The 57,374-nt window shown below is 38.3% G+C and overlaps 2 protein-coding genes across 3 annotated transcripts; both read right to left on the reverse strand.

Moving 5' to 3' along the window:
• Positions 1 to 7,892: 7,892 nt before the first annotated feature.
• On the reverse strand, positions 7,893 to 38,700 carry rab28 (RAB28, member RAS oncogene family). 2 transcript variants are annotated; one of them, XM_026916170.3, is made up of 8 exons: positions 38,455 to 38,700; positions 29,799 to 29,895; positions 23,322 to 23,410; positions 22,770 to 22,899; positions 10,261 to 10,364; positions 10,079 to 10,156; positions 9,624 to 9,723; positions 7,893 to 8,214 (listed from the first exon to the last, which is right to left on the reverse strand). In XM_026916170.3, exons 1-7 carry the CDS (start codon positions 38,527 to 38,529, stop codon positions 9,631 to 9,633), a joined length of 666 nt encoding a protein of 221 aa, XP_026771971.1. In that variant the 5' UTR covers positions 38,530 to 38,700; the 3' UTR covers positions 7,893 to 8,214; positions 9,624 to 9,630. The 2 variants fall into 2 exon arrangements, with proteins under 2 accessions (XP_026771971.1, XP_026771970.1); XM_026916169.3 differs by lacking the exon at positions 9,624 to 9,723.
• A 9,249-nt stretch (positions 38,701 to 47,949) lies between these two features.
• Positions 47,950 to 52,082, reverse strand: nkx3-2 (NK3 homeobox 2). The gene is made up of 2 exons (XM_026916964.3): positions 50,042 to 52,082; positions 47,950 to 49,077 (listed from the first exon to the last, which is right to left on the reverse strand). Exons 1-2 carry the CDS (start codon positions 50,523 to 50,525, stop codon positions 48,575 to 48,577), a joined length of 987 nt encoding a protein of 328 aa, XP_026772765.1. The 5' UTR covers positions 50,526 to 52,082; the 3' UTR covers positions 47,950 to 48,574.
• Between the last annotated feature and the right edge of the window lie 5,292 nt (positions 52,083 to 57,374).

Here is a 57,374-nt window from a genome sequence, read left to right on the forward strand (position 1 = left end):
TGCCGCCCCACAATGCCTCTCTCTGTTCCGGAAAGACCCTTAAAACCACCCGGCGTGCAAAGGTTGCAGGAATCTGGTTACAGGTCAGCACCAGGGAAACGCAAACGCCCGGCACCCTCGCGGTTCTCGTTGCCATTAATGTCTGACATCACTCTGAAAACACTCATAAAACAGACACACAGACCAAACAGAGATCCGCTCCACAATGAGCACTTATTCTGCACTCTGTGCATCACTTTAACCTCCAAGTTCATGGGAGACCATTTTAAAGTTCCTCATAAAATGTAATTGAAACTTATTACAGACCATTTGTGGGTGGTTCTTCATTTTTAGCATTTTTTGTGTTTCTTGGCAAGTGTTCAGCTGCTATTCTAACAAGATCGTCTTTCCTGGATTCTTGAACATGCATGCTTTTGTTGGGGCTGTGATGACTGTTTGACTGACTGAATAATAAATAAATATATAAACATAAATAGTAACTATACGTAAAGTGTAAAACATGGCAGGGCATGCTGTTATAGGAAAGTAATCAGTGGAGGTACTGTTACCATCCCTAAGGTTTATTATTTTCTTATACATAACAGCACATCCCAAAGTGTTTTATTCCTCTTATATTACAGCAGTTTTCCCACGATTTTTTTTCTCCATTAAACATTTATCAATTTATAGTTATGCATAATGTTGTGGAACACCTACGAAGCAAGTAGGTTCCTGTTATCACTTGCGTTATAGCAGCTATAAACACTCATTCCCTCACCAACCTCTTTTTTGAAGTTAATAAGACAAGAAAACACATCGTCACATTACTGAGTAATCACTGAAGACGGTAACAAAGCGCTGATACTGGAGACTCCTTCCATAAATGTTAAATAAACTTCTCCTTAAAGAATGCTTCACTACGTCAATTCCACCTTTTTGTTTAGTTATATTACTATGCTCAGATTACGTGGCATGTCTGCCAATCAAATCACAGATCTGTTACTATAGAAACGATAAAGTATTAGAATAAGCACATTAATATAAACCTCTGCTTTGCCTTTTTGTTGTCATTATAATTCAACAGTGCCATATCATAAAACATATTAACAGCTTATTGATTAAGTTTATTAAAATTAGCTATGTTTTAATGTCATTGTTTCATGGATAAACATGCTAATGTTACTAACAGTATCTCAAACTACTTTTTTGACTGGTGTGGTGATATTATTCTTCACCTTGATATTATTATTATTATTATTATTATTTTACAATTTTCCTATTTTTGTTCATACAAGCTACATTATTGTTCTCTAGTTCTCATTTATCTTAACAAACAGAACCAACATGGCTACTGGTAACAAGCAATTGCCTGTCTTCATCTCAAAACTGTAACTGCTAAGGAACTGCACATAAAGAGCTAACATCAGATCTTATAATAGTCTAGATCGTCTGGATTACTACACATTTAAGTATTAGTTTAGTGTGTGATTTTGAGACAGAGGAAGTGACTCATGATAGCCTAATTGGTCGATTTTATTCAGTCATTATTAGCAACATTAACAACTTGGACTTAGACTGTTTAAGCAACCAGTTAGCATGGCATTTGCATAATTCTAGGTTCATTTTGCTATTAGCAACATTATCATTTTTCCTGAAATGATCTTTTAACAAAGGAATTAATAGCATCACTAATATGTTTTGAGTCTGGTCTTTCTAAGTGAAATATTAAGGTCTAACAGGTACATCTAGCTAATGAGCCATTCATGTTGTGAATTCCACCAGCAGCTATTCAGAACATTCGGTCTGACTTCTCATCATGCTAAGCTAACTGACATTGAACAAATTAGCCATGGCATCTGTCACAACCAGCAAGAGGGAAACAGGCCGACAAATGAGTACAGACTTAAATCCCTGACGGCCTCCGCCCATCTGTCAAATCTTCATCACTCTTTTACCACCATATATTATTCTTTCCTTGCGTCTTCACTTTTTTTAAAAAGCAGAAGTGCTGTTTAAAAAAACACCTGTCCAAACAGCACGAGCCCGGCCTGTCAGCTCTCAGTGATTAAGAGGAGAAGGAGGAGGCATGAAGAACAAGACGCCACTCCAGCTATGGAACAGTAGTCTTTAAGATGCATTACAACTACAAGCATTTCAAGATTTAATATCTAATTCAGGCTGGTGAAGAATTTTGAACATAATCAGATACAGAACAGTGTGAAAGATGATGATGCAAAAATAAGATCCCAGTATAAGACTTTTTCAATACACACTATTGCACTTTTTATTTTTCACTTTTAGCTTTTTTCGTTTAGCTTTACTACAATTTATTTACTTTAAATTGGTCAGAATGTCTTTACATTAAGGTTAACTGACATTATGTAACACATTAGTTAACATGAACAAACCATGAACTTCAACATAAGCAACATTAACAACATGGCCAACACTTGTATTAATTAATGTTGTTTTTTTTTTTCTTCAAATAAAAACCAAACCAGGGCAAATGAACACCTGCATTAACATTTTATAGTAGTATAAATAGAAATCTAGCCCACAATCACCAACATGGAGAATTTTTGCTGTTGCTAACTGGCAAAATTCAGAACTGAAAAGTAGGTTGTAACATTTAGGCCTATAAACTATTTTTACTAATTTATATTTGTCTTATTTTTAGTCGACGCAGGCATATTTCATCATAAGACATTATGTTTTAAACAAACGTCAATTAATACAGGTGATTACTTTGTTACTTTCTTAACATTTAAATATTTATTAATGCTGAAGTTTGTGGTGTGTTAATGTTTACTAATGAAGTAAATAATTACAAGTTAGTAAATCTAAAAAGTAAACTTTATTGTAAATCAGTTTTTATGAAGCCCACTACCGTGTCCTATAGCTACTAATATACGTTGTTATAGTAATGCTGCGTAAATAGCAATAGCACTCTCGTATCACTCGCCCCCTGGTGGCATTAGCGACAAGTGGAATAGGAAAAAACACTAAATGAACTGCATTCATTAATAAAACAAAAAGCTTAAGACAGTAAATAATATGGTCTACACCAACAATGCTAATAGCAAATGTAGGCTATCACCTGTCCGAAGGGATTTAAGAATTCTTTTAAATGAGGATTAACTCACAAAGGGCTTTTTCTCTCATTAGGGGTGTGTGTGTGTGTGTGTGTGTGTGTGTGTGTGTGTGTGTGTGTGAATATGACTGGCTGAAATTACAGCTCTTATGGTTGTGTTTCACACATGGCTCTGGTCCCCAGGGTCATCTCCGCTTTAACACTACATTGTCACACCTGGAAATGAAAAATGGCACTTCAGCACCGTTTCAGGACACACACACACACACACACACACACACTGTTTGAAGAGAAGTAGTGCTTGGTGTTTTGTGCATTTTGGTCACGAAAAGAAAGTGTGTGATCATCTAGACATGTATATGAAGATGAATGATAAATGTTTGATAGCAACTGTAAAAGTATTTCATAGTTTTGATTTTTACTATTCTTAATTGTGGAAATTAGTGGAAAAACAGACGTTTCCTGAAGCCACTTCTGCGTCTTGACTGTGGGTCACTTCCATGGAGGTGACTTTTGACCCCAGTCTAAGGTCCGTAATGCTCTTGAACAAGTTTTCAAGAATGTCTCCTTTGATCTGTTCATTTTTCCTTGAATCCTGACAAGCCTTCAAGTCCTTGCTGCTGATAAACATCCCCACAGCATGACGCTGCCACTGCAGGTCTGAATTCAGCCAGGTGACAGGCAGTGCACCGTTTCCTCCAGATGTAACTCTCCCTTCTCCTCTGTTTTCTCCATTTGGATGGACTGAGCTGTAGAAAAGTCTTTGTGGTTTAAAACAGCAACAATGATGAGAACCGCATTGTTTTTCGGGACCTCAAAATCCTGAGGTCAGCAGACAAATCCTTTGGCCTGCTCAATGGGGTGGTGTGAGACAGATTTACTGTTATCACCCTGAAGTTGATTATTTGCCTATAACAGCATGTCCCGAAGTGCTTTATTCCTCTTATACCAAGGCAATTATGTCAAAGCTTAACCCCCCCCCTTTTTTTTTCCCAACTTAATCATATGTTGTATTATCCATTTATAATTACATCTAATGTTATGGAATGTCTGAAAAAGTTAGTTCCTGTTAAGACTTACATTATAGCAGTTATGAACAGTCTCACTTTCTCCTGAAGTTCATAAGACAAAAAACAATGCAGCTTGTTACTGAGAAAGCGACCTCCATCCTGTAGACTTTCCCACTGTGGAAAAAATGCAGCTTTACCTCTGACTGTTTACAAAGCACTGGCACTGGAGACTCCTTCCAAAAATATTAAACATCGCACAGAAAACTTAATCATATCAATGATTGTAAATTTTTCTTTGTTAAATAACAACACACAAAATAATCCATTTAGTATTAGTTTTAGACTATTTGAAGCGTCCACCATATGAGTCCCTGTGTAAAAGCCTTTACGACTGAAATGATAATGTATTGAACAAGCACATTAATATAAACCTGTGATTTGAATTACAGCCAGAACTACTGTCAGAGCTGCTGTTATAGAAATAAAAATAATCAGACCAAACAACAGATTCAGGAATTCAAAACAAAGAAATTGTAATAATAGTATAATATAATAATAATAATAATTTCTCAATCACTTTTATATATGCAAAATTATATGCAGTTCACTTTCATTTTAAGCAAGGATTCTTGGTAAAACATGACCTTTGAAACATTCTTTTCCTTTTACTCAGTGCTAAGAACTGGATGTTTTCCGAAAGTTTAAAAAAAAAAAAAAAAAACAACTACCAAAGGAAGTTTACGATTAGGCAATTTCTTTTACTACAGTTCATTTCTCATTAGGATAATTCATCCTTAATTTGACCTCTCTCTCTCACACACAACCAAAAACACACCTTTTTCAAGCTATATCTACCAACAAAGCTGCTGTTTGTTACACACTTGTACCAACACCACACACTACCATGTAATCCAAATAAAATCTGGTTAGTGTTGGTCATTTTTCACTGATTGACAGGGTAGAGGTTGGCTGAGAAATAAATAGACTACAGTCAGTAACTGTACAGGTACAAACCTATACCGTGACTTGATAAAATAGCCACAGAAGTGAATCTACGAGGTAGGTGTACCTTTATAAAGTGGCCAGTGAAGGTATTTTAAATGATTTTAAAGCCTCTTGGAAGGTCATTTTTCCTTTCCTCGATCCACAAATTGCTCTTCAGATGAAAAGATAATTCCAATATTTATAAAAATTTGGAAAAGAGGCTTTTTTTAAGACTACTGCGTTCAGTTTCCCATCTCAGTTTAAGTCTTCCTTGTTTTAATTTCTGTTAATAAAATCATTTTTCAGGCCCCATCTGCCTCTGATGAGCCGAACAGTCCGGATTGCATTACACACAATTACACACATCACACTTTAAACATATTAACATTGGACATGCACCATGACCACACGACTTTAATCTGCTATAGCAATAAAACGTCATCATTTTGGTTAGCAAAAGGTACGTGTCGTATTTCTGAAGGACAAAAAGGAAAATCGAGCATGGTGATGTGATCTAACACTTTAATAACGCTCACAAAACAAGATAGTTAACTTTGCTAAATATACAGTATATTTTCAGCACAGGACAAAGTCACTGGGATTCGTTTACCACTTTATATTTGACATATCTCATTCAAAGAAATGTATAAATCTGAAACAATAGAAATAATGACATAATCAGCATTATATCACAGCGTCTACATACTGCAATGTAGAAATACAACTAATAAATAAAAAAAAGAACTAATTGATTTAGTTCAATGAAGTACAATGCAGATTTGAGTACAATGCAAATTCAGAAAGAGATTTTTACAGTTTGGAAATGTCCTTAGTTGATACAGTGTGTGTAAAATAAAATAAAAAAATCACAGATTTGTGGAATGTTAGTTTGTAAATTAAGAAATAAGAAATTGTTAGTGTGTAGATTGATAGAAAACTGTTGAATGAAAAACTTGCTGATTGACAGGTTTGGCTTGTACAAAGTATTCACGTTATCAAGATTAGTACAGTTTATAAAAATAAATGCTGTGAATTGATGGACATTTCTTATAGTTTTGTAACACAACAGATCTCTATTTATAGATGTTATTATACATAGCTATGTAACATACAGCAAAATTAATTGTGGACATCATCTGTGTTACACAACATAAATAAAAAGTGATTTGTGGACATTAATGTTGTGTAACATTAAAGTGATTTTGTAGACATTATTAAAGTTCGGAGGTTAAATGAAATATTTATTTATATATTTATAAATATCGTTATATATATATATATTATTAATATAGACTTGCTTGCAAATTTGCTTTAAAAATATTGGTTTACAGACAGATTAGCTTGTAAATTAAAAGTCAGTGATGAATGATGTGTGAACATTTTTTACAAATATTGTCGATTACATGAAGTTGTAGATGTTTGGGGTTTTTACTGGTAGATTCTTACCAGCGAACATAAAAACGAACGTAAAACGTGATTGTGAGAGACTTTTTTTTTTTTTTTTTTTTTAACCACAGTGTGTAAACTTAAGTCCTCATTTTATAACCACAGTTTATACATGACAAATCAGAGATTGATGGACATAACACTAAAAAAATGCATCCTTAAAGGATGCCTTATGATATTATGGTTCTATCTATATTAAAGTCTATAAAAGTAAAATTCCAAAATTGATGGAACATTTTATAGTTTTGTAACAAAATCATCACTGTAATAGATATGCACATTATTGTAGTTGGAAAAATAAAAATCCCTCCTTTATAGACATTTTTCTTATAATTTGGAGTTGAAATGAAGTCACGCTTAATAAAATAAGTCGGCTTGTGATGAACACCTCGGTCTCATTGTTATTTGCTTCACCAAGAAGCTTTTAAAGCACTAGAAACACGCACTTTTCACAGCTGAAGCTCTCAGAAATCCAGCACTGAGTATGCAGATAGCAATCTCGTATTTATCATTTTAAATATTTTAATATCCACCACCCATAACTGCTGATTAGTTTGAGCATCTGAGAGCTCTATCAGCCATTTTAAATCTCTTTTAAAAACCCATTCTAATAAAGCTTGATAGTAGTTACTTTGTTAGATTGTTCATATGGCTAGGGTTAGCCTTGGTGGCTGCTGGACCATGTGCTTTACCCATAATGCACTGCTGGAGTATGATGGTATTAAATTCAAGAAATGGCTTCAAGTTGGTTCACAAATGTAAGATTTGTATGACTGTTTAATTAAATAGTTACGGTTCATTCATGTGGTGTTGGAATTACTTTTTAAAGTTGACCGCTTTTAAAAATAATCATGTATTTGTCTAACTTGTAGTTGGAAATTCAGAATGTTGACCTCGTCATCAAAAGTGTACTGCAGTTTAGATTTTCAGCTTGTACTATTTAGTTTTCTGACTAAACCAGCTGGTTTAGCAAGCTGCTTGCTTTCATAGCTGTCGACGTATCCATTCTGTCAGGACAATCTCAGAGTTCTCACCTCATCATTACCAGCATTTCTTTCACTATGTGAAAGTATTAACTTGTTCCCTGTAACACAAATGGAGGTCATATATCACGCTCTAACCACTAAATATGCGAATAGCTGGCAGGCTGCAATACTTATGTAAAGTGTCAAACCCAAATATGTTCGAGTGGATTCTAATAAGAATCAAACACTAGCATTTGGGACACAGCCAGTTATGTCACCTCCCACACTCCTTTTTTCATGAAAGTGTGAGGATCTACTCATACGTCCAGCTTAAATTGGCAAAATAAAGAATGCGTAAACGGGTAGCATGGTTCAGTTTCACACGCGCACACACGCACGCACGCACGCACACACCCCTTTATTTTTCCTAAACACATTTATTATTATAGCACATACATATTAAGAAACTGGCATTTACAAATGCAGAATGCTGAAATCTACTGCTGTAGATCTACACACACATACACACACTATACGAGAGAACAAAGGGATAAATGTGTGTATGCGTGTGTTGCTCTTTGCTGGTTGCAGTCTCGTAAACGGAGAGAGAGAGAGAGAGAGAGAGAGAGAGATGGTGTTGTGTAGATCACTGTATAACACACATGGAGCTGCGTGGAGCGTTGACTGTCCGAGCCACCGATTCCTGACTGTAGTTTACAATGTCGGCCTTCACCACCCTCTGTGCGCGCACACACACACACACACACACACACACACAAGAAAAGAGGACAGATGATATTAAGCCTAGATATTAAGCAAAGCTCTTATCTATAGTCTATTCACAGTAAGACAGACTTTTACATGACATCAAGCCTGACTTGGCTGTATGACTGTATTAAGTGTAACGGGGACTTGATGTACATTTGTTCATGTGTAGCTGAACTCTTACTTCAAGTTATAAATCCCAGTTGCACATTTCACGGTGTTGTAGCAGGGAATGAGAAGCTGATTAATTGCTTGATTACACAATATTCTATGTAATAATAATAGAATTAATTATAGAAATAGAAGTATTAATAGAATTCATTATGATGAATATAATTAATAATACATTTATATACACACAGTTAAACTGTTTTTTAAAATTATTTAATTTTTTACAAAAACTGCAGCTTTTATTAAAAAAAAAACTATATGAGTTACTGAGGTTATGGTTAGGGTTAGATTTAAGTGTAACATTGCATTAATATGTTGACACAAGTAATTATGTGAATGGAAGGTTCTCACAAGACAAGTGTGTGTATGTATAGGCTAGCTCACTTCAGTAAATTAGACACAAATAGCTGAAACAGTTAAGAGTTGCCTCATCTGCTCTCACTGGACTGGTCTTTTATCGCACTGAATTATGGGCCTTTGTTCTCACTGGTGAGTCAACGACCGAAGCAGCCTCGAAATTTTGGCTGGATTAAAAAAAATACTTGGAGGGATTTTTTAACTATGCCCTGTGCTGAAATTGAACTCAGGAATTATGTTAGATTTCTGACCTATGACTAGGAAAAAAAAAAACAAAAAGAAAATGCCCCAACACAGAATTCCTACTAGCAAAGTCTTCTTAACCCCAAGTTCAACATCAACATTGCTGTTGACTGTGTAAGCAGCCAAGAGCTGTTCTTTACCTTGAAATGAGTTATACCATATATACTAGTATTTGCTTTAGCTCGAACATACAGATATATTAGCTTGTTAAATCTTATACAGTTCGCATATTATACATCAGCTAGCTGAATGGTTTGTTGCTAACAAAAGACGAACACGGAGGCATCCATATTTTTTTCCCCCAAGCTTGTAGCTTGAATGCATATAGGTCGAACTTGACATAATTCCAAGTTCCTACTTCCAAGTTAAGTCAAACACAGCATTAAACTCAGGCAGTGAACAGTAACAGTCACGTGAATATACAAGAACGCACACCTCCACTTCATTCTGATTGGTTCCTGACCAAACCAATCACGGTCATTTCTGTCCTGAGAAAAGGTTTTAACCGTAACGCCTGTGTGTAATCTGAGTGTAGAGTGGTGGATGTGTGCCATCAAGTGCTGACTAAATAGATAAATAGAAATCCACACACACACACACACACAAACATACTGTTGTGTTATTGAACAGAGCAGATCTTGCTCTGATTGGTCCCGTGATTAACTGGTGCCTCATCTTGAGAATAATCCACCAGCTCGGCTCGAACGATCCGCTACATACACACACAGGCACGCACACACACAAGTGGAAGTGGAGAGAAAGGAAGGAAAAACAGGGATGAAAAAGAAAGTCATGAGAATTAGTTTGGACAACACAAAGATGTTTAAAGAATGCAAACACACACACACACACACACACATACACACACACATCCAGAATGATATAGATGTGTCTGCTCAAAGGTCATGACCCCATGTTGACCTCTCTAAGCCTGACAACTCTTAATGAGAGTTCAACACACACAGTGCACTCTGCTGAGCTGCTAGATAAACTTAATAAATCAGATTCCTCCCACTAACCCTGCAGAGTTCAACCTGCTCCACAAGCGCACACGCACACACACTCACCTGGGACTGTTCTATTTCTGCTTTATTCAGTTTTATTCCCAGAATCTCAGCTGCCACTCTCTGAAAACAGAGGAAAACCTGTAGCAAACACACACACACAGATCATAAGAACAGCAATATTTTTTTAGACACTGTATATGTACATCAGCGTTTAAGACAGGGTGTGTGTGTGTGAGACTGACCGAGTCTCCAGTCTTGGCTGATACGAACTGGCTGATGATGCCGTTCTCCTGGCAGAAACGCTGGTGTTTATCCAGTTTTACTGTCCTCATGTGCTCCAGATCAACTACACACACACACACACACACACACACACACAGGTTAGAAAAGCTGTTGCATTCAGGACCTGTTTCTTCTGCATCATGATTAGAAGAATGGGTGTGTGCCAGTCACAGTGAACAGTACATTAAATTCACCCTCCCCAAGCTAGATATGTGTGTGTGCGTGTGTGTGTAAGCTAAAGGACAACAAAGCTGTCAGAAATGCATGAAACCCTCATACCTGAAGGCTACAGCTACAGTTACACAGTATTATCCTATACAACACTGTATTCTGCAGCCCTGAGGATGGACACACACACACACACACACACACACTCGTGACCTCTCTCTGACCCTCCTAAGAGCACACCTGTACTGTGTGGGTGTGGTACCTATGTGTATTGCTAACTGTAAATTCCAAACTCAAAATCCTAATGTTAAACCCTAAATCCTAAAACTAAAGCCTAAACATAAATCCCTCTGGACCTCAAACTAAAACCATTTTAGAACATTTAAAGCAAAACTTTTGGCACTTCTAATTATAAATAATCTAATCTGATTATAATTCATTTATATAATTTATTTTTAATAAAATACAATTTAAGGAACATCATTAGTAAGAAATATTTAATACTATATTACTTGTGCTACTGATGACTAGGTTAAATGAAGACAGTTCCCAGTGCTATAGTGAAATGCTATATTTTACTATGTCTTCACACTCACTCTCACACACACACACACACACACACACACACACACATCAGGGTCACAGCCAGGTCGGCACACACAGAGGTCAGACAGGGGTCACCAAGCTGAAAGTAAAGATTCTCTTGTTCATCCTTTCGGTCTAAGTGACAGACACACCCAGTATCTGTTGCACCTCTGTGTGTGTGTGTGTGTGTGTGTGTGTGTGTGTGTGTGTGTGTGTGTGCGCGCGCACGCGCGCGTGCATGTGTGTGCGCGCATGTATGTACATACAGTAAGGTATAGCATTTCCCTATAGCTTTCTTCTGAGTTTCTATAAAAGCTTTTTATCTTCACCATCACTGTGTGTGCGTGTGTGTGTGTGTGTGTGTGTGTGTGTGTTATACCTATGGCAAATCTCACAGCCCAACAAATATAAAGCATTTACAGACACTCAGCTTGCCATGCAGTGACAAACCCATCAGCCACACAACTCAAGAATTACACACACACAGTCTATATGTCTATGCGTGTATAAACAGTTAAAAGTACAGATCTGTGTGTGTGCGTGTGTGATTAATGGTGGTGTGGAGCAGAGCAGGCTCTCTGTCTGCTACCAGCACTAAACACAACTAATCCTCTAGATCCATTAGATCCTCTTCCCTTCTACATACATATCAATCAACCTTACGCACACGCACATATACACGTGAAATCTATATAGCCGACTCACGCAAAGAATCTAATGTACGATTATCAAGTACACACTCAATTAATACAGCTAACTAATATGATTAATACAACAACAATGATGCTGTATTTAAATCATCTTAACCCTAAACCAAAGCACTGAACCCTAAACTCTTACTGATTATCCATAGCTATAAAACCACAACACTAATTTTAAACTCTAACTTAAACTTTAAATCCTAGTTTAAAACACAGCACGGTAAACTCTAAACCTTAACTCTAAAGCTTATCCAAGCATAAATCTTAGCTCTTAAAATCTTACTTCAGACCAGAACATAAATTCAGCTAATTTGAAATGAATACCCCACAGACACACACACACACACACCATTTTCTGATCTGAGATTACGTAAATCTCTATCGTTCTGTTGAATTCTGATTCTGTCGGAAGGTATTGATTAATTTTCTATGCAAGCAGCTATGACAGTAGTTCCGGCTACAAGGCAAATCACAGGATAAATATCAATGCGCTCACTCTAATACGTTATCGTTCCTGTAGTAACAGCTAATTCAGAGACTTGTCTGGTGGATCCAATCCACATAAACGTCTTAAAAACTGTAAAAACCATGCTGTTATTTAAAAGTTTTCTGTGACATTTCTGTAACATTTTTGGAAGGAGTCTCCAGTGTCAGCACTTTGTAACAGTCAGAGGTAAATTTCCATCAAGCTTTCCACTGAGTCTTCAGGACAGAGGACTTCGCATTTTGTGGAAAAAAAAGAGAGGATGGTAAGGAAATGACTGTTTATAGCTAACAAAACATAACTAATAACAAGGACTAACTTGTTTCATGGATGCTCCACATCATTAAACATAACTATTAATGGATAAAAAAAATTTGACATTCATTAATCATTAGGAAATTACACTGGTCACACTGCACTACCGCATCGTTGATTATGTTCCTGTAGCAGCACAACCCCAAGTGTTTAATTCTTACTTAACCCATCTGAAAGCACTCTAAATATTTGTCTTGCAATCCTTTTGAGGACCTTCCATTGACATTATTAAGGCAGCTAATGAATGCTATGCTACACCTAAATATACCCCAACCCTTAACTTCAGTAACTAAATTGAAACCTTTTTTTTGTATCTTAAATAAAAGCTTCTATTTTTTGTCAAAAAGCACTGTTCCTCGTGGAGAACAGCCAAATGTCCCCACAAAGTCCAATCTGTCAGATATTTCTATGCTTGTGGGGACATTTGATTCCCACATTTGGTTCCCCCCCGCGCGCGCACACACACACACACACACACACACACACACACACACACACACACCCTCCATATGAGAGATTTTGCATGTGAAATGAAAAGCCGCAGAATATGTTGGCAGTTATGGTGAAACGTACTCCTGACATGGCTCATTCATTATCGATAACAAACACACTAATGCGTTTCGCTGGAGAAATATTTTCATAAAATCTATTGTTACCAAAAATAGGGACTGCAAATCTGCACTCGGGTTATTGTACATATAGATTTCCTGCAGCAGGAGGACGGGGTGTTTATCTGCTCTGGACCTGACCGTCACAGAGAGACTATGGTTAACACACACACGCACACACACTGTGTCATGACGGTCCAAGAAAAAAAAAGTCCAAAAATATTTCTTACCAAGAAGAAGACAGTATTTTGAGTAGAGTGTGTATTAAATATGTAAGAATTAAAACACTTGGGAGAGTGCTGTTATAGGAAAATAATCAATACTGGGGTGGAGTGATCCATTACCACCATGAAGTTGATTAATTTCCTATAATAACACCTCCAAAACTCTTTAATTCTTCTTATACAGTAAGTATAAAACATCACCATATCAATGATTATACATGTTTTTGTGGAGCACCTGCCATACAAGTCCCTGTGTAAGATGAAATCATGTATTATACCAAACACATTTAATAGAAACCGGCACAGTCTGAGCCGCTGTGAAATAAATTAATCAACCAATCAGAATGGAGAAATCAACAGGTCTGTGGTAGTTATGATTACTGAATTATATACGATTACTGAAGTCCTTCAACCACTAAATACTTAAAACTGCCTCACTTGTAAGTGACTTTGGATAAAAGTGTGAACAAATGTAAATGTGTAAAAGTGGTGTTTTCCATCCACTTCCTGTTTCATACGCCTTATCTTTGCTTGCACTTTGCTGTGTGGCAATAACGAACTTGAGTTAAGATCTTGCACACTGATTCTTGATGGTAACAGATCAGTGCATTCCTACCACTGACTATCACTGACAATCCAGGACCTTTTTTTATCAAGGTAAAAGATATGATGTCACGAAAGGTCATTAGTGTTAAGAGTTAAAGCTAGCGTGATCGAAGCTCAACTCCTTAAGGCTTTGTGTACATTACGGCACTGATGATCATTTTTCTCCTCTAATCTAATCTAGACCAGCGTGTCCTGTCTCCAGTACTCACACACGCACAATACTAATCCTGTGTGTGTGTGTTATTAATGTCGTGATCGGGGGTTATCAGCATGTCGAGATCTTGTACTGCAGATCTGCCTCCTCTCGTGTGTGTGTGTGTGTTTTGTGTGTGTTACTAATGTAGTGTTTTGGGGTTATCAGTGCGTGTGGATCTCTTGCCGGAGGTCTGGATCTGCTCAGGCAGTGTCAGCGTGCCCATGTAGCAGGAAGGACCAGCAAACACTAAATAAACTGTTTACATGTGAGCGCGAAAGATAATGTGACGAATCATCAGCAGTGTCTAAGCTGAGTGAGTGTGTGTGAGCGTGTGTGAGAAAGTGAGAGACGGATCCGTGACGGATTATGAGGAGAAAAGAATGATGGCTACGCCTCGTCCCTCTCACCGGGAAATGTTTACTTTAATGACCGCCATTGTGGCGTCTCTCTCTCTCTCTCTCTCTCTCTCACACACTCACACACACACACACACACACACACACACTCACAGAAAAAATTCTACTTAATCTAACACATCCGTATTAGCTGACCTTGTGCTGTGCCTCAGGGTTCCATTAATGGCTTGGACCAGTGTGTTACAATAAGCTCTTTGAAACTGCAATACTCAAAATTACTATTCAGGTTAGTGGAACAATAAAAATATACATTTTTATTAAAACATATGTTTGTGTGAACTCGTTTGTGTAATTTGAAGCTGGAAGCAGTGTTCCAAATATCACCTTAAACTATTTACTATACAAGTGTTTACACATCAGATTTTGTTGCATATACTGGAAAAATCCCAACATGTACACTGCAGAAAAACACCATTCCTGATTCAATAACGCAATTCTGCAAGGGCAGAAGCAACATATATTCAGAAATAGATTTTTAAAATTTTTTATACAGAGTAACACAATGTCACAGTGCGTGTGACTTGGGCGTAAGGGTCCTTATTTTGGAAAAATCTGAAGACGACTGTTGTAAAAACCATGATTAAGATTAAGCAAGAAGCACAATGTGAAAATGTAGCACTAGCGCATGCCAAGGTTCAACCGACATGCCGAAAAAGCCATAGGGAACTTGAATGCACGTAAACGACCATGTATGAAAATGCTCATTAATTTATGAACCTCCAGCACACTGCAGAACACACAGAGCGAGAGCTGAGTGCACTGAGAGCGCTCTTTGTGGCAGTGTCAGGCTGGAACATTTAAACGGAGCAAATAAACTTCACATAACACCGTTAACAGCCACCGACACTGTTTAACCCAAACACACACTCACACACACATACACAGACAGGGAGAAAAGGGTCGAGTTATGGGGGTCCAAGCTCATGTCGAGGGCTAAGGGGCTTTTATAAAACTCTGAGGACTTCATAACGCAAGAGAGCCGAGTGTGAAGGGGAGGGGAAGTGTGTGTCTGGTCCTTAGCGCCAGCTAGCAGCCGTTAAATAACCAGGTCGTTCCATTAGAGCGAGAATGCATAAGGGGGGATGGACCTCGCGCTGCTCTTAAGTGGCTCCGTGGAGTTATAAACACGGCAGCTAACAGAGCCATCAGCACACATCAGCGCCCATTTAGGCTGATAAAGCACAGACACTGTCTGCAGACTGAAGTACAACACATGCACATACACACAGTCTCTTTCACACACCTAAAATACTAGCACACTGCTGTTAGGTTCATGATGCTGTGGCTCAAACACTGTATCTACAGTTTCAGAGCACAAATGCATTCTAGGACACTGAAGGGCTCTAGCTCCATTTAAAGTCCTATTGCTTTGAGTTAGTTACTGAGATTCAAGCCCTGGCAGTGTCAAACCAACACTATATTCAGTGCACAGTGACACTGTGGAAGTTTGCCATTTTGTTGCCATAATGCATAGTGGATAATTCCCCATGTATACTTGAATTTTACTATGTAGTAATGTAGAAGATCTAGATAATTAACACAAAAAAGACACTCTTCAGTATGTTTGAACATGAGTGGTTTGTTCAGTTTCTGTAAGTACATCTGCTAATGCTTCTGGACACACCATCAGTGATGTACCTGAAGTCCTTGATTATTTTGGGCCTTTCAAAATCATATACCATCTTCCAGGAGACCGAGCTGAGGCTGAGCACAACTTGTTTTGGGACTCAGACATGACACTTATGGTGGTAGTTCATCATGGTAATATGGCTAGCGAACTTCAGTTCTACCAATAACTACTGGTCTCTCACAGAGCTCAGAATTCCTGCAGATTGCACTGGGGGTCATTGTTGCTTGCCAGCTCTGCTGACGTTGACAGTGCTCTTGGTGGGGCAGGACTGATTGGCATGCCCAATTCCTGGGCTGATAGCTTCTGAGACGACCTTCAGGAACTGATCATTCTGCCATCAGTAGCATCCTTCTCCTAGTAACTTTGAACAGCAACTTGCTGCAATATGCTCCAAGGTTCCATCCAAGGTTGGCCCAACTGCCCCAAGTGTGAAAGTTTGATAGGCTTGGAAGTATATTACATCACTGGATGAGGAACTTGATCTGGCAGGGTTTGGCTTTCTACAACTCACCTTCCTTTCAAGTGCCCTGTCCAATCTTGTCTGGGTGGCCTGTTGCTTCACTGTCACCATCTCGCAGGAGATCTCTTACGCATCTCTTACCTCTTCTATTACCTTCTTCTGTATTAAGCAGGCACTTCTCTTTTCCTCTTTCCCCAGGTCAACAATTCTATCTGCAGAACAGCTTCCTCTGTTCTCCACTTCCTCCCAGCCTCAACTCTGGATTTGACCACTTTTGACTCCTTATACTGCACTGTCTATCTGTTTCTTGCCACCTTAAACTCCTCATCCAAAGAGCTTAGTGGTAGCTGCAATTTGTTATGTCCATAGAGTGTGATGCTGCTTTGGCACCTGTGCAAGCCCATTCATCTCTATACGTGGTTACTGACGTTTCTCTCCATGGCTTGACTGTCAAGATTGGCACCTCGTATGATAGGAGTGGTCACAGAATTCTGGGAAGGCTACCATGCTGGTACAGGCATACTTTAACTCTCTCTAGTAGACCAAACATCTGTCAAACATCTGGCCTCAACTGTGTCCATCAGCTTCTCGAGCATCCGCAGGACACACCTACAGCCTAGAACTGACTACGTGGTGATTGTTCATCTATGAAGGCCTTGATAAGTGGTTGGCAGAAGTGGCCTGTATGGTGGCCAATTGGTTTCACAGCACTGTGTATATATATAATGATAAGGTATACATGGCTCTAATATGGAGACCTACTGATAAACCTAATGCACAAAATGCATTATGGGTAATATGTGTCCCTCAGCTACTAGTCTTCTAGTACTGTTAAAAGTGGTTCAATGAGTTTTACCATTTGAGATAAACCCTTAAAATGGATGAAGATTTTAAATGGTCAATAACTAGCCATGAACTCAATATGAAATTCAGGAGAACTTGGTTTGAAGAACTGGATAGGATTGAGAGTTAAATTTAGAGTTAAAGTCAGGACGTGCTCAGTTTGTTCAGGAAGTCGTTGGCTTGTGTAAGCATGTGGAAAATTTTGGCACGCTGATGCTAATCGTTCTGGACATTGACTGCCTCTTTACTGAATTATTAAACGTCTATTAAACGACTTCACAAGAAATATGAAAAAATGCCGCTTCATAAATGACATGAGCACAGCTCATAAAGCGGGTTGGAGTGGTGTTAGGACAGCTGCCCAATCCCATAGAGTGTGTGTGTGTGTGTGTGTGAGAGAGAGAGAGAGAGAGAGAGACAGAGAGAGGCATAAGCACATAGAAACACGTAAATGCAGTTTCTCCTTCCTTCTGTCACACCATTTGGCCATTGAGTGCTGCAGGAGAGTGAGCTGAGACAGGCAGCAGACTGTTTATTGCGTGTGTGTGTGTCCAAGATTCAGCAACACAGAATAAATTAAGCTAGAGTAGTAGTGCTCTCATTTCTCATCATACAAACACAGAGGCCCAAAAGCTGGCCACTATGATAGAGTTCATTCATTAATTACGCTTTACAGTGTGAACCACATTATTCACAAATATCTTTAGTTTTTAAAATGGTAACTTTTTATGTTGATAACTAAAACTCCGAAAACTGAAAATCTGTTTTACTCTTCATATGTTTTGGAAGCCAAAGTCAACTGATGCACTCCCATTCCACTTAAAGCGTGTTTATTTTCCTGATCAACTGCGACTAAAAATTAAAAGACTTTCAAGCCTGAGGTTGAAGCTAATGCTAATGAAAACTAAAATTCTGCAAACCTTGCAGGAAGCATACCCATTACAGGGAGCACAGTCCTAAGAGATGGCAGAGCCCTAAGAGGGGGCACAGCCCTATGAAGGAGACACAGTCCACTCCTTACATGGAGCACAGCCCACCCCTTAGAAGAAAGTACAGCCCTAAGAGTGAGCACAGCCCTAAGAAGGGGGCATCATGCACCCCTTACAGGGAGCACAGCCCTAACAGAGAGCATAGCCTTAATAGGGAGCACAGCCTTAACAGGGGGCAAGGGGCACACAAGCCTAAGAGGGGGCACAGCCAGTCCCTTATAGGGAATGCAGCCTTAAGAGGGGGCACAGCCCACCCCTTACCCTTAGTGGTTACTGAGCTCGCGAATGCTGTAGAGGTTGTATACTCACAGTGTGTGGGTGACCAAGACAGAATACTCTTTGTAGGCCTTAGTCCAGGTCACTTCTGTGTGTTAAATTACTGGAGTACTCCAGCGATTTGTATGTGTGTGTGAGCACACTGGGACTACAGGTTTCCTGATGGTCAGAAGTGTTCTGTCAACAGCTCATGCATCACAGGATCATCTTTCCATTCCAAGACGGCACAGCAGACACACACACACAAATATGTCGTACATACATGTACATACCTACACACAATCAAACCGATACGTTAACACATGCAAAAAACAAAAACACCTGCAATGAAGCCAACAATGCAACTCAAACATCTCTATTCAAATAATCTCCGTGGCAATGTTGTGTGTGTGTGTGCGTGTGTGTGTGTGCGTGTGTGTGTGTGTAGGGGCCCAGGTTATGGCTGTAAGACTTTATGGGCTCCAAGGACTTATGAAAGCCAACAAAAACCCCAGTGCTGAAGAGACTGCAGTGGACCACACACACACACACACACACACACACACACACACACAAACCTCAGAAAGACATCATCAGGTGTCAGTGCTTCTGTAACTATATCTTTGTTTCAGAACCAAGTGGCCATTAATATAACCTTAGACAGAAACTTGCGTTTCAAATATAAATTAATTTAAAATACGTACTTTCTTATTCTCACTTTCTTTATCTGTCTATTTTTGTCTTTTTATTTCTCTCACTGTATTTCTCTTTGCTTTATTTCTTACTTCCTTATTTGTTTTCTTCTTGTCTGTCTCACTATCTCTTTCTCACTCTTCTTCCATTTCTTTGGTTGGTTGTCTGTTTCTCTCACTGTCTCTCTTTATTTCTGTCCTTCTTCTTTTACTTTTTTTTCTATATTTCTCTCTTACTTACTCTTTTCTCTCTCCCCATTTTTCCATCCATGCATACACCAACTGAATCTCTTTCTTTCCGACGATATGATGCATAGTATATACGCATATAGACACAATACAAAACAATACAGTTAAACAAATTACGATAATATATTCTTTAATGCAGTATGATTCAGATCGGCACCAATACAATTCGATTCGGGTCCAATCCTATAAGATCCAGTTAAGTTAAATGTAACATATACTGACATTTCCTAGGTTTGACTGTACCAGTGAAACATTTCTTCGCTGTCTTTATTTTGTTGGAGAATTATCACTACACTAATTCTCTCCACAAATTATTGTTTTTTTTATACAGCCCAGAGAATGCATGTTTTAAAGTTCTAAAATGCTGCTGACTTGATATTGTGTATCTTGGTTCCAGTGTAGCTATCATGTGTCTTTAGCCGCAGGCTCTCCTTTGGTTGATTAAAATTAAATTTTTAAATTACGTTTTGAATATACCTGAAGTACTTCCAAAGTTTTGACAGAATACATAATACTTAATACGCAATACTTTCTCTCACGCACATGATCCGGGGAGTGTATGTTGGTTGACATATGCATCGATTTTTGACGCATACCAGATCTAGGCTTGTAAAACGATGCAGCCATATTGGAAACTATGCAACTTTTGCATTTTTAAATTAGTCTCCTATACAAAATCAGACAGAAGACACACCAATAAATGGTTAAACAGCTTTAAAAAACAATGTTTAAGTACACACTGCAACCAAATGGCTACTTTCAAGCCACTTTACTATAAAGGGCGCAACCCTTGCGAGAGTAGGGCACAGTCATGAACAAAACACAGCCATAGAAAAATGATTTGTGACACAGGTGTTTTGAAATGGGTCAATGTGTGGTCGGTTATGGCAAGAGAGAGAGAGAGTGTGTGTGTGTGTGTGTGTGTGTGATAGGTGTAATGGCCCGTGTCGTACCACACAAGTCGATCTCCACGGCACCCATGTGCACCAATATTTACCTTAACGGACCAGCCAGGACACACACACACACACACACACACACACACACACACACACACACACACACACGGAATTTACACTGTCAGATGTGCTGTCATAGTCAAATGACTCAGACACTGAGCTGTGATTGGCTGCTCTAAAGTGCACACACGCCCATTTTATTCTGTAAGTACAGTCACATTCAAGCGGACATAAGAAAGCACAGCTAGACAGGAATATAGAAGATAGACAGAGAGACAGAGAGACAGACAGACAGAGGCAGAGAGATAAATAATAAAATGAGAGAAAGACAGATAGTTATAGTCAGAGAAAGAAAGAGAGACAGAAAGAGAGATGGAGTCCAGGAAAAATAACCAGAGCTTTCTATGCACAGAGAGAGGCATTCAATATGGACTGGCCAACACACACACACACAATGACACACACACTCACACCCCTATTCGTTTGGCCCGACACTGACAGAGATATACAATGATCCGTGTTTCCCATAGAGTGTTTTAGAGTCGAGAGTCAGTGCGTGTGTGTGCGTGTGTGTGACAGAGAGCAATGAGGAAAGGTTAAGAGAACTGAACCCATTAAAGTCACCAAAACAAGAGTGAGAGAGAGAGAGGGAGCAGGCATGCCTGGGAATGCCAGCAACCAGTGTGTGTGGTGTGAGTGTGTGTGCGTGTGCGTGCAGAGAGCCGGATGACTTACTGCTCCTCATAGACACATAAATGAAGAAGATTATAAAATGCTGACAGCTAAGGCAAGCATATATACATCTTTTTTTGCTCTCTCTCTCTCCCTCTCTCTCGCACCCACACACAATCTCTCTCTCTCCCTCCCTCTCTCTCGCACCCACACACAATCCCAGCCATTTTACACAAGAATATTGTATTACACACTATTATATTGTATTATAATACACACAGTTATATTATAAATTGTTTTTACATAGTTACAATGTAATATATTATAACGCAGGGGTGGAAATCTCCAGGGACTTCGAGTCGATTTAATTTTGGTGCAGAGAGCTACAGTGTGGGTAGAAACTTAATTTTTTTTATGCATCTTGATGCATTTTGCTTGTTTATTTCTTTAGCTGTCATCATGTCATTTTTGAGTGTTCATTCATTCATTCAACTTCAGTAAGCGCTTTATCCTGGTCAGGGTGAGATTATCCCGGGAACACTAGGGGTAAAGAGGGGATATACGCCGGACAGACGCCAGTGCGCGCACACACACACACATTCTCACCGAGGAACATTTAGGGGGACCCTGGAGTTGTGTGTGTCCTAAAAGTGCCATTACACTTACTAATTAGTTAATCAGGCTAAACATGGGAGATGTTTGTGTCTGTCTCAGTGTGTCTAAGAAAAATCAAATATGAAATCTAACAAGAAAATCTATTTCGGTATCAGCCAATTTGTCTATCTATTTATTACCTGTGTAATTACAGCTAAAGCTGCTCTTATAGAGAATTACTCAACACCAGTCAGATTGTTATATAATGCCCTGTAATGTATTAATGCCCTTGTTCTCACACATAACCTTTTCCATAGTAACAACTCATTCACAGGGACTAAAATGGTAGACAATCAGCATCATCTAAGGCTAATTATATATACATTTTAAAAAATGTGTTAATTAATAAAAGGAAAAAAGTCTAATCATTGATGGAAAGGTCTTCAGGACAGAGGATTGTGTGCTTTCTGGTTTCTCGGTAACACGACAAGCTGCATGTTGGTAATTTCACGAGACAGAAAAAAGAGAGGTTGGAGAGGGAATGACTGTTTATAGATTCTATAACATAAATGATAACAGGAACTACACAATATTTAAACGTAAATTTACATTAAAAATGAAAAATTGTAATCACTGGCAAATTCCTGTGTGTGTGTGTGAGGACAATTTCCTGGTCCTCAGGGGAAAAAATGTTTTTATGATGAAAAAAGCCAAAATACTTCCTATTAGTTAGGTTGGGATGAGGTCACTGGAACAGTAAAACCAGTGTGTGTGTGTGTGTGTGTGTGTGTGTGTGTGTGTGTGTGTGTGTGTGTGTACTCACTCTTGTTGCCCACCAGTGCAATAACAGGTTGTGTGTCTGACTCCTCATTTGCTTTTTTCACTGCACCATACCAGTCTTCCAGATTCTCAAAACTCTGAGAGTTCGTGATGTCATACACCAGTAAGACACCCTGTACACACACACACACACACACACACACACACACACACACACACCCCACGGTCAATAATAACACACCTTCCTTTATTTAGTGCGTACAATATATATCACTCGCTGTTAGCCATATGCTCCAGCCATGGTTTATTAATATTCATAATAACTTTATGAATTACTGCTAGATGCAATAATATGACAAATACATCACCCTGCACACAGAAGCTGTATTCATTCCTTCCAAATATTAATACAGTCAATAAAAATCTGAATGCTGTTTCAATTTAAAGGCAATAGAGCTTTGGCAATGATGTCATCCACTCTGTCCAACACACACACACACACACACACAATAATGTACACCATGCTTTACAACCCTTTTTTACCCTGTGTCATAACTGCGTGTGTGTGTGTGTGTGTGTGTGTGTGCGTACGTACATGAGCGCCATATATATATTTATCCAGCATGTTTCCTCCAATCGTTTGTCCTCCAATGTCCCACACCTGCAGAGTCACATTCAGGTTCCCTATAAGAGAACATGAAAACAATACACACAGTGTTACACACATCTTTCTACCTGTCAGTTCCTGGAAGGAAACGTGACTTCTCATTCTTCAAAGCAAACATATTGAAATAGTATCAAAAGCTAACATACTAAATCATATTGTATTGAATCAATGGCTGCTTTAAATTTGGTAAATCAGAATCTCGATCATGTATCTAGTGTATCAGTAGACACGTGCACGCACACACACATATATATACAGTACTGTGCAAAAGTCTTAGGCACCCTATTTTTTTAGTACAAATTTGTTACTGGTTTTTATTTTATGACTTCTACATTATTGATTCAGTACAAAAACGTTTTAGATTTCCAAACATTAGTTTTCCAGCACAAAATTAAATGTTACAGAAAAATGTTTGTAAAGAAAGCAGCAGATTACATAAGAGACACTTTATAGACAAAAAAAAAAAAACCATAATGAAGGCTGCTGGGTTTCGCTGCAAAAATAAGAAGCAAGTGTGACAGTCAAAGTTTCCAGAAGAACTGTGGCTGCTTCTGCACGATGCTCAGTAACACTTCCAGCTCATTTCCTTATAAAAACTGCACTAATTCTACCTGAGACTACTATTTTTTTTAAAGCGAAGGATCATCACACCAAATATTGACTTTGTTTCATTTATTACTGTTTTCTGCTCTTTATAGTTTTTTTTTAATGTAGAAACATTTAGTTTCATTATTTTTGAAGGCATCTTTGCTCTATAGCATTTCTTTGCATGCACCTAAGACTTTTGCACAGTACTGTGTATGTATGCGTGTGTGTCTGTGTGTATATGTGTGTGTGTATATATATATATATATATATATATATATATATATATATGTATATATATATATATATATATATATATATATATATATATATATATATATATATATACATATATATATATGGGAAGGTAAGGGAAGGTGTGTTTTATATATACAAAAATATGCCTAAAATCTGTACAGCAGAGAATTCTGAAACAAATGTGTCATTATAAAATGAAAGTTGTCTTTTAAAAATAACCACTTTAAAAAAAAGCACTGGTATTACTGGTATTTTTGTGTTATTGTGAAAATGAATAATATGAAATAATATTTTGAGTTCAGTATTATTTATTTATTGACTCATTTATATATTTATTGCTGCATTTAGTAATTTTATTTTTTATATCATGGGCATATTTACTTATTTCATTTTGACTAAAACAGCATTCTATAGGCGTAAGGCTCTAAAACTACATCTGCTATGAAGGATAGATATACATAGCCAATGTGTGCATTAGTATTTTTGTGAATTTTCACATACCAAGCGCATTTAAGTTTCTGTTTTGAAGGATCTGTATAACACAAAAAGTCAGTATGTGGAAAAATAATCCAGGTTGATGGACAGTTATATAGGCTAAACACAGCACGGCATATGATTATAGCTATATAGTTTTTACTGCTGGATATCTAAGCAGTTAAAGTGTGTGAGTGCGGTGTGGAGTCAGCAGGCTACGGGTAGAGGAAGGAGCCTCAGCCGTTCGAAATACTTCTACAGCCAAATGACCATGGACAACCTTCTCCAGCTCAAACCACAAACATCAAACTAACGGGAATTCAACAGTAAAAACAACCAGCTTTCCAAAATCAAATCAACTGGAGCTCTAGAAACAAACCAGTTACATTTCTACAGTAAGATAACCTTACGTTTTAGAATTAAACCAAATGAAACTGTAGAGTTCTACCTAATAGAAATATAAGCTAAAGCCACTCAGAGTTTCAGGAAGATGGCTAAAAACAAAAAGAAAATACAGTACAACCAGAAACAGGCCAAAATAAATATATACAATTTAACCAGCTAGAATTCCAATGTTAAACCAAAAAACTTAACAACAATTTAATTATTCAGCTTCATAATTCTTTGATCGCCTTGCTGACCAAGTTAAATAAAATAATAAGTATTGATATGGTGAGGAGACATTTATTTAGAAAGAATCTCCAGAGATAAAGCTGTAATTATATGTTTCTGACATGTGAAGGTCTTCAGGACAGAGGACATCACCAACATGACAAACGTTCTTTTTATACATTATTCGTTTCAAGACAGAGGAAAAAGAAAGGCTGGTGAGGGTATGACACTTTATAGCTTCTATAATGTAAGTAATAACAGGAACTAACCTGTTTCACAGACAGTAAAAACTATAAATGGATAAAAGTATACAATGTGTTGTTCTATAATACATAACAGTTTGTTTGTGTTGCCAAAATGCTGCAGTACAAGAGTAATAAAACACTTCAGGATGTGCTGTTATTGGAAAAGAATTAAGGAAGTGGTAACAGTAACTCAGTGTGTTATTTTATTCCTTACATACACCTGATTGAAACACCAGATAGATACACGTACCTCAAAGCACACTGGTGCTGAAACTGAAACTAAGCAGGATACCACAATTAAACCAATTAGAGTTCTCTTTTTGTTTTATTCATTTATTTTACAAATCAATATTTAAAAATATCCCTCTGATTATAAAGACGAATTTTGTATTTTGAAAGGTTACTAGGAGTCGCACTCAATTATGCTATTTTAGTCTTTTCTCTATCCTGACATGCCACACTAGTGTAAAGTGGACAAATTTCCCCGTCCATCTACCTCGGCTAAACAAACTCACGTTTTGTCTCAAATCACTAACACTAACCAGTTTTTCTATTACAGTTAGTGTTTGAATTTTAAAAACGTCTCATGTTGCCTTCAAACCTACCAAATGGTGTGTTTGGATTTTCTAGATTAGTAAATACTTTTGTATCTTCAGTCTGTTTAACGTCGCTGTGCATGAAATCACTGAACATTTTGCAATTTGACTTAGAAAACAGACAGACAGGGATGTTTCGGCATTGACATTCCAACTATAGCAGATGTGACTTTTTAATCCTCCAGATGTACAAGTATAGTATAAACCAGGCTCCTCTGCTTTGTGTCAGGCTGTATCACACCTCCCTGGCGTGGATTATTTTCCTATATCAACACACCCATCATGTTTTAAAGCCTTATGTATCTTTCATGTGTATCTTTTATTGGTTGTCATAGTGGAAAGAAATGAAAAGCTGTGTCAAGAAATGATCACCCTTCCTACTAGAACGGTAACCGAGTGCAAGTAATATTTGTTTGGTTTTTAGTTACTTAGGATACATATGTTACTGACCTAGTAAAATGTTCAAATGTTACAGTAGTCCTAAATTGTAAATCTGGAATTTGAAAAAATGTAGAGTGGTCATGGATTGGGATCGCAGAAAATTCATAATGGCCATTCGGGGTTGTTTGCCCAAAAGATTTGGGAACACCTGATCTAAAACTAGTTCCAAAATCAAGTAACTGTTTTTGTTGGAGTCAAACAAATTTGAGTTCCAGTTAGAGTCAACCTTCTTCATATTAATGACTGAAACTGATCAAATTCCAGAATCAAAACAACTAAAATGTCTATTGTAAAGCAAACCGTAGATCCAGAAACAAGCTTTAGAATCACATAAACTACAATTATATCAAGTTCCACAATTAACCTAGAGTTCTAAAATCAGAAATTAATTATACAAATTAAAATTCAAAGTAAATTCAAGAACTTCTGAACTCCACAGCCCACATTAAGCTGTCCATTTCTAAATAATTTACTCAGTATGGAATGAGTACTGTCAAATATTTAATTGTGAAATACTGTCCCAAGCCAGACGAAATGTCTGGTGGTCTTATAGAATAAACGTATTTTTACACTGTACACTCTTAAACCGGCTCTTCTCTCTGTGTGTCTCTGTATTTGTCTTTGTGCTTGCTGGTCTCTGCCAAAGCCACTATTGGAGAAAAATAAATGTGGTGGTAAGAAAAATGCAGCAATTTAATTAAAACGTATGAAGGACAGAATGAAAGCAGAAACTGAATGGATGTGTGTTGTTTATAGATGACTAAGAGGCGTAGAAATAGATGAGAAAAGGACAGATTGTCTAACATTTCTTTCGCCTCTCTATTTCTTTCTCTCCTACTCCACACTACACTTCATCACATATGGTCACACTGAGAACTTCACACTATAACTCAATAGACACAGAGAGAGAGAGAGAGAGAGAGAGAGAGAGTGAATAATCAACGATGGGGTGGTGTGATAGCACTGTGCTATAAAACTGTATCAATAATAAAAGAGAAACAGCAAGAGACAAGTGTAAAGAGTGTGTGTTTATACTGAGTGCCGTTCCACTGAGTGTAAACAAAGATGCTGATTGGTCAGCTGCTGTAAGGCACATTATGACATCATTATCAACAACATTCCATCGCTTTCTTTCAATGTTTCAAAATAGATATTTTCTTAAAAAACAACAAATAAGACACACACAAGGTTTGTGATTGTAATACTATTCAAAACGTACAATTTTAGCAAAAATGAAATGGCGTAACGGAGAGTACCATCTCACGGCTCACTTCCTCTAGACTACACATCACACACACACGTCCGCCCACCGTAACACACCATGAAGTGTGTTCATCTCACTGCTTTTGACTGGTTCATACAGAAACACAAACGCTCCATAATAACCCCACACATACACAACTCAAGACTTTACGGTGAGCGAATTCCATCTGCTGAAAAAGAGAACACACACAGACACACACGGCTGAGTTATGGTGCACGGGAGCGTGAAAACAAAAACAAAAAGTCCTCGCCGCTCTCTTCGGCCTGCATGGGAACGGCTCGGAAAATAAATGCAGTGTGTTCAGCACGTCGGAGACATTTCTCTGCACCACTGTCATGAAAAATACACACTCTCTGTCTAGATCAATTTATGAATTCAGGCATTCAGAAGATGGGCAATAAACATGACAGGCGGCTAAAACTCCACAAATATGGCGAATAAATAAATCCAGCAGGAGCTATGAAACCTTATTATCACCAAAAACACTAATGTGATTTAATGTATATGGGTATATTGTAATGAATTATTTACTGTATATTATTTGCACAATTTTAATGTCTCCAAGTGAAGTATACAAATATACAGTATACAGCACACACACAACCTAGGAAAGCCGTAAAAAAACAAAAAAACAAAGTACAATACACATATACAAATACATACTGTATGTACAGTTTAGCTGAGCTGATGTGTAAAAATGAAGCTACTGCCATAGTGTCTGCAAGTGCAAATAAATGTTGCAGTATTTAACAAAACAAAACAAAAATTTTTTGAGAAACAAATACTTTGAGATGGAAGAAAAATAGTAAAATATGGCATGACGTACGTATTAATATGTACGTACGCAATTAAAGTTCCAACATTACCAAAGTAAAAAATGAAAAACGTATCTGTAAAGACATTATATCAAATTTTATTAAAGTGGAATGCACACAAGTAACAAATATAGGAAAAATAATCAGTGACAAGCTGGTGTGCTGCTAGTACTACTGTGCTGCTAAGTCCTGAAGTTTTTTTAATTATTAAAGAATGATACATCATATATGTATCATGATACTTTTCTGTTTATAGTTATATACTTGTCTGTGAAACAAGATCACACTAACACTAACATTATAACTGCTATAAACCCATGCCTGTCTCAATTTTTTTTCTCTCTACTGAAGTTAGTAAGACCAAAAAATGCAATTTGTCATGGTACAGAGAAAAGCACAAACGGCAAAGTCCTGAAGGCTTTCCACTGTTGGAAAACTTAAAGTTACAGCTTCACCTCTGACTGTTACTAAGCACTGACACTGGAGACTCCTTCCAAAAATGCTAAATAAACATCTCAGAGAAAACGTCATCATATCAATGATTATACACATATTACAAACATATTACAAAGAGCACATTAATATAAACCTGTTATAACAGAAAAGTGTATATATATATATATATATATATATATATATATATATATATATATATATATATATATATATATATATATATATATATATATACACACACTTTTCTGTCAAAACTGTTCAGCGTTCTAAAGTTGTAGGTAATAATAATAAATAATAATACTTTATTAACATAGAACGGAAAATTCAGCTCAATGTGCTTTACAGTGTGCAGTAAAAAGCGGAGAAAGAAAGAAACAAAATGTTGAAACACACAGAGTTTAAAGTCTGTGGAATATTTGTGAAGCTTAATACCACCTAATAAATGTACAAAATGGGACTCGGCCTTGGCAAATCAGGCAGAATTCTTAGTGATTGCACTTGTGTTCACCCGACATAATACACTTGCAATGTGCATGTGGAGGTTGGAGAAAAGTGTTAATGACTCTGAGCTCTGTCAACTTCACTTTCACCTCCCTCAGTGCTGACAGTGAAACCTTAGTGTGTGTGTGTGTGTGTGTGTGTGTGTGTGTGTGTCTCACCTGGCAGTGTGATTCTCTTGAGGAAGAAATCAAGCCCTATCGTCTGTTTGTACTGCTTCCCAAAAGCTTCCTGCGCAAAACGAGTGGCGAGTGACGTCTGAGAGAGAGAGAGAGAGGGACAGAGAGAGAGACAGACAGACAGAGGAAGGGAAAGAAAAGAAAAAAAGAGTGAGAGAGTGAGATGGATAAATCCACTAAAACGGAAGAAATTAAAAGTAAGTCAATATTAAGTCACACCTGTTTAGCCACACCCCTTCATGTAACTACACAGCTTATTCAGTTTGCATTCTGTTATAACAAATTCTACTAGGAACATTCAAATGGTTAAAGATATAAGAACACTCTTGGTGCCAAAAGACTCCTCACTGTTATTTAACTGAAAATGAGGCTTAGGTAGCCACCCAGCTAGCACGCTGTCTATGACTTGTATACAGACAATGTAAAAACAGTGGTGGTAAAAACAAACCAGAACAATCAGAAATATCATCATTTCCCTCAGATGTGTTGTCAAATTACTATGTAAAGTCTCTACGTTATATTTACACTTAATATCCGTCGCTAAGCGAACTGCCATGTGGGAGTAATCACCAATTTTCACGAAGGTCACATGGGTGCCTGACGGAAATCAATAGGAAAAATTTTTAAGCTTTTAAAATGCATGGTGTACTGTATGCTAATGAGGGCTAGTTGAGAATGTTGAGAATCCCTGAAGTAAACAAATAGCTATCTAGCTACAAACTTCATAAAATGGGCACTCAGTCTCTTTATGCCAGCCACTGTTTTACACACCGACCTTACCTCACACTAATGTTGTACATAAAAACAAACATGGAAATGATTTCATGTCTACATTTTATTTCAATTTAGCCCCTTTCAGATGCAGTCTTTGTAGTTTCAGTTTAGTTGTAATTTCTTATTTATTACAAAATATTATTTTGTAATATACCAGTTTACAAAAATGTTATTTTTGTATTATTCTGTGTTCAGCTCTGTGAAACCTAAAAAGACATTGTGAGCAAACAAATCCTCCTTTAAGCGTAGCTCATGCCAACAAAAACACACACTTTAAAACACACTCTTCAAAACACACACGGCTGTCCATGTTTCTGTTGGAACACTTGGTCGCTCTGGTCACTTTGGTTCTTCTGCCAGTGAGCTAAATAAAAAAAAATTGACGCAGGCCTTCCCACGCTGAGTGTGTGTCAATGTGTGTGTGTGTAGTGTGGTTAGTATCCGAGTATGACATCACTTTTGATTGACAGCTTCTTAATGCAGAACATCAGAGCCTATTAGGAGTACAGCTGTGAGTGAGTATGCACGCCCGACACACACCACATAACTCAACGTACCACTCACTCAGAAACACAGACAGTGTAGAGTGTGTGTGTGTGTGTGTGTGTGTGTGTGTGTGTGTGTGTGTGGGAAAAGGCAAAGACCTCTATGCATGATGACTGATGACAGAATGACTCCAACTTCATGTCTCACATCAGACCAACTATACAAACACACACACACTCTTAATTCATATCGAATACTGATAAATATTCCCACACTCCACAACATTTATTAATGGCCACATACACACGCTCTCATATGCTCACCACCATGTTTATTTCTCACTGCTGTTACTTTTTGAGCTAGCTAGACATCCTGAACACACACTTACTTTCAACACATACTCTCTTAATCGTATGGTCAGTATGCTGTCAGTCATCAGGTCTGTGTCATGTGCTCACTTCCTGAACTGCTCAATTTTATTTTCCAGGTGATTAGCTGATTCATATTTACAGAGAGAGAGAGAGAGAGAGAGAGAGAGAGAGAGAGAGAGAGAGAGAGTCAGACAAAGCTGGATTAACTAAGGCAAAATACACAGCTTGTCATGTTACTGAGAAACCAGAAAGTGCAAAATCTTCTGTCCTGAAGTCTTTCCCGTGGCTGAAACCTTACTAAACGGTCACAGATTGGTCAAGAACATCTGTACGAGTCGGAGGGATTGGTCAGACTTTCTGCGGGAGTGGGTGGGATTGGTCAAGAGTGTGTGTCGGAGTGGGTGGGATTTGTCTAAATTTCTGCGTGAACAGAGGATTGGTCAAGAGTGTGTGTGTGGGAGTGCGTGGGATTGGTGAAACTTTCTCCAAGAGAAGGCAGGATTGGTCAAACTTTCTTTGGGAGTGGCCAAGATTAGTTACACATTCTGCAGAAGCAGATGGGATTGGTCAAGGGTGTCTGCAGGAGCAGGCGGGATTGGTTAAACTTTCTGCAGGGGCCGATGGGATTAGTCAGACTTTCAGTGGGTGCAGACAGGATTGGTCAAACTTTCTGCTGGAGCCAGTGGGATCAAGAGTGAAAAGTGTCTGTGGGAGTGGGTGGGATTGGTCAAACTTTCTGAGGGAGCAGACAGGATTGGTCAAAATTTCCACATGAGCAGACACAATTGGTCAAGAGTTTCTGTGGGAGTGGGTGCAACTGGTCAAATTTTCTGTGTGAGCAGAAAGAATTGGTCAAGAGTGCATGTGGGAGTAGGTGGGATTGGTCAAACTTCATGTGGGAGCAGACAGGATAGGTCAAGAGTGTCTGCAGGACCAGGTGGGATTGGTCAAACTTTCTGCAGGAGCCAGTGGGATTGGTCTTTTTGAAACTTTTTGAGGGGGCAGACAGGATTGATCAAACTTTACGGGTAAGCAATTGGTGAAGTGGGTGGGATTAGTCAAATTTTGTGCGGGAATTGGTGGGATTATTCAAGAGTGTATGTGGAAGGGGGTGGGAATTGTCAAACTTTCTGCGAGTGTGGGCATTATTGGTAAAGAGTGTCTGCACGTGTAAGCAAGATGTTTCAAGATTGTCTGTGGGATTGGTTAAATTTTCTGCTGGAGCGGGCAGGATTGGTCAAGATTGTCTGTGGGAGCAGAAAGGATTGGTCAGGAGTGTTTGCTGAAGCAGGTGGGAGGGGAGCAGGCAGGACTGGGATTAAATATATAGTCCCATGCAGACCTGGGGGTCTTTCTCTAAGCAGAATAGTGCAGAATAGTGAGTGGGGGAGCATCATCAGAAAGTGGTAACATAGCTTGACTTATTTGCCTATTGTGTTGTGTCTTGGTACTTGTCTGCTCCTGTAGTTGAACCAGAGATATGCTATGGAGGCAGAAATACTGATGATATTTATGTTTTATGTTAATTTTCAGCAAGGATGACAAAGCAATTCATTTAAAGTTTAACTAAAAATGTTAGAGGAGGTAATTAATTTTTAATGGGTACCAGTATAAAAAAAGAAAACACTACTGCACAATTTATAATGCCATCCACGGGTGACTGCAAGTGTGTATGTGTGTGTGTGTGTGTGTGTGTGTGTGTGTGTGTGTGTGTGTGTGTGTGGAGCCTAATTGTACTAAAACGGCCTACACAAGGGAACCAACCACACACAACTCCCACTCTCTGCCTTGAAACACCACAAATGAACAACCAAGCCCAAAAGACACTATAAATCGGTATACACTAAACCACCACTCTACCCTGTGTGTGTGCTTGGTTAAGTTCCATTACTCCGACGCTGGGAAAGTAGTGTTGACTCATACTGAGAAGCCTACACATGGTTATTGATAACCACACGCACACACACACACACACACACACACACACACACACTGTAGCTCAGAGGTTTGGCATGGTGATGTGTTCACACACAGCAGTTACGCTGCAGTAACACAATCCTCAGCTGAACCACAACACTCAACAAAAGTGGGTTGTGTGTATGGATCATTGTTTCCCAAGATGAGCTGCACCTCAATGTAACGTAGCAGAAATACTCAATTACTGCCCTTAAGTGGGTTTTGGAAATACATTTCCTCTTTGTTCTGATATAAAATGTTTTGCTTTACTGCTTTAATTTTACTTCACTATCTATCCATCTGTCTGTCTGCCCATCTATCCATCTTTATTTGACGTAGTGTACTTACCTAGCCATCAAAAATCATTCTAATATAAACCTGTTTGTTAAATAATAGTATTTTTCATGGTGGCAATGTGGTGCTGCATGTAGTGTTTATGTCCCAGAGCTTCAGGGTCTGGGGTTCTATCCTGAGCTCTGGTTACTAATTGTGTGGTGTTTCACATGTTCTCCCTGTGTCACATGGTTTTACTCACACCTCCAGTGGCGACAGGTGAATTGGATATGCTAAATTCCCCCTAGGGGTGAACGTGTGTGTGTGTGTGTGAAGAGGTTAAAGCAGTTTTGCTGTCAATATCCAGAAACTATTGTTGCCTTTGACCATTTGCTGTTTCCCCTTCAATAAAAGCGCAGCCCACATATTGGAGTGTGCCGACATTGGCATGTTCAGCAAAAAAGGGACTATGTACAAGGACATGTACCTGATAAATATTGTTAAATATGATTTTGCATCATTGATGCTTTTTCTGAGGATTGATGGCATCATCAATTCCGCTAGTACCAGCTCAGAAACTGGCCGCCTGTGCCAGGAGTTTAAGAATTGGCCATGCATCAATTTTTCAACAATATGATGCATAGGCTATGCGAAGAGATGTTGTCCAAGATCCTTCTGCAAGTGTCTGCCAACCTTGTTAATCATTACATCTGGCTTCACTAAAAAATGACTGTACAGGTGCCAATAACATTGAAACCAGTGCTTTGCAGAAGGAAATGCAAAAAGAAACTTATAATTGAAAAATTGCTTAAAATAAAACTCCATAACAGTCTCCATATGGTTTTTAGTATGTGGAAAAACTGAACAATTAAGGTAGGAACACATCTGCATTAGACTAGAATAATGCTAATTTTAGTTCAACACAGCACTTTCATGTGCCTAGTGGTTTAGCTAGTGACTTTATGATTTGTCCACTCCTCTCAGGGATTTGTTTCATTTTGGTTCACTTTTCCGGTCACACACACACACACACACACACAGAGTGTGAGAAAGAGACGGCTAAAGCTGAAGGGAGCATTAACAGGTTTATAAAGACAGATAGATTAAAACACAGCCTATCTTTGTTAAAAATAGCCTTCAGTCCTGTAATCCACTCATCACTTATAATGTCTGCTACTGATACACTTGGAAAGCATCTGGGCAAGATCATGTGTGTATGTGTGTGTATGTGGGCGTGTGTGTGTTTAGGTAATTTAAAAAGTGGGGTAAGATATAGGGTACAGTCTGCTAAGTTTCTTGCTAGGCAAGATGTTAAATTGCAAAAGTTTTATCAGGTATACAGTATAATCACAATGTTAGACTTAAAATTAAAATTAGATATGCCATTTCTGAAAGAAATATGATAAAAGTAATACTGAGCTGAAAATTACGGAAGACAGGAAAAAGATATGTCATTAAAAGAGTTTACACTCTTTGCCATTTTTCTTTTCTTCCCTCCTAGCTGTGTCACTTGATGTTGCATCATTTATCATCATTTTTAGTGTCTCACACTACACAAACTTGTGAAGGTTTTCAATGGTAAAAACAGAAAATATGAAAATATATCAAGGCCTCTGATAATTCTGGAGTGAGACTAGAAGGCTTATGGAGTGTAACTGGAGATTGGAAGGCTTATGATTGACAGATTTACCCCTTCCCTTCAACAAATCATTTGTGCCCACACTCATTTACCATCACACATCACCGCATCATCTGCGCCCACATTTGTTTACCCTCCCACACCACAGGATCATCTATGCCCAGACTCGTTTATCCCCCTCATTTGTGACCACACTAGGCTCCCATCCAGCTTCCATTTGGAGATTCACTCCCTATTTTGAAAATTTGTCTGCATAAGCAAATTGGGTATAAAACCTGGCTAAATATCCTACTAAGCATGCCAGGCCTAACCCAGAGCCAAATGCTGCAAATGATCAATTTAATATGTAGACAGCAAACTAGCTAGACTAGCTGTCTAGCTTATAAATAAAGCTCAATTTCCCATCCTCAATTTTCCGCATCCTCACTTAACACATATGAAGACAGCTACTAGACCTGTAAATTGACTGCCTTGTAGTCCATTGCAGTCAATTTAACAGCTTTCATCTTGGCTTATATGTTTGCCAGCAGTCACTTGCACAGAATATTGATAATGAAAAAGTATCAAGGTACCATGTACTAGGATACTACAATATTTCAGTATTGGTAGTAATGAAACTGCTGCTAGGGTGCACGGCTAACTCAACTGATAGAGCATGGGACCCTTAATCTCAGGATCATGGGTTTGAGCCCCAAGCTGGGCACCAATCCCAGCCACTGGCGGTACACAGACTAATGCACTCTCAGTGCTGGTCCCAAAGCGGATAAATGGGGAGGGTTGCGTTAGGAAGGCACCAGTGTAAAACCTGTGCCAAATCAATATGCAGACAATGGAAATTGATCCTCTGTGGTGACCCCTAACAGGAGCAGCCAAAAGAACAACAACTAATGAACCCGAGGTCACTGTACGGCTGTTACTGTTCTCACTGAGCAATATGGACGTTAAGGGTGTAACCAAACAGAAATACATTATTGGGATTGAACAGATGTGTTCTAAACTGATCCAAATACAGATATAAATAGAAGGAACACTTTTGGTTTTTAGAAAGCTTGCCAGAAAGGTTCACAGGGCATGATATGAGCGGTTTTACTTTCATGTTGCTTGCGTTCCTTAGTAACTGCCTGATCAGGGTTGTGTTAGTTTAAATCAGGCTATTAGTAATTATATTTTTGGAAATAGAACCAACTAAATTCATTTAAACTGTTCCATGCACATCTCTCGGGTGACGAGGTTGAGGAACTATCAGAGCCAGAATACACAGGCCCCGACCACTTTGGGGTTAAAAACAAATAGAGATACATATATGTGGAGACAAAGCAGATACAGATAGTGTCATTGCATTACACACCTGTACATATAGACATATAATTGTGCATCAATGCAAGAGGGCAAACATTATCGTTACAACCCATTTATTGTAACAGTGTTGTCACTGTTTGATTCCATTAACCATGAGCTTCAATATAATATCTGCACGTGGCTGTAGTCTGTACACTTTGTTAAACATGAGATTTATTATAAATTCTTGTTTGCATTTTGCATAATGGTTGCATTGTATTGTGCGTGTGGTCATAGTGAGTAGCTCTACCTTGCGTTCTTTAAATCCACTAAAATAAGCAGCAATGCGTCTGGACTTACTGCTGATGTCTGTACCTAGTGATGTAAAAGGTAGACCTCTTGTTCATTTAACTGTAGTCCTGTGTTGCCAACTTAGCCTCACTGTCACTAGATTTGGTGACTTTTTAAGCCCATATACCAACTTTATTTCTAAAAAAGAGACTAGCAAAAAAGCTAAAGGCTTTTAAGCAGACAGTGGTGATACGGTGAAACAGACTGCTGGTGATACGATCTGAGAAAGCTGGTTCACTCAACTCACTACCAGTGTGTAAGGCCTGACTGAGTTACAAAGCCTATGTTCCCAAAGACCAATCACTGATCTCCATTTTTCTCAATGACCAAATCACTGATCGCCACTGTTCACAACGACCAATCGCTGACCACCACCGATCACTATTGTTCCCAAAGACCAATTACTGATCACCACTGTTCCCAATGACCAAGCACTGTTTACCATTACTACCAACCACCCACATGCTTGATAGAGATTACAGCATTTTGTAAATATGTAAATGGTTAGTTTGTGGTGCCATGACCAAAGCCTTCTTTTTTCTATAAAACTCTATTCTATTCTATTCTATTGTGGGCATCTTCAGAAAATCTTTCATCTTCATATAACATTTTAATGCAAATGACAATGATGATTGAATGAATATGAAATTATGACGTCACAATCACACCATCATCTGGCAACTTCCGCTGATATCTGGCGACATTCTACTGAGCATGCATTAGCTACTTTCCCCTGAAAAGTCTAGGCAACACTTGTACCGCATGTGTGTATAAACAATGTTTAATGAAGCCGAAATGTGGCTAGACTTTGACGAAATAACCATAAAATTGTAAACACACCGCTGACATGTACAGCTGTAATGTTGTAAAAGGTAGACCTCTTGTTCAGTCTTGTTCAGCAACCTGTAGCTGCTGCATTATCAGTTATAATTAAATGGAGTCTGTCATGATCCTTTTTAACAAATTTATCTTATTTTATAGGTTAATTGAGCAGGTAGTTTTGGCCAATAACTGGTACTGATATTACATAGACAATTTTACAACTTTAGTCTGGTCAGCAGAACTTTCCCTTTATCACATAGTGCTGTATGTGGATGTTGTATTTGAATTGTATTTGTAGTGTTTATTGTGCTGTAATTAAATCTGCACTATGGTAGGTGTGTACCTCTGTATGTTTACACACTGTTGCTTGTTTGCACATTGTGTGTTCTTTCACTGATGTGCCATGTTACATGTCTGTGTACTTCCATATATCTGGTAAATGAAGTGATTCTGATTCGGATTCTTCTGGCCCATATTGCTAAAATACATGTTTTAACAGCTAAATAAGGGGACATGGTGCAGCATGTAGATTAGATAAATGTTTTTTAATCCAGGCAAAGGAATTTCCATCTTCATCTGCACATTTTTTAATACATAACTGCACACTAATATAGTAAAGCACGCAGATTAGCTAAGGCTGCATTAGCGCTTAGCATGCCAGCCAAAGCTGCTGTAAATCCCTCCTCACCTTTCCCGAAGCTCCGTCTCCGATTAACACCATCTTCAGCTGCCGCTCCTGGCTCTCTTCCTCCGAATCCGACATATTTATCGGTGTGTATGAGTGTATATATACAGTAAGCACACGAGTAAATACGATAAAACAATGAAATCAGTAAGATGCTTGGCAATTTAAGGTTATAATCACGTAACAATTTGTACTAAGCAACGGGCCGCCATGTTCACTCAAACAGCCGGAGACTGGACTCAACCATTCGGAGTAGAACATTGCAATATTAGGACAACTAATAACGGCATTTGCGCCCGAAAGTGCCTTTTAATAAAGATCTATACGATCTGTATACAAATTTATTGACAGAACCTATGCGTATATATGTCTCCAAACAGACCCTCGATGAGTTTTAGGCTCTTTCATTTGTGTTCCTACCCACAGGAGAGAAATGGATTCGTCCGCCATGACGCTTCTTCGTTGCCAAGGAAACCAAGGTTCCTGCAGGAGCCTTGAATGAGGGAATGGATTGTTTGAGTGTGCGCGTGCTTTCGTGCAGCTTCAGCGACAAATATTCAGTTTTATAGAAATGTATAATTACAGTTATTTGATTATTTTAATACTATTTTATTATTAATGAATTGCAATAGCACAGACTAGAACCATTATAGTAACATAAAAGATACTTTCTCTTCTCGGTCATTACTCTCAAGACACATCTGTCTGTCTGTCTGTCTGTCTGTCAGCAGGACACATCTGTCTGTCTGTCTGTCTGTCAGCAGGACACACCTGTCTGTCTGTCAGCAGGACACACCTGTCTGTCTATCTGTCTGTCTGTCTGTCAGCAGGACACACCTGTCTGTCTATCTGTCTGTCTGTCTGTCAGCAGGACACACCTGTCTGTCTGTCTGTCTGTCTGTCAGCAGGACACATCTGTCTGTCTGTCTGTCTGTCAGCAGGACACATCTGTCTGTCTGTCAGCAGGACACATCTGTCTGTCTGTCTGTCAGCAGGACACATCTGTCTGTCTGTTTGTCTGTCTGTCTGTCTGTCAGCAGGACACATCTGTCTGTCTGTCTGTCTGTCAGCAGGACACATCTGTCTGTCTGTCTGTCAGCAGGACACATCTGTCTGTCTGTCAGCAAGACACATCTGTCTGTCTGTTTGTCTGTCTGTCTGTCTGTCAGCAGGACACATCTGTCTGTCTGTCAGCAAGACACATCTGTCTGTCTGTCAGCAGGACACATCTGTCTGTCTGTCAGCAAGACACATCTGTCTGTCTGTCAGCAGGACACATCTGTATGTCTGTCTGTCTGCTAACAGGACACATCTGTCTGTTTTTATGGCTGTCAATCTAACTATTATCTTTATCTTGAAATACGTCTATATATCTGTATCTAACTGTCTGTCTGTCTATGCATGCAATTTGCACCATGTTAAACTAGTGCGAGGTTTCCTTTGCATGTGGCACAAAAATTCCTTCGGGATTAATAATTTCTTCTATCTATCTATCTATCTATCTATCTATCTATCTATCTATCTATCTATCTATGCAGTATGAACTATGCTAAACAGGTGCTAGGTTTACCTTGCGTGTTAGGTCAGATATGCGTGTTGATTTGGTTAATCAATGTATATCTAGATCATATACAGTACATGTTTTATAAAACGCGTTGGCACAAAGGCCAAGTCACAATGATTTGCTAAAGCGTTTTATGGCGTCCGGTGTAAGGATCTTTAAAATCCAGACACTAGCCCACCCGCAGCGGCACCAACCCTAACAGCACCATGTACCATGAGCCCTTTCACCCACAAGAGCACTGCTCAGTTCCCCCGCAGCCTGAGACACGAGGAGGAGGACGAGTCTTCACACTCAGACTGAACACTCTTCACTGAGCTCTTAAATGAACACACTGGTGCACTTAGCAAAGGCAAGAGCACTTGTAATCTGTGTAATAATGTGGAGTATTTATGCATCTGATTATCTATCTGTTATCTATCTATCTATCTATCTATCTATCTATCTATCTATCACGTTTTGCAATGTGAAATTTATTTAAAACATAGACGTCCATAATGTATTTATCCAAATATAACCAACCTGCTTAATATAAAACAACACGATGAAGTAAACCCGGTTAGATTTATTCAATAGGACTGTAGTACAATTAGGCCTGATATTTTAAACTTTTTCCTTTTTTCCGTTTACATGTGAGTCTCGTGATTAAAGTGGGCAGAAGATTTACACGTTAGTGGAAGCGTGTAGCGTTTTTCTCCTAAACATTTTTGAGCATGTGTCCCAGGCAGACCTGAAATGATGAAGTGTCATGAAAAAACAGGCCTACTGCAGTCAAATATCATAATTCATAATCTAATTTTCTTAAGCTATAACGCTTAAATCACAAACAGAAACGTGTTCAGTATAAGCATGAAATAATAATAATAATAATAATAATAATAAACTTTAATGCTGTAAAAATGGAAGTAGCTGACATTCAGGGGTCTCATAATAATAGACTTCATAATTTTATTAATATTTTAATAATAACTGCACAAACTATACTACACAATACACAAGTAGACACAGAGTTATCAAGGAAAAGAATAATAACGAAAATAGTGAATAAAATACAAGAAATATAATAAGAGTAAAAAATACTATAAATAAGAACAAGAAGAAGCAATAAATTAAATAAAGAGATAAACAGAATGAAACAGAGTATTACGTCACTAGTGAAGCATGAGTTTACTATATGTAAGAGATGATAGAAAATTAAATTATTAATTGAATAATTTAACTATCCGAAACTTGCAACTCTGTCTGTGAAAGATTGTTAAAGGAGTGAACAGGAGCAGTCTGGGTCTTATGATGTACAGATGAACGTTACAAACAAGCTGCATTTAATCAGGGACAATTTAAAATGAGTTAAAATATTATTTTACATCTTACATTTGCCATTAAATAATGTAACCTGAGCATGTTTTTTTTTTTTGTATATGCATTAAATATTTTAAATATACATACATATATATATATATATATATATATATATATATATATATATATATATATATATATATATATATCTCATCATCTACTATGAACTATAAGCAGGTGAAATTCATTTTACTAAGCGTTAATTAAGGACTTTCACTGTGAAGCACGCTTTGCAAATACGAATGACAAGTATTACAAAAAATAAATAGATAAAACAAATAAATATACACATAAACACGGCAATAGTCTTTCACGTAAACGGATTATTATTATTATTATTATTATTCTCGCGGCGGTTTGTTAATTAAAACTAGCGCGTGTCGGATCAGTGTGTAATGGGAAGCAGATGTACCTGCGCGAGCAGCTGGAGGAAATATCAAACAGGTGTCCGCGTGCATGCGCTCTGTCCGGTGTACACGTCACAGAGCCGCGAGCTCTTTACTGTCTAAACCAAAAACCTCTTAAACAAACTGTAGACCGGAATATAATAATAATAATAATAATAATAATAATAATAATAATAATATACCGCCTACCTTACATAGCTACATTTTGGAGCTTATAGACCATTTTTCACTTTTTTAAAATTAATAAAAATACAGAATATATATTTATATTATACATATATATATTCACATAAAAAGTAAAAACAAAAATAAGATTCCTTAGAATAAGTAACGAGAAAACAAACTAAATAAAAAAAGAACACACGCACACACACACACACACATATATATATATATATACTGAATAGTACATACTTAACTAAGTAAGTAAAAAGTGGGGAAAACATGAAGAGAAAAAGGTATGCTTTGTTTATTAGGATATAGTATATGACAGTGCATCTGTGTTCTGTACATAAAAACGCAAATCCAAAAAAAGAAAAATAAATAACTGTATATAAATATACAGGCTAATCTGAGATATTCCTGAATGCGAGTGATAAATAGTGATTAATAGCATTAAGACAATAACAGTTATAAGCGAGAATGAATAGCCTCTAATGTAATGTTTGAGGGATCTCTCTTACCTGCACTTGTCGGGAATAAAAAACGGCTCGTGCCTTGTATTTTTTTCCCTAAAGGAGTGTAATTGAATTATAGCGCTCAGAGATGAGAGGAGGAATGGCTCGCAGGTGCGGAGGCGCGCGGGATTACAGAGAGAGCGAGGAAAAACGCCAATTTCGCCGCCATTACATTACATTACGGGAAACCTGATCTGGCACAACACCGGGCTCGCGCGGGCCGACATGATCGCTCTGATTAAGCGCCATTACGCCGTCAGGCCGCCTCTATTAGCGTGTGTGCACAAATTGCCTTTGACGTCTCCAATCTCTGCATAAATATACAGAGCACAAGGGAGACATAATGCCTGATAAACCTGCGGGAAAATTACCAGGACATTGGTCATGTCAGATACTAACGCACAGGTCTGCACGAGCCTTATTATTATTATTATTACTATTATTATTATTAACTTAATATAAATCAAGTGTAGTATACTGCGGCAGTGTGTGTGTGTATGTGGGTGTGTGTGTTTGTGATGGGCGGTGGGGGCTTACTTGCCTATACACGCGTGCGTTTTTTGCTAATGCCCAAAAAAGAAAATCGACCGTCTGTGAATGTGTGTGTGTGTGTGTGTGTGTGAGAGAGAGGGAGGGAACATTTATTTATTTATTTATTTTGTTACTTCGCTCAAAATTTTAAAAAATCTTCCTCTTTTTCCTCTTCCTCTTCTTTTTTTTTATTATTTATTTCTTTAATATTCACACACTCTAAGACGAGTTGAACACAAATGCACCATTGTCGTGCCAATAAAGAATTTAATATAATTTAACCTGATTGAAAGTGAGTGGAAGAAAGAGGAGTGTGTGTGTGTGGAGTGTGTGTGTGTGTGTGTGTGTGTGTGTGAAGATTTCTCATGATCTCAGTGTCAATACCATTTTGAGTGGCAAAAACTGAAGCTCCATCTGCGAATCATTTCCAGACACGACTGAGCTCACACACACACACACACACACTTTCTCTCTCTCTCTCTCTCTCTCTCTCCCTCTCTCTCTCCCTCTCTCTCTCTCTCTCTCTCTCTCGCTCCTTCTCTCTATCCCTCTCTTAAACACACTCAATAGAGGCTTTAGGCCTCACTCGAGGTTTTTTTTCCCCCCTCTCGGTCATTTCTGCTCTTTTTCCCGGAATGTTTAACCATCGGGGTACTTATTTATAGGGGTTGAATTTAAAGGGGGGAAAGGCGCCAGGCCTTCACTGCACCTCCACGTGCAATATAGTGTCATTTCAAGCGCGCTCACGTTTGCACAGATTTATGGTACAACAGACAAGTGGGGGAAAAATATCTGTTCTCGTCAGTTGGTAATAATGAAGAAGAATCTCATTCAAGTGGAAATGTTTTACACTGTGTCCTACACACCTAGTACATGGATGTTGACATTTCAGGAAAAACACACACACACACACACTGATCCTGTGTAGAGTTATTTTGTCTTGAATTCTTAATGACTTCCTGTTGCAGACATAGTGCAGTATAGTGTATACATTTTTCCATATGCCATGTAGTGCAAATATAGGGAGCTAAATCCTAAATGGGTTGCTACTGGACACCTAAAGTAGAAAAATCTGGAAAGAAATGTATCCAGGGGTGGTGAGGTGTGGCACATTAACCTGTCAGGGGGCTTTGAATATGTCTAGAACCCTTAACCCTTGCAGATTTAAGCTTTTTTTTTTCTTCTAGAAACGGGTGTATAGGAGGCATTATTTCACATGTTGGGAGCAAGGTGTTGAATCCCAAATGGTGCCTGTCTGAGCTATAGGCTATAGAGCATATGTAGAATATAAAGGTCATTATTTAATACATATCATGGGGCTCTTATGTACCAAATACCTCCCTACTGAACTAATTAAAATAAAAAGAGTGAAATATTCAGGGTGTATATCAGGCAGATCATGAAAGGAATGGCTAAATACAGAGTAGGGAACAGACTTCAAAATACCTCACCATTAGATTAATGGTGCATTATGTAGGGTTTGGAGGCAGTACACGCTATATAATGCCTGGAGTTGAAACCAAAATAAATCTCGATTGGACACCATACTCTAAATAGGGTATAAAAACATTCAATTTATACCATGTGTAGCACAGTTAACCTATATAGTGGAATAAGAAGTTCTAATGACTGTGTAATGGACATATAATTCTATGTAGGAAGTGAAGTCCATTATTTGTGAAGCCATTATTTCATTCCCTGCACTGCATATTGTGATACATAGGGTGTATGAGGAAGTTGAAGCCTGAATAAGTCCATATTCAACATACAGTTTGTTTACAGGGTGTAGAAGCCTACTCAAGTATTACTCTATATAGTGTGCTAATAAAAACAGCTGAGAGCTAAATCACAAATGACTTCCTACTGATTCCTCTGGGTATAGCTGACTCCCATTTTCAAGGAGAAGCCATGATATGCCTTGATTGAAATTGCCATAATGGCTATTATTACAACTGACTGTTAGGTTTGGTGGTTTCAGCTGTTTTCTGAGAGATCTTGGTTACTAGAGCCACAATTGTAGGCTAGTTCACTGTGGTGTAGTAAAATCCCTTGAGGTGATACTGGGAGGAGTTTCATCTTCCTGTATGCTAAATTATTAGTATGGTGATCTCAGAGTATTTGTGGTAAAACTCTTAGGGCAGAAACATCCTAAAACTTTTGTTCAGCCATTGGTACTGTGTAGGTTAGAGTTAGGAGTAGAGTAGGTTAGAGTTAAACCAACACATCAGTAACAATATCTGAGTAGCTAAAATAATGTGTTCATCTCTCTTTACACTCTAAATAAAAGGGTACTAAACTGTACTACTCCTTGTCGCTTTGGTGGTACCATTAATGGTACAACTTTTGTCATTTAGTAGGCTATGTATCTTTCCCCTAGTGTACTTTTTAATCTTTACTCTAAAAAAAAAAAAAAAGCTAATTATGGTCAATTTATGAACCTTAAATATTTTTAAAGGTATACTATACTTTTTATATGTATAAAAATACATATTGAAGGTATAAAAGATATGTCCTGGAGAGTACCATCACGGCAAAAAGCAAAGGTATGCCTACAGTTTAGAGCATTTTTTTTTCTTTTTTCAGAGAGTGTAAATGAACATAGCAAACAAACATATTCATTCAAGAAAAGTAAACCAAGCAGCACTCCCTGGACAACAGCTGAGGAATCAGAGGACTCAGTTCTGTAAAAACAGGCTAAAACATTGTCATCATGACGTGAAGTCCTATGACGTCATTCCGTAAAGATAGAAGTGCCATAAACAAAACAAAACAAGACAAAAAAAAAAAAAAAAAAAAAAGGGGGTCCAGTATGGTCAGAAGTCTGTTAGGGGTGAGTAACTATATCAGTTGTAGATGCTAATACTGTTTGGTTAATTATTTTGTTGACAATTTCTTTCTGAAACACGATGAAAAATAAAAAGCCGTAACGGACACTAATGAAAGCAGCTAGTTTAGCTAACAAAGTGGAGTGGAGCTGAACAGATGAGGACAAATACATTTCCTGAGGACAAAATACATTTCCAGGATTTCAAGCAGGTCCAATATATTCATGTTTACTTGACAATACGTAAATAAAATACAATACTCATTTATTCATAACAAGCCAAAGCGAATTCCCACAGCTAATCCTGTGAGCTAATGTGAGGTACAGAGCAAGTGGCCTCGCGCTGAGCGCGTGACACAAATGCTGACTAGAAATTGCTCAGTTACTTCATAACTAACACGATTTTAAGGCAAATATAGCCATAAAACATCTAACATGGCCATAAAACAACAACATGGCTGTTATTTGTTTGGCTCCCTAAAGAAAATGGTACGTGACACACTGTTAACTTGCTCTTCTTAACTTAAAACTCTTCAGTCAGAGCGACTGTTTTTACTCCGCCATGGTTTCACACTTCACAAAGCTCTCGTGCGGTGCATAGAATTATGGGATTGAGCTGCTCGAGAGGGGCACGACGCTCCTTCAAACCCCAGACAGCACTCATTTACGGTCATCTTCGGTTTTTGGTTGATATATTTAAAAAAAAACAAAAAAAAAAACGTTGAATCATGCGTATCTAAATCTATCTGAAAGATATTAACACCCAAATAATACCTAAATACACAAATATATCCAGATGACAAAACAATGTCTGAAGAATTTATGCTTTCGACAGCCAATATTGTTTATGCAATGCAAACTGGACAAAAAATGTGTTACCTAAACCATGTAAATGCTCATTAAAAATTTTGGAAGGTAACACTGTGTTTTGTTGTGCAGTTTTGAGAAGCACGCGCCTTGGAGGAACAGGAGTATTCCAGGGTGTGGGATAATAATAATAATAATAATAATAATAATAACAATTTTGTAAGATTTAAACTGGACATTTTGCTGTATATACTGCGATTATTATTATTATTTATTATTATTATTATTATTATAACCGAAATGTAGTTTGGTGCAATATAGGTTAATTTGTTATATCGCTTTCTATACAGCGAAATTTCCAGTGTTAAATTTTCAAAGTATTCATTTGGGTATTAAAAAATGTGTCACTGGGAATATTACTGTGAGTATGACTATTTTATAAATCTAATGAAACGTCTTATACTCAATCTATCTATCTGTCCATGACAAAAAAAAAAAAAAAAAAAAAAAGGAACTGAATGACTGGATAAATTAGATAATAACCATGTTATTTAACCATGACGATAAATCTAGGCCTATAATTAAACTAATCCGGTGCTGTGCTTCTTGGTAGTTTTTTTTTTAATTCCGACTTACAGGCAGACTTGTGGAGCTCATCGGCGCGTGCAGGGTCGCATTAAATCACCGAGTAAAGCAGTACAGGGACTTTAAATCACCTTAACAACACTTTCACAGAAAACAGAAATGTGCAGGACACACACGCAGGACCATAAAACATAAAAATAAAGCATGAGCCCTGTGATGGCGCATTCATCAACCTGACACACACACGCACACACACACACACACACACACATGCTAACTCTCATAGCCAGATAGGCTAACAACATATACAACACATCTGGCTATGAGGAACAATGCGCAAATAAAACTCTATTTATTTATTCTTTAAAAATGACTCATTTGGCATTCCTGCTCTAGTCAAAGTTGAGCAAGTTTAAAGGGCTTTAATGCTTATTATTATTATCATTATTATTATTATTATTATTATTATTATTATTTATAACATTGGGAATTAATAGTCTATAAAGGCTACAAACCTTTTTTAAATCAAAAAATACAAATACCAAGTGCAACTCGAGACATCTCAGAGCTATTGATTAGGCATGGTGAATTTAAAAAAAAAAAAAAAACCTGGGAAATTCAATCTGATGAAAATGTAAAAGCGTTTTTAATAAGGTAGTTAACGTTTATTCTGCGTCACTGTTTCGTCTGTTTTCTCTTCACATGAATCTAGTGCACTTAAACACAAATGTGACGACACCCAACATCTCAGCTGTCACTTAAACGCCTTTAATATAATAAACCTTTCTACTCAAACAATGACAAAGTGTACAAAACACACACACACACACACACACACACACACACACTGCTTTATATGTGTGTTTTAATGTTCGCTGTCCTTTTATCAGTCTGTAAACAGCAACAACGTTTTACACTAATACTAAAGTCTGCAGCCGTGACCACACACACTGGTGTTTTGTTTGCGCAGGAATTAGATGATGGACCGGAAGTGCTGGAGTCTTACCGTTTTCACCTACACATCTCTCTGTCTCTGTGTGCAAGAGACGCGTTACTGCTCTCCAGCACGCTTTGAACGGGGAAAAAAAAACGGAAACGCGTAACTTCCCATATACATTCAGGAAAAAATACAAATAATAACAATAATAATAATAATACCAAAAAGTATCACATTAATAATATAATAAAGTGATGTCATTAGTCTTTAGGTATGTTTCAGCTTAAAACAGTTGAACGCAGTGTCTTATCGTCTCTCCCTCCTTTTTTGTATTTGTTGGGAGCTTAAAATCCAAACAAACAAAAAAACAAACAGACAAACATACAAAAAAATACACTTCTCTTCTTCCTTTTTCTTTCCCCCCCCGTGCCTGCATCACTGGTTCCCGGCGCACGCGGACGCGGACAGGGTCCAGGCGGGCGCACAGTACGCGTGCGGGTGATAGTAGTAACAGTATGATGAAGGGGAGGAAGAAGAAGAAGATGGCGGCTGGAGCGCGAGAAGCGGCGGAGGGCGCAGCAGCAGCAGCTCTCCGGGAGAGTACTGCCTGCGGTCGTCGCGCACGAGCACTTTCACGGCCACGCGCTTGGCGGCGGGCAGGAGCAGGTCGGCGGCGGCGGCGGATGCGGCGCTGCTCGCGGCCATCTGGCGCCTCTTGGTCTTGTAGCGGCGGTTCTGGAACCAGATCTTCACCTGCGTCTCCGTCAGCTTCAGCGACGCCGCCAGGTCCGCGCGCTCCGGTCCGCTCAGGTAGCGCTGGTGGCTGAAGCGGCGCTCGAGCTCGAACACCTGCGCGTGAGAGAAAGCTGCGCGAGAGCGTTTCTTGCGCTGCTTTCCGCCGGGCTGCTCTGAGACCTTCTCCTCCGCGTTATTACAGTCTGCACCAAAAACAGGAAAATAAATATAACCAGTGCTTCAAAGTGGTTTATTAATAATTGCATTTTAAACCTCATTTGATCTCACCCCCTCCCACCCCACTGTATACCCACATGTATGCCTTTATCATAAAAATACAAGAATTTAGTTTTAGAAGGAACCTTTTTAGAGTTCTTACTTAAATCAGGAAGCATTCATTTTCACAACAATGTTCCTGGAGCCACTTTGAAAGGTTCCACTGCTGAGACACCCCGAGAACCCTTAAAATATTTTCCAGGAACCATTTTTGACTTTTACAAGTATCATTGAACAAGGCTTTGTAAATCTGTAAATCTTTCCATTTTAAAAAATTATTTACATTTACATTTTAACCAGAACGTCGAAAACATTTTGGTCTGCTCTAACTGTTTCTCTCTCTTACATTCCCAAGTGCCAAACAATATTTACTCATTTTCAAACACTGAGATCAGCTCAGCATCTGAATATCACTTAGCTTCATATTTAAAGGCGGGTCTGTTAAACTATAAATTAAATCTTGGTGGTCAAATAACTATTTATTTAGTGCTTTTCTTTTGTGTGACTAATTGGACTTATATAAACACTAATACAACAGTTGCTGCGTATATATCCTACCTCATGTAAATAAATAAATCTGTGAACTAGTGCTACTGACTTGCAAAAAGGGGGAATTATCTAAAAGTAAACGAAGAACTGATAAAGTACGCGTACTGTTGCATACACTTAGACATTTAAGGAAAGTTTAAAACTATTTTGTATTAAAATACTTGCTTATAAAATGAAATGCTTATAAACTCTTCATTTGAATTTGTAGGGAGATTTATAGGGTAATATGAGTTAAAGTTCAAGAGTTAAAACCCAACCGCTGGATTTATTAAAGCAGCTCTTTTAGCATCTCGGTCTCGCGCAGCCCCAGTGAAAACATGGCCTTGTGCGCGAGGCACTTACCGGACACGCTGGCTAAGAGCTCGCAGTCGCTCAGTTCTCGTGCTTGCTCCGCAGCCGTGGACTCTCGGTCCGTCTCGTCCTGAAAGCTCTCATCCAGTGCACGCGAGTCACAGCCGTCCCGCTGCTCGCGCACCGAGCTGCTTTTCGCCTCGCGCTCATCGTCGAGGTGGTGGTGGTCGTGGTGGTGGTCCTCGCTGAGCCCAGAGTCTGAGTCGTAGCTCTTGTGGTGGTTCGCCGCCACGCGCGCCCTCTCCCTCTCCCTCTGCCCCCTATCCCTGTCTTCGCGGCCGTCCTCCTCCTCCTCGTGCGTTCCTCCGAATATTTTCCAGCAAGCGCTTTTCGAAAAACACATGTCCAGCTCTTTCAGACGGCGCCTTCCTTCCTCGTCTTTTTCTTCTTCTTCTTCTTCCTCCTCTTCCTCTCCTTTTCTGTTTAAAATGGCCTGAATGGAGAAAGGCATCAAGGAGCTGCTGCGCACGGCCATCGCGCGCGTAAGTAAAAAAAACCCAAACAAACAAAAACAACAAATGCAACAAAAAATAAGCCTACAACAGGGCACTTGAGGTCAAATGGAAAAGTAAGACCAACTCGTATTGGGTGCGTGCATTCATCCGCTCGTCACGCGCCCTTCTACTCCAACATGCTTCCACGATCGGCGGTGGCGCGCGACTTTCATTTCGGTCCACGTCGCTACCGCGCGCTGCTACGTCCGAGAGAGACACAGCTCGCACACACGTACACACCCACGCACACACACACAGCTTGCAGAGCCAGCCTTAACCGTCCCCACTTTCACCTGTGAGTGACATCACACCGCCACCAAAAAACTACGTCTCCTATTGGCCAGGGCTGCAGTGGAGCACGGGGATGATTGGTTCACGCGCGTCATCATCGAAACGCCCTAAAACGCCATGCACACTAAATCATCAGTACTAAAGAGTATGGCGAAATAGTACAAGAGCCAGTACCCGGATGGAAAAAATTAACATCTGCCACGCGCTCATTTGCATACTCAAACGCGACCTCGAGGCAAAGGCGACTGTCTCGTTGTTTACGAGCACAACAGAAAAGTTAAAATGGGGGAAAGTAGCCTGTAAAAGAGAGGTCAGTGGAGAACATATGGTGTGTGTATCGTGTGCGCGTGCACTACAGAGTACTAAATAGCATGAACTAAAGAGCAGGCAGCATACTGTTTTGCTGTAGCCTACTATCTAGGAAAGTAATCTGTGATTTGGGACGTAACTCTTTTAACCTTCACTCTGAAATGAGGATTAAGCCACATTTTACCACGTCACCAAATTAGTCAAGGCGAACAGAAAATATTGGCGCTCGTGCATATAGCATGGACATTTTTAAATGCATACTTTTATTGAATGTATTGCCTTGTATATAATCTGTTTTCTAATCCTAATTCTCAGATTGCTCCACGTTGTCATTGCCATGGATCACAGTGAAATATTAAAAATGCTACTTTAGGCGGTGGTACCAGAAATGTGCCATGTATGTTTAAAGACATGCATCACGTATGTCGTATATATATATAATACAGAATTTATGCACATTTAAATACACATTATGACTCTACAGTTCTACGGTGTTATTGCAGGTATTTCACATCACAACAGCAGTTTCTGCAGAACCAGAAACTATAGTCCTGCTGTATCTTACGAATACATACATACATACATATATATATACATATATATATAGATAGATAGATAGATAGATAGATATACATACATACATACATACATACATACGCGCACACACACTTCGCCTATTTTCTTTCTAATTTGATTACATCACATCCCGATTATATGTAGTCCATTACTATACCAGAGAACAGTGGTTATATGTACATGCAGTGACGTGCTAATGCATTAATTGACAAACCGTATGATCATACAGATTTCCCTGTTAATGGAAAATAAATAATAATAATCAAGTTGAACTTGGCACTGAAAACCAGTGTTCTTTAGTTAAGTTTAAACACTTGTCCATCCTTTGGGCGTGTTGGAAAAAAATGTGCTGCACGAAAAATACCAGGTATTGAGGACTAGAATAAAGAAAGTCAAAGTAAAGGACATCCAAATATTAATGCAGGAGAAAGTATGTACTGTATTATTATTATTATTATTATTATTATTATTATTATTATTATTATTAATAGTAGTAGTAGTAGTAGTAACGTATTAATTATTATTATTTATTTTTACTTTTTATGGTCAGGTCTATTTAGACTTTATAGACATAACACGTGATTTCCCCCCCCACAATAATCAAATATAAACAAGGTTTTTGGACCTTCCACACCTACAGCAACAAATTATTTCGTGTAGGTCATTGGACATCATGGCGTTTGCATGGTTAATTGACCATTTTTTGGGGGGTTCGTTTTAACACTGAATAGATAGTTTGATCGTTCAAATGGCGTTCACTTACAGAGCATGCTATAATAGAGAATATCTGCTAATCATAATAGAAATGTTGAGAAGAGAAATGCTATGCTTTAATGACAAGAAACTGTAAAAGTAAAAAAGAAATACTTGCGCATGAATAGAGTTGCATATTTGTGTATTGAAGGCGTCTTAAATTCTCATATTTTTCCACGAGTCAAATTTTATGCCATCATATTCCAGCACATTAATATCGTTTCTTCCTGAAAGTGAGGAAGTGGAGGGTGTGAGTGAACACTTGAATGTCGGCCCTCTGCTCGGAAACTTCAGTTTTTCACATTGTGAAAAAAAAGATCATGCTTATTGTGCTTTAACTAAAAACGTTCATTCCTCACGGATTGTGTGTATTTTTATTGCCTTAGTTATTGCCTTAATTATTTATCCTTTATTGTTATTCTTAATTAAGTTGCTCGTGGCTTTTAGATTATTAATGTCAAAATTCACAAATTTCATAAATACATCTCAGTCATATAAATAAATAAATTTGGAAAAAATCCCTGAAATCGCCATCACATCTGCGAACCAAATTAGAATCAGAATTTCACTTAGGCCTATTGGAGAGATAATAATAATAATAATAATAATAATAATAATAATAATAAATTCACAATCCTTTCGATATTTACACAATTTAGCTTCAGTATTTTGATTGATGTAATTGTCTACTTAAACTAAATGTTAGTTTAGTTACAGGTCATATTAAAGCATGAAACATAAAGAAGTAAAACCCATTTGTAAGTATTCACTCCAATTTTTACACCCGATTTCTTTTTCCTTTCACTCCGAATTTACATGTGGTCTTGGATTACTAACCTACTGGTGTTGTCTACTACTGGTACAGTTTAGCATAACTAATACCTTTTTTAAATAAATACCAAATATGAAATATGGTGTAATAATGAAGTGAGTAGTGTGTCTTTCTCTCCACCTTGTGGACACTTCAGTGCATGAACACTGAAGACACAAACACGCAAACACACACACATCCTAGTTCCACAACATTAAAATACTCTTTACCGCGTATTACAAGTAAATATGAAAGTATAAATCGTATAAAAGTTATTAAGCGCATAAAATATTGGACGTAGTGACAATAAACAGAGCTGAATGAGCAGTTATTGTTTTTATGACCAATAGATACTTTTTTAACCAAGAAAGAAAGAAATGGACTAGACGATCACTGATTTTGTCCCCCCGCAGCGGCAGCACCACATTCATCAACACTGTCTTATTCCTTACTATTTATTTTAAAGTTTTTGCTTCCACAGATTTACTGAAACACTGGTGCTGTTCGGACACTATAGTATGCACACTGGGGAAAAAGGGACAAAATTAAACCTTCCAGTGCACAAACACTCATTTTAAATTAATATCCTGGAAATAAATTATATTACTCATATAAAAATTTAATTTATAGCTACCTCTGAAATAGCCTAACACGTAATGCTTTCTCTAATACCAGTTTTAACAGCTACATTCGTTTATTTTTCAGTGCATTATAAATACTACTTCTACTTCATTATTATTATTATTATTATTATTATTATTATACTGATTCAAAACATTGGCAGAGTGAAGCTGAAAAAAGGACTAAAAGCCTAAAGTCAACGAAGAAGAACAGGACAAATGTCTGGAAAATGGAGCGATTCAGAAAGGGCTGAGCTGTTGAATGAGTTGTTGTTTCATCCATTCGTACCGAGAATGAAAAATCATTCATCATGCGTCATTTGTAACCGTTTGAAACAGTTATATTTATGTTTTCTCTAACGGGTCTTTCATACCAAATGTGAACCTCATACATGTTAGCTTTTATTTCTCCAATAGATTTTTTTATGAAGAAAAAAAAAACAAAAAAGCATTTCCTTTCATGGGGACCAGCCAAATGTGGCCACACAGTCAATACTGCAATGTATTCCTATCATCATGGGCGCATTTGGCCACCACAAAGTGATTAATAACTGCACAGTGCTACAAACTGCAATCTCTGCCTCGTTTGCATAACCGATCCGTCATTTGGACAGAAACGACCCGTAAGATTTTATCACAGCACAAAGAAATAAGTGATTGTGTGTGTGAGGGCAAGAGAAATAGAAATGCCGTGTGCGTATTTTGGTAGCAGCTCCGTCCAGTGTGTTCACAGAGCGCGTTTAAAGGTAATAGCCGTATGTGTTTATTAGTGCAGTGGTTCTCACAGTGAGGTCCGGGAAGCCCCAGGAGTCCGTGAAGCATACCAACAGAGACCATTTTTTTTTTTTTTTCTCTGTTTGCTTTTTGTTTTTTTCCCCAATTTTGTTAGTGGTCGAAATCGCACTTACAGTAACAAAATGCATTATATTTAGGGGTCCAAGCACCAAAGCCAGCTCAAAGCAAATGTGTTCTATAGGTGGAAAGTTCAGCAACAGAAAAATTCCAAAATATATTATTTGAAAAATTAATATAGATAAATAATGCTTAAGAAAAATACTGTATATCCGTACTGAGGAAGTCCATGAAATTTATAAAAAAAAAAAAAAAAAAAAAACAGATAATGGGGTCTCTTCTACAAAAAGCTTGAGAACCACTGTGTTAGTGTGTCAGTGAGTGCTTCATTGTTTTAGCTGATGCGTTTGTGATGCTCTCTACTGAGGATGTTGACAGGAATGCTAATACACTAATACAATTAGCGGTGGGGATCCAGAATATTTCTAACACAGTAGTGGCTCGTGACCACAGATTTTGTTGCCTCAGGGCAACATTAGTCTGAAACAAAATTAAGCCGGGAGGCTATCACACTTGACTTATGCTATAGGCTACTATCTAGTGAAGTTTTAAAGTAACCCCGTAATAGGCAGTTCAGTGTGGACAACATAAAGGTACACGTACCTTTGTGCAACTGTGTTCGACAGAGCAGGTGTGTTTCCTGTCACTGGCAAGCTGCACACAAAAGAGCTAATAACCTTAACCAGGGTAGAGAGGTTTCAGCAAAATTGCCAGCCCAGCTACATCTCAAAAAACATGCAAATAACCCAAAACTAGCCCAGAAAATTTGCACTGCATTGGAAAAAGGAGACCCACTTTTCCAATGTTTTTCAGTCTTTGCTTAGGAAACAAGGTCACCGTGGTGAACATGCATTTCTAATGTATGGACATTATCCACTCCATAATCCCCTTTTCCCCTTCCCTATCTTTGCAATATATCTTACAGTAGAAATGGTTCTGTACATCATAGACATACTGTCTCTTACACTTTGCTTTTGTTTGCGGATATTTATTAGGCTAAATTAAATTCAGATTAAATTTTTTATATTCCAATTTTGCTATTTAAACTAGCCCAATTTGGCATAAACACTGCGACTATACTAACCCTGTCATTAACAACCATCCTGGTCACTGCTTTTCCTCAAATAAAAAGCATGGGGCAGTGTAATTCCAGCCCCAGTGGGCCTCTATTAGTGCTTGCTGCAGTTCCAGTTTTTGCCCCACAAATGTAGAGGTGTAACGTCTAGAAAGGCAAGCAAATCAGTGAAACATCAGCTTTAAATAGCAATGTTTTTAAATCATTAGTCAAATCGAAGGAGGTAATTTTTATTTTAATGGAATTTAAAATCTATCAAGTTGTAAATGAGACTAATTTACGCTCACCAGCAACTTTAATAGGAACACCTGTACACTTGTTAATGCAATTATCCAGTTTACCAACCATGTGGCAGCAGTAGTCACATTTGCTGTTATAACAGCCTCCACTCTTCTGGAAAGGCTTTCTACTAGATTTTCTAGAATGGCTGTGGGGATGTGTGCTCATTCAGCCACAACAGCATTAGTGAGGTCAGGCACTGGGATGTCAAGTCCTGGTGTCCACTTGGCATCCCAGTTCATCCCAAAGGTGTTCAGTGGGTTTGGGTCACTCAGTTTCTTCCACATCAACCTTAGCAGACCATGTCTTCATGGATTTCACTTTGTGCACAGGGCCATTGTCATGATGAAACAGGTTTGGGCACTTTAGTTCCAGTGAATGGAAACTTCAGCATACAGAGACATTCTAGACAATTGTGTGGTTACAACTTTGTGGCAACAGTTTGCATAAGGCCCACATGTGGGTGTGATGGTTAGGTGTCCACATACTTTCGGTCATATTGTGTATATGAGGTAATCTCTACCTAATGATGCTGCTGAGAGGTTCCAGGCCATTTAAGAAATCTCTTGCCTTATTCGTGAATATTCTAGAGTGACAGAGAACTCTAGAGAAAGAAGAAACACAAACAATTCCTAAATAAAGACAATATCATTATCCTATAATTCCCATAGTACATTGCCAGTACTGTAATACTGTGTCTTTATATTAGAGGTTAAGGCTGCCCCCTGTAGACACTCACTGGAAAGAGAAAGGCTGGTGTAGTATTTCAAGGGTTGGATTGCCGCTGGTGGAAATAACTGAGCAGAACTTGTGAAGAGATGGAAAACTCCATTCTCTCTGTCATTCTCTGTTTTGCTCCTGTAGAGCAAGAAAACCTCTCAGCATAAAGAAATACAGACACACAAACACACAGGAGAACATGGAAAACTGGAGAAACTACAGACAAGGACACCCAGAGAATGCTAGTTATGTATGTAATTGTAGTTCTATTAATACATAACCCTGTAAGAACCACCAGTATCCCTGTGACATCAAAAAAACAGCACCAGTTGTGAGTTATCTCTTTCAGGGGGGAACAGCCTCCAACTGGAATCCTTCTACTAGAAGTGTCCTACACTGCTTGCAGACTAATGTTTGAGCTCCCTCTTTTGAGGCAAGGAGATGTATCGACCTGTGGCATGATGACCCATTTCACCAACTTGCTCATGTCTGAAATTGGTAAGGCTTTGAACCCCAAAAAGAAACAGTGAGCTCTGAAACTGTA

Source organism: Pangasianodon hypophthalmus, chromosome 13 (genome assembly GCF_027358585.1).
Source record: "Pangasianodon hypophthalmus isolate fPanHyp1 chromosome 13, fPanHyp1.pri, whole genome shotgun sequence".
NCBI lineage: Eukaryota > Metazoa > Chordata > Actinopteri > Siluriformes > Pangasiidae > Pangasianodon > Pangasianodon hypophthalmus.

Bases quoted from the DNA above. Each gene is read 5' to 3' on its own strand.
- rab28 (XM_026916169.3), bottom strand. From the start codon at position 38,529: ATGTCGGATTCGGAGGAAGAGAGCCAGGAGCGGCAGCTGAAGATGGTG. The intron at 23,411-29,798 runs GTGAGACACACA...GTTCTCTTATAG, and splicing joins CAAGAGAATCACACTGCCAG to GGAACCTGAATGTGACTCTG. The intron at 22,900-23,321 runs GTACGTACGCAC...GTGTGTGTACAG, and splicing joins AATATATATATGGCGCTCAT to GGTGTCTTACTGGTGTATGA.
- nkx3-2 (XM_026916964.3), bottom strand. From the start codon at position 50,525: ATGGCCGTGCGCAGCAGCTCCTTGATGCCTTTCTCCATTCAGGCCATT. The intron at 49,078-50,041 runs GTAAGTGCCTCG...TTTTTGGTGCAG, and splicing joins GCTCTTAGCCAGCGTGTCCG to ACTGTAATAACGCGGAGGAG.